Source organism: Schistocerca nitens, chromosome 2 (assembly GCF_023898315.1).
Source record: "Schistocerca nitens isolate TAMUIC-IGC-003100 chromosome 2, iqSchNite1.1, whole genome shotgun sequence".
Lineage (NCBI taxonomy): Eukaryota > Metazoa > Arthropoda > Insecta > Orthoptera > Acrididae > Schistocerca > Schistocerca nitens.
In genome coordinates, this window is record NC_064615.1 from 465,517,217 (window position 1) to 465,578,164 (window position 60,948).

The window sequence follows — 60,948 nt, forward strand, 5'->3', positions numbered from 1 at the left end:
ATCCTGTATGGTTATCAATTTATATGGGCATGTCAGCTTCTTTTAACACATACATACTTGCATAAGTTTTCTCTCCTAGCAAAATACTTGCTGGAACCTCATAAACCCATCGTTGTCAGTCAGTATCTGTACATTGTTTACCTTGCGAAGTATGTGTGCGCAATGCAACGTTTGTTATCGTCTCAGCTCGTGCTCACGTTTAGTACAAGGCCAGTGTGTTCGAGGCGTACGTTTACAGTAGCTTTCACTGGACAAATTTGTGAAGCTCGTGTTCAGCGGCGTGACCGTTTGTGGAATCATCGATGCGGTTTCCATATCAGCGGCCCAAAAAATTTATTTCATCTCATCACTCTCACTTATTCAGTGGGGACTCCAGCCGTACATCTAACATCCATTGATTCGATTCCAATTATTTGAGTGCATATATTACTCTCATTTGGTTATACATTCCTCATATAACATTCATACAATAATATATTCTGTTTTCCTTTATGGCATAAATTGAAATACATTTCTTATCAGTTTACAATGACTTCTTGTTGGAGCATGTTTATTAATTCCAATACTCGCTATAATAGATACTACGTACCGCTCAGATAACTACGCATAGCCTCACCCCTCTGGCATTCTTCAGGAAGGATCTACAAATTACAGAGTTGAAATTTCGCAGAAAAGCATTTATGTGTTCAGTTACAGCTCGTTAATAGACTTAACTGTGATCCTATGAGCAAAATAGTTTGTTGACAAACAAAACTCAAATCTGACGATACCAATCGTATCAAATACTTATTCAGTGTTTAAAAGTGCAGCTCAATATTTACTTGTTATGTTCATTGTATAAAGCATAACCATTCTGTACACTGAGGAATACAGAGTTGTATCAACAGTAAGACATGTTATGTACAATGAGCATAAAACAGTGTTTACAAATAACAAATGTCCATAAAAAATTTTCAATATAAATCACTTGTTTGATGCTTTCATGAGTAGTCGATGCTCACAGTAGTTAGGTTTGACCACTTGATTATTTGGTACTGCTCAACCTTAGCTCAACATCGTGAAGTGACATATTGCAACTGTTTTCTTCTTCCCATACTTTCCCACTATCACATTCATACGTATCATTAACTGCGGTCCTTTCTTTATATTTATATGGTAGCTAATACTCTACAAGAATTTATCTTTCTTCATCGTTTTCTGGAAGAAAAAAAAAACTTAATGCTAACTTAAAACTAAATCTTCATAGATAAGTGAATAGTCGTTCGATGGCTACTAATACCTTTTTCATATATTCAACCTTGTATTCATTCACTTCAGTGTGCAGTCGTCGTATCACGAAACTTATTTAATGTCATGTGTGCGTCTCTGCTTACCTTATAAATCGGAAAGATAAAGTGTGTTATAGGCGTGGTGCGGCCTCTTATTCAGTTTGCCACTTTTTACTCTCGTCCATCAAATATAATTAGTGTGTGCGCTTTCCATACTTAAATTTGTAAATATTCTACATATATAGAAATATAATGCATATAGTAACAAGTTGTTGTTGTTGTTGTGGTCTTCAGTCCTGAGACTGGTTTGATGCAGCTCTCCATGCTACTCTATCCTGTGCAAGCTTCTTCATCTCCCAGTACTTACTGCAACCTACATCCTTCTGAATCTGCTTAGTGTATTCATCTCTTGGTCTCCCTCTACGATTTTTACCCTCCACGCTGCCCTCTAATGCTAAATTTGTGATTCCTTGATGCATCAAAACATGTCCTAACAACCGATCCCTTCTTCTAGTCAAGTTGTGCCACAAACTTCTCTTCTCCCCAATCCTATTCAATACCTCCTCATTAGTTACGTGATCTACCCACCTTATCTTCAGCATTCTTCTGTAGCACCACATTTCGAAAGCTTCTATTCTCTTCTTGTCCAAACTAGTTATCGTCCATGTTTCACTTCCATACATGGCTACACTCCATACAAATACTTACGGAAACGACTTCCTGACACTTAAATCTATACTCGATGTTAACAAATTTCTCTTCTTCAGAAACGATTTCCTTGCCATTGCCAGTCTACATTTTATATCCTGTCTACTTCGACCATCATCAGTTATTTTACTCCCCAAATAGCAAAACTCCTTTACTACTTTACGTGTCTCATTTCATAATCTAATCCCCTCAGCATCACCCGATTTAATTTGACTACATTCCATTATCCTCGTTTTGCTTTTGTTGATGTTCATCTTATATCCTCCTTTCAAGACACTGTCCATTCCGTTCAACAGCTCTTCCAAGTCCTTTGCTGTCTCTGACAGAATTACAATGTCATCGGCGAACCTCAAAGTTTTTACTTCTTCTCCATGAATTTTAATACCTACTCCGAATTTTTCTTTTGTTTCCCTTACTGCTTGCTCAATATACAGATTGAATAACATCGGGGAGAGGCTACAACCCTGTCTCACTCCTTTCCCAACCACTGCTTCCCTTTCATGCCCCTCGACTCTTAAAACTGCCATCTGGTTTCTGTACAAATTGTAAATAGCCTTTCGCTCCCTATATTTTACCCCTGCCACCTTCAGAATTTGAAAGAGAGTATTCCAGTCAACATTGTCAAAAGCTTTCTCTAAGTCTACAAATGCTAGAAACGTAGGTTTGCCTTTTCTTAACCTTTCTTCTGAGTTGTAAGGTTAGTATTGCCTCACGTGTTCCAGCATTTCTACGGAATCCAAACTGATCTTCCCCGAGGTCCGCTTCTACCAGTTTTTCCATTCGTCTGTAAAGAATTCGCGTTAGTATTTTGCAGCTGTGACTTATTAAACTGATAGTTCGGTAATTTTCACATCTGTCAACACCTGCTTTCTTTGGGATTGGAATTATTATATTCTTCTTGAAGTCTGAGGGTATTTCGCCTGTCTCATACATCTTGCTCACCAGATGGTAGAGTTTTGTCATGACTGGCTCTCCCAAGGCCATCAGTAGTTCTAATGGAATGTTGTGTACTCCCGGGGCCTTGTTTCGACTCTTTCAGTGCTCTGTCAAACTCTTCACACAGTATCTTATCTCCCATTTCGTCTTCATCTACATCCTCTTCCATTTCCATAATATTGTCCTCAAGTACATCGCCCTTGTATAAACCCTCTATATACTCCTTCCACCTTTCTGCCTTCCCTTCTTTGCTTAGAACTGGGTTGCCATCTGAGCTCTTGATATTCATACAAGTGGTTCTCTTCTCTCCAAAGGTCTCTTTAATTTTCCTGTAGGCAGTATCTATCTTACCCCTAGTGAGACAAGCCTCTACATCCTTACATTTGTCCTCTAGCCATCCCTGCTTAGCCATTTTGCACTTCCTGTCGATCTCATTTTTGAGACGTTTGTATTTCTTTTTGCCTGCTTCATTTACTGCATTTTTATATTTTCTCCTTTCATCAATTAAATTCAATATTTCTTCTGTTACCCAAGGATTTATACTAGCCCTCGTCTTTTTACCTACTTGATCGTCTGCTGCCTTCACTACTTCATCCCTCAGAGCTACCCATTCTTCTTCTACTGTATTTCTTTCCCCCATTCCTGTCAATTGTTCCCTTATGCTCTCCCTGAAACTCTCTACAACCTCTGGTTCTTTCAGTTTATCCAGGTCCCACCTCCTTAAATTCCCACCTTTTTGCAGTTTCTTCAGTTTCAATCTGCAGTTCATAACCAATAGATTGTGGTCAGAATCCACATCTGCCCCTGGAAATATCTTACAATTTAAAACCTGGTTCCTAAATCTCTGTCTTACCATCATATCATCTATCTGATACCTTTTAGTATCTCCAGGATTCTTCCAGGTATACAACCTTCTTTTATGATTCTTGAACCAAGTGTTAGTTATGATTAATTTATGCTCTGTGCAAAATTCTACAAGGCGGCTTCCTCTTTCATTTCTTCCCCCCAATCCATATTCACCTACTATGTTTCCTTCTCTCCCTTTTCCTATTGACGAATTCCAGTCACCCATGACTATTAAATTTTCGTCTCCCTTCACTACCTGAATAATTTCTTTTATCTCGTCATACATTTCATCTATTTCTTCGTCATCTGCAGAGCTAGTTGGCATATAAACTTGTACTACTGTAGTAGGCATGGGCTTTGTGTCTATCTTGGCCACAATAATGCGTTCACTATGCTGTTTGTAGTAGCTAACCTGCACTCCTATTTTTTTATTCATTATTAAACCTTCTCCTGCATTACCTATATTTGATTTTGTATTTATAACCCTGTATTCACCAGACCAAAAGTCTTGTTCCTCCTGCCACCGAACTTCACTAATTCCCACTATATCTAACTTTAACCTATCCATTTCCCTTTTTAAATTTTCTAACCTACCTGCCCGATTAAGGGATGTGACATTCCACGCTCCGATCCGTAGAACGCGTTTTCTTTCTCCTGATAACGACGTCCTCCTGAGTAGTCCCTGCCCGGAGATCCAAATGGGGGACTATTTTACCTCCGGAATATTTTACCCAAGAGGAGCCATCATAATTTAATCATACAGTAAAGCTGCATGTCCTCGGAAAAAAATACGGCTGTAGTTTCCCCTTGCTTTCAGCCGTTCGCAGTACCAGCACAGCAAGGCCGTTTTGGTTAATGTTACAAGGCCAGATCAGTCAATCATCCAGACTGTTGCCCCTGCAACTACTGAAAAGGCTGCTGCCCCTCTTCAGGAACCACATGTTTGTCTGGCCTCTCAACAGATACCCCTCCGTTGTGGTTGCACCTACGGTACGGCCATCTGTATCGCTGAGGCACGCAAGCCTCCCCACCAACGGCAAGGTCCATGGTTCATGGGGGGATAGTAACATAGCTTTAGTAAACATCTCGTAGTTTAGCGACCCTTCCCTGTGTATATAATTCCTTAAGTTATCTTTGAATGTGTGTTTCGTGTATATCACGCTCGTCCAAACTGTGCCCCTGGTGCGCTAGCGCCCGCGGCCCGGGCGAATTCGTATGCTGTCACAGTGGCCGAGCCGTGTCGCTTAATTGGGCATGCAGACCGCCCACCGAGCCTCGCCATGGCGCTGTACGCAAATATTGCGATAGATAAAAATTTATTTGCGACCACACATCACTGTCCTTTTCAGCGGAACTGGGAGACAACGCATCTAAAACCAATCTTTTTTGTTAGTTTTTTATTTGAGTTTCAATGAATGAAACAATTAATTGTTAAAGTGATAAAAGTGTTTTAAAAACAGGATTGTACAAAATTAATTGTATGTTCTTTTTTGGCGTGGTACGAGCAGGAAACAGGTGGGCAAAGTTTGCGCGCAAGTTACAAATGATTGCTGAGAATTGGGAAAGCAGGGAAACCTTTGCTGCTGGGAATCTCATCAAGGATTGCCTGGTCGACTCGGTGGCTCGTATTTGTCCAGCAGACCTCACAGAAAAATTTGAAAAAATAGCGCTTTCGACTCAAACTGTTGCTCACAGAGTCGAAGATATGGTCTCAGATATGGAGCAGCAATTAATGGAGAGAGCGGCAAACTTCATTTCACTTTCTATCGCTCTTGACGAGTCCACGGATGTTGCGGACATATCTCAGCTCGTCATATTCATTCGAGGTGTCGACGACAATCTGTGTGTCACCGAAGAATTTCTCGATCTTATACCATTAAAAGATACAACCACGGGTTTGGATATTTTTCTAGCCATGGAAATCGTGTTAGAGTCAATGGGTTTAAAATGGGAACGCCTGACCAGTGTAACAACGAATGGAGCCCCTGCGCTACGAGGGATACGCACTGTATTTCTGAGTTACATCAGGACAAAAATGGCTGAAGTCGGCTGTTCCTTATTCGCGACAGTCCATTGTCTGATACACCAGGAGGCACTTCGTGCGAAGATTGTCAACATAAAAAATGTTATGGACACAGTTCTTTGAACGGTTAATTATCTTCGCTTGCATGGACTCACACATCGCCAGTTTAAAGAATTCCTGGCTGATATCGAAGCGGAATACCCCGACATCCCCTACCACACCGAAGTAAGATGGCTGAGCAGAGGAAAGGTGCTTCATCGGTTTTTCCCCTTGAGGGGCGAAATAAATACCTTTTTGGAAATGAAAGGACGTCCAGAAGAATTACTTTGTGATCCTAAGTGGATAGCGAATTTGGCTTTTTTGAGTGACCTTACTGGTCATTTAAAGACTTTGAATATTTCACTTCAACGCGAAAATCACTATGTCGTTAATTTAGTGCAGACGATACAAGCATTTAAAAAAAAAACTTATTTTGTGGGAAAAACAATTGCGTGAGAAGAATTGTGGACACTTTCCTGCACTAGACAGCGTTAAAGAAGATGTGGATTTTTCAGATTATGTTGCAATCATTTGCGAATTACAAGAACGGTTTGAAAACAGATTTTTGGAGATAAGTGGTTTCAATCGGCCTTAGATATATTTGTTCGCCCGTTTTCCCTTCGGCATAGGACGTCTCACAAGGGCTTCAACTAGAGCTGATTGACCTGCAGTGCCATATCCGCCTGAAGGACCGCTTTCTCATGTATAAAACTTTGGATGACTTATACAGCTGTCTTCCACGAGAGAAATATCCTCTTTTGCACAAGCACACGGCCTAAGTTCTCTCAATGTTTGGTTCCAAGTATATCTGCGAGCGCTTTTTCTCTCTTTTAAAGCGTGCTAAAACTAAGAACCGTTCATTACTTGGCAATAAAAATTTGACTAATTCTTTGAGGTTATCAGTTTCAGGGAATATTGTACCAAACACTGACAAAACCGTTTCCTCGAAAAAGAAAAAAAGTGTAAAATGTTAATTGTCTTCTTTACCAATGTTGACTGTAAGAATTAAAGAGCTTTATAACCTTAATTCTATTTTTTAATAAGTTTTCAAACTTGGTCGGTTAAAATTATTAAGTACAAAACAGCAAAATAAGGATCCGATTTTTAAACTCTGAAAAGGGATACAAAGAGATGTAGCCCGAAGTACAACAAAAAATATTTACTTGTAACTGCTAACAGTAAGAATGAGACTCTATATCCCTTACAAAAAGTTATTTCTAAAACAGAATATTTATGATTCTAGTTCATTTAAGAAACTGATATATTTTTCAGAAGACGCCTATTGTACATATGACGAGTGTGCATGTGCTGTACTAATAGAATGAACCTGTAGGTCGGAAGACAACTAAGATCTTCTTCGATTCTTGTTTTGGATATTGTTGTCTAAAGCTTTGCGTAGTAATTCTGCCGCACGAACACTAGTTGTTACCTAAACGGTAAGTGGTTTGCTTGTTTTACCGCTCATCGGCCTCTTTTACAGAGGTGCGCTTCCTCTGTTATTTTGTTTGCGTTGGATCTGACTGCGGGACAGTCCAGCGCAGAGCAGTGGTGTGCGGTCTCATTCGTTCCGCAGCTCTCTCTCTCTCGCTCCTATGGCGACACTAGCCATAGTCATAGTTGTAGTATAGACTCTCCCACAATTTTTTATGTCCATGTTTATGCAATAGGCTTTACAAATGCTAGTGCAGGCTGTAGCTCATCGGTTTTCTTTGGTTTGGCGCTCCAACTCTCCGAGCTGTGCCTGTCTGACACGCACGCGCTTGTGTTTTGTTGACTTGCATGCTCCCCATTGCGCGTGCGCTGTGTCGCTCTGATACCACTTAACGACGCGGCGAGTTGTCTCTAGCATTGCACGCTACCGTGCGTTTCACAAGATTTTTTTATTTGTTTACAACTGGGCTACGCGCAAGGCGAAGCATTGTATTTAGAGTATCGTCGTCTCTAGACACATAAAAGTAAAATTCTTCCTTGTTACAACTCATCGTTTACACACCTGAAATATAAGAAAAATACAAACAAAAATTTTACTTATCAACTAACAACGTAAATTATGGAACGTGATTTTCCAGCACCCTTAATCTAATATTATTATACATATATACAAGTTAGAGGTTATACAGTCCTTCTCACTATATAAATGTTCTCAAGTCTTGGTGTGGGTGAAAACCCCTTGTCTTTACCCGTGTCCTTGTGTGCCAATCTGTATGCCCCGTGGTAGGGGAATTTAGTAATTATGTAACAACCAAAAACTAAGAAATAGTGGTTGCTGGTGATTTCACTGTAGATTTCCTTGAAGACTCTCCTAATAAGAACTTATTTGAGTTAGTAACACTATCATTCAAATTAATTCCCACTATAAAGTTCCCCACTAGGGTAGCCAATTGCCTGCAAACAGCCATTGATAACATCTTTATAGAAAAGTCGAATGAACAAAATTATATTACAAAACCAATAGTCAATGGCCTCTCAGACCATAACATGCAGTTCCTTCTGTTAAATATTAATACAGAACAGGATATAAAAGCTGTTAAATCTGAGCTCAAGAGGGTAATCAATAAGCCAAAAATTGATTATTTTAGGACACTCCTCAGAGACATTCACTGGAACGATGTTTACAGTGCTCATGGCATGAATGGAAAATATAACACTTTTGCTAATAAAGTGAACACTGTTTTCCCCAAAACTAACCAAGGTTAGAGCAAAGTCTACAAAGGAGCCATGGATTACTCAAGGAATGGGGGTATCTTGTAAAACAAAAAGAAAACTGTGTCTGTCAATCCGAAACAGTTCTGATGTTGCTGCTATAGCACAATACAAGAAATACTGCAAAATATTAAAGATTGTAATACAGACATCAAAGCAAATATATTACAAGGAAAATATAGTCATATCAGATAACAAAATAAAGACAATATGGGATAAAGTGAAGGAGGAGACTGGTAGGACCAGACATGAAGAGGGACAAATAGCATTAAGAGTAAATGATACATTGGTGACAGATGTGTATAGTGTTGCAGAACTTTTTAACAAACATTTCATTTCATAATTGTTACTGAAAAGATGGGGTTGTCAGGTTCTGTAGATGCTGCTATGGAATACCTTAGACCAGACATTTCAAGTAACTTCCATAATATGAATTTGACCCTCACTACCCCAGCAGAAATAATTTCCATCATAAAATCTTTAAAATAAAAAACATCTAGTGGGTATGACGAAATATCAACAAAGTTAATTAAAGAATGTGATTCAGATACATGTATATAAGCAAGTATCAGTTCCCTAAGTTCCACTCGCTGTTCTTGAGACAAGCACATTGATTCACTTATATTTGTGTTGACATTTACTACTTCTGCTGCTATCTGTTCGTTGTTGTATGTGTTGACAAACATAACTATGGGATTTACCAACTGAACCTCAAAATCGTGAGTAACTTCAGCTTTACGTCTATCAGTACTTCCCCTGATGAGGCCTATTGCAAATAATTGGTTATTGGCTATTTACAGTGAAATGACATTGGCCCTTTCCTACATCAATTTGTACTTGGTACATTCTAAATGTATCCATACCAATTAAAACAATCAACTATTAATTTCGCTACTATCAAAAAATTGCAACATACAGAAAACTGTCCTAATTGTACGGTAATACTTGCTACAATAATATTATATATATTTTTATGATTGTATTTTCAATGGGTTTGTGTTCATTTTACAGGGGAGGTGTGAGAAAGTCACACACACACAATAGGGGAGGTGTGGGATTTGCAGACATTACAAGTCTCTCTCTCTCTCTCTCTCTCTCTCTCTCTCACACACACACACACACACACACACACACACACACAGTTGCACCAATACTATCTTTTCTCTTAGTGGAGAGATGTGTAGTGATACATCCCATACGTTGAATGGGAGATATCAAGTCCTTCAATAGATATGTCAGAGAAAAGATGTTCATGACAGAGTAGTCAGTAAGTGATGAGTGCCCCACTGTTTGGAGGTGTTTTAAATCATAGGTGCTGATACCAGAGCTAACGATTCAGTGACTGTATGGAAATGAGTAGCAATCAGAAGACCCTACCTGCCTATGTGGAGATAGGAGTTCCATGTAGCGGGTGGTCCCGAAGAAAGAGCTGCGTTAAATCTAAGAATGCGAATTGTCAAAGATAATAAATGCATTGTTATTGTTAATTGTCAAGTTGAATATCAGATTTGTTATGTACTGTACGTAGTACAGAGAGGCAGTATACGAATTGGTAGCTGTCCTCATTTATCATGTACTGATTTGTAATTTTGAAGATAATATAAGATGGCAAATTGAATCTCACTTCTTATTTATATGGTGACATGAATGAGAAAGAAAAGTTAATTTTCAGCAGCTTTTCTGAACTAAGTTGGAGGAAGAAGGCGCAGGGATACAGGGCACAGATTAGGACCACCCTGATTAATAATCATTAATAACGACAAAATATTCATTAATAGCGACCGAATATTAAGTACGCAACATTCATTGCACATAAAAAAAGTGTGTTCAGGTGGCAACTTATTTAAGCGTTTAGTGCGTGAGGTGAAGTATACCAAACCACCATTGAGCCCGAGCCAACTTGAAACCCTCCATTTCAGCATGCAGTGTATCACTTAATGTCTTCTGAAACATTACAAAGTGGTTGCCCTTAACAAAACAGCTTATATACACTAAAAGAATTTAAAATATGTAATAAAAATGATATAATCTTCTAAAATTGCTGTATGATCTGACCACCATATTATTTGGGGTTTTCATAAAATGTTTAATGTCATACTGTGGTGTGTTATTTTCCTAACGCACTTAATGATCAACAGGAAGCAAGCATATCTCATTTACATTTGTTACAATGATTTGCTCAGCACTCACACTGTTCCTCATTTTTTCATTTTGCACGACACATTTATATTTAATGATTATTACATGTGTCTGGTATAAAACACATGCATTCCTTTACATGTTCAAAATGCATGACCTTTTTTTTGCATCTATACATTTTATGTAAAAATCCAACAGGAATTGCATGAAAATGCATAAAGATGAATTACTAAATTAAACTTAACCCCTTTATAAAAATGGAGAAAACATCCTTGGTGGGATGATGTTTCCCATACACAGTAATATCTCAACATAAAGTATACAAGGAGTGGAACAATAACAAAATGGAAACATGCAAAATGTTTTTGGGAGTTAGAAAAGAAATATCAAAATGAGAAAGGAAGATTAGGCTTTAACATACCATTGACAACACATTCATTAGAGATGGGGCAGAAGCTCAGATTGTTTTAGTAAGGACAGGAAAAGAAAATTGGCCATGCCCTTTCAGAGAAACCATCCTGACATTTGCCTGGAGCACTTTAGGGAAAAAACCTAATTCTTGATGGTCGGAGGCAGGTTTAAACCGCCGTCCTCCCAAATACGACTACAGTGTGTTACAACTGCGCAATGTTGCTTTGAATCAAAATTAGATAAAATAAAAGAAAATATAAAAACAATCAACTTCATGAAATCAATAAAACTTCCACAGGCACAACACTTGAAATTTTGTTACCAGTCTGTCTTTCAAAACATAAATTGAATAGATGCAAAAAAAGGTCATGCATTTTGAACATGTAAAGGAATGCATGTGTTTTATACCAGACACATGTAATAGTCATTAAATATAAATGTGTCGTGCAAAATGAAAAAATGAGGAACATTGTGAGTGCTGAGGAAATTGGTGTACTTGCACCAAATTTTCTTTCTGTGGGCAAAGTCGTTTAGCATTCTTGCCATATGGCCCATTCTAGTCTCTAAATATCTTCCTGCAATGGCTTTTATCAGTAAAACTAAGTGATTGTCAACTAGCAACTGATCTCTCATGTGAGCATTCAAATTAACAAATAAACGTATGTTTATACACACAGTCATCACTTCACTGACCACAAATTCAATCGAGTTTTGTATACACGCACATATACCCCCTTCTTGTGCTACCAGACTCTGCACATGCGTTTGTGCTACTCATTGGTGAAAACACTTTTGGCTAATTCTGACCAAGGAGGTTACAGTCTGTGGAGATGCTCTTACACCACAGGAGTGAAGCCACTTCAATTCACACTACCATATTGGGAGCATCAAAACATTGGTGTCTAGTATGTATTCATATTTAATTGTAGCAGTACTCTGTGCCCTGATTTTCAAGAAAAATGGTTAACTGCATTGTCTAAGGATATAAAAACAGAAATGGAAAATCACCTGTTTCTTTCCACAAGTAAATACTGTAGTTCAATTAACACTTACAGCTTAAATATGGACTATTTGTTTCTATGTTTACATTCACTCAGCAACTTTGAGTTTTCATTTGTACTATGTATAGGTTCTCTAAGATCACCACAGTGAGAAGATTGTGGGCCAAGGCAGTGCGGCGCAAGGACTGAAAACCAACAGATCATGGCAAAATATGTTCTGATCATTTCTCAAAAGTGGATATTGACCAAACTCCATTGTCACGCATTCGGACAAGAGCTGGTGCAGTACCGTGCATTTTCTCATCATTCCCTTCACACTTGCAGAATGTGAGTGGTATTAGATGTTTCTCAACTGATTTTAATATTTCAGTGTTTCATGTATTTGACAATATTTAGTGTTGGTAGATTTGTATGGCAGTGGCAGCAGATGTGGATACACTGTATTTTTCTACAAAAATACTTAAGTTTTGAGCTAATTGGGGGTGGGAGGCAATTTTGTTGCCAGGGAAGAAATCATTCTTTCAACTTACAATTTTCTTTGTTCATATGGGATTATTGCATACTGTGCTACAGTTATGTGGGTGGATTCTCACTTTTCTTGAAGTCCTTGTACATAAATTTGGTTGCACTGTGTATGTAGATATATTTGCAAAACTGACAGGGTGTAAGTTTGAAAAGTAATTCACAAAGGATGTTGTGAATGGCTGGATTACATATTATCTTCTGAATTGTTTGATTGTTTACCTTAAGAATATGATGTGATGCCTGTTCTATGGAAACGTTCTCTTGCAAACAACATAACTGAGCTGATGTAGACTTTAATCTAGTTTGTCTTTTTTACTTGAAAGTTCACTTCGTCTGATACAGGACTGAATCTGCCTGCTACTTCAAAATTCAAGTAGTATTTCATTATTGTTCTGAAAAACAATACACACTATTTCCAGTCTGCCTGTTTGGTTAAATTAACAATACAGAACAGTTGTGTGTGTTGTATGGATGCTGTAGTATGTAAAATGGTTGTTTGCAATAATTCTACACCTGTCAGCAGGCCATACACGTATATGCACCTGCCTTTTACTGTGGTTACAGTTCAAGAAAACACTGTTAACAACTATTGTCCCATGTATCCTTGCAGCTGTCCTATTCCCTAAGGGAAAAAAAAGAGTGCACAGTCTGGAAACTTTAATGGAAATGCCTTTTAAGGTCAAGTTTTATTCTGCTCAAAAGTAAATCTGTTCATTTCCTTCAACCAGGCAATTAACCGGTTTTGCCCACACTTTTCTGATATTTTCCCTCATTGCACCCTGTATTTAAACTGTACTAAGGAATTTTTTGAGCTCCTCTGATGTTTATGTTCTGCTAATGTCCCTATGACTTACACACTTCCATTACTGGTGTATTCAAAATATTTGCAGCTACAGCCTTTTGGTCCTGAGCACAGCTTCTTTAACATATGTTGTGTTCTAAGCAAGTATTATTATGTTGCAGGTTCCTAAGCAAAGATGTGTTTTGGAGAAACACACAACAGAAATGATGTCTGTGAGATGTAATAAAGAGGGTGGCCAGCCATCAGGTTCCGAGAAGGTAAGGCATACATTGTGTGTTAAGCTACTTCGCAGTAGTTCCAATCTTTTCGTCTCCTGTGAAGTTCTTTTTTTAGATTGATTTACTATGGCAGAGCTCCTTCAACCTGATTTACAACCCACCATCTAATCTTGTTGGAGAGTAATGTTACAAAGGTGGGATGCAAAGGAGACTTTTTTTTATTTGTTTTTCAGTAGTGGTTGCACAAAATTCTGGGAGATGGGTGCAGAATCCTTAGAGATCTGTGGAGTATAGGTTGGGAATCACTGCCCCAGAAATTGGTAATAACTTCTGTTCATCTCACACTTGTGTGACATGCTGCTTGAGTAATTTTAGGCATCTGTTTGTTTTCTAGTGTTGTCAAATGAAGTACCTCTGAACCCAGACCCAGCACCTCACGAGACTGTTGCTAGTATCAAGTGATCATTGAATGCCTTGTCTGAGGCCAAATACACAGTGTTAGATAAAACTTATTCAGCAGTCAATCCATTGTCTCAAGAAGCGTATTATTGGTTTGGCAGACATTATCAAGGCATTGTGGAAGAAGAACTACTTAGAAGAAGACAGTATTTCTGTACTTAAAAAGAGTGTCAGGCATAAATGAAGAGGACTTGTCTCACCAATGTGCCAAGGCCATTCCCAGAAAATTCGGTTCAGCTTAAAGGTCTTTTACACTAATGCCAAAAGCATAGAATCATGTGACAATTATCTCTGACACTCGCTTGCCACATCCTTTAACAATAAGTGCTACCTAGGTGTGGATGGGGCTTCTGGATTCACAACTGGCGTCATTTAAGTCTGGAAAGTGAAAGCTGCCTCAGGTCATTCACATATTCCTCTCCTCTGCAGTCTTGTAATGTATATCAGTACGAAAGCCCGTAGAGTTTGATGGCCATCAGTACTTTGGTCATGTTGATATGGGATGTGGTATTGATTGCTGCTAGCAAAAAAGTGATAGTGTTCATGCTTGTGGGCATAAATGGCAGCTGGAAACTCCCTGTTATTTTGCCATTTAGGGAAGCATGCAGTTCCACATGTCTGCTTTGATCCATGACATCATCAATATGGTAGAAATGCCTAATTCCAGCTTATACAAAATGGCAACAGTATAGTCACTACACACACATGCTAACAAAAATAAAAACAAACATCTCACTCCAACAATAAAATGAAATTAATGGGACAAGTGCAGGAAATAAGGGGTTTAGAACAGGGTGGGCTAAATACGGTAGTCTTGAAAGAACTGTGAAAGACACCTGAAAACAGGGAACTGACATGCACTGATCCTATGTAATGGTGCACTGATAATGGCTAAGCACTAGAAGAAATCTAGATCTGCCAGATAATACCCACAAAAAAAAGGATGACTGATTGCTGTGCTCTGTCATTTGTAAATCATATCAGTCGCCGAGTGCACCCATGTTGGTAATGGAAGGTAACCTGATAAGCTAAATATATAACAATACTAAACACTTTACAACCCTCCCCCCCCCCCAAAAAAAAAAATTAATTACCCAACTTACGACACAATGCTATTTATGGACTCAAACTAAAAACTCTCCTATTATTTTCTCAGGCTTCTAGCCAAGTCAAGTCATCAAATGGTATCATGTTTCAAGGAGATGTGCTCCCACAATAATCTTCACCAGACCATGGGAGAGACAGACTGAAACAGTGTCTGTTAATGATCTAACACATTGGGTTTTGTTACTAGGTGGTCAGCCACAAAACTGTGGCCATTCATTTGATCCATGGTCAGGATAAAATAAAATCTGGTGCATACATTACAGTAGAGCTGGTATATTACATGACTGCTTTCATATTTGACTCTAAATGTGACTGAACTGGAAAAGGACATGTTTGGCACGTCCATAAATATGTCTAGCACCTGGGTCTTCCACAGTCCTATGATCGGTTTCATGAGGGATTGGGAGTAGATGTGATATAAGGATAGATCACTGTATAGTGTAGATTAGTTGAACAACAGAGGACCTGTTTGGGAGAGATGGGAAGTATTGCGACTAGAATTTTCCTCATATCAGAGCAGAATGATATGTATTGTAAGCCCTAGTGATGGCTGTGCTGAAGTTGTTCCAATCTTGGAAGATAATGGGTAATGCAGGAGAGGATACTTTCTTGGCTCTGGGTCCCCATAACAGATAGGCCCAATAAAGCTGGATCCAACAAGGACTTTAGGATGCTACTATTTCTCCAACTGCCTGCACTCCCCAATGAAAAGAAGCATTACTCAATATCACTTTGGACTGGATATACTTTACCACATCCTCTGAGCATCATCAAATTTCCTCCTATTAATACATCTGAACAGGAATTTATTTCACATGTCAGCAGACCATACCTACATAAAGATGTTCTAAGACAAAATCAAAACATTATATTTGTAGTGTCTTGTCCTTTTATACCAGTTGGCACTTGAAGAAAAAGGAACATTATTAACTAACCCTTCATGTACCACCAATTAAGTGGATGTCATTTTTCATTAAATCTCAGTACACATTTAAGGATTTAATAACAAGCATTTCTCCTTTTCTGAAATTAAAACATTGTGCTGTTTAAACAGATAACTTTATTAACAAATGGTAATAATGTACATGAAAAAATTACAATAAAAATCAAGTCTTTGTGAAAATTCGTTCTATTGCTGACAGTCAGTCTGTTGAGTACTGTCACTGACTTCATACACTCCAGTTCATCGAAGTGTGAATTTATCCCGAACACCCTCTGCAGCCACAGTGAATACATTCCACAATGCGACCCTGCAAGCAAAAATGCATCAAAAAATAATATCAATCTGCATCACTCAGTGGGGTAAATAGTGGACACTATACTCAGACAACACAGAAGACTCAAAACAATATGGTGCAATAATCATATGCACTACACAAAATAATTATTTTCCTTACTAAAGTAATCTAATTTGAGTAATGCATTACCCCCCGCAAAAATAAAAGAAGAGGCAAGTCCACATTGACCAATTTAAGCCACTGGATGGTTGGTTGCAGAGTTACGGGATTAAACAGTAATGTTGTCAGCCCTTGGTAAAGAGAGAGATCTGGAGTTATTGATGTCAGCCAGGAATTTTGAGTTATGAAAGAGTATAGCAGGGTTAAAACTAGACATTGAAAGCAGTGTTGATGCCACAGCTAAAAAATAATTCAGGGAGGTAAAAGTATATGAAATGGTCCAGAATGCAGATCAGAGAGCTAACAAATACCTCCCTAGCGCTCATTTGTGGCACGTGAAACCTTGTGTGTAACTGACCCCTTCGAAGACGAAGGGCTACAACAGTTACGGAGTAAAAAATGCCTTCTAGAGGGGAGGATTCGCAACAGTAATAGGAAAAAGGCTAAAAACGTAATGAACATCAAGTCAGTAGGTGGGTGGGACCAAGTGAATGTCCCGAGATTCAACATGTGACAGGGGCCATCCCTCAACGGCAGCCGCACTCCCCTGATCTATTACGGTCAAGGTGTTAAAGTGTTAAAGATGGGAACAGCACCTACTGTCTTTGAGAAAGTATAAAAATCTGCTCCACTGTTGTTTCGTCTTCAGCCAGCAGGCAGGTTACCAGGACCTTAAGGTCTTGTCTTTATCAGAATACTACTCCTAAAAAAAAAAAAAGGCTGCAGCAGAAAAATGGGCTACCAGCATCTAAACACAACTAAAACAGAGTAAAAGAGGGATGACCAAGGCAGCTGGCAGAATCGATAGTGACCCAGACCCAGCATGCAGCAGGACACGCTGTGGCGGTGCAGTTCCTTTCGTCCATTACCTGCACCTACTTGTGAACTCATTGCAGCAGATCGCCAGTAAGAAAGCTGAGCAGAAACCTACCGTACGGCAACACGCATCAGGCTGCGTAAAACTTAACTATTCCAAAAATCAGGAAAAGGTCTGAATTTCGAATGAAAGGTAGAAATACTGGCAAAACTTAAGTATAATCTGAATCTTGATAATGTACATGTTCTCTGCCAAGCCCGTGCTAATCTTAACCCAGTCTTGCACAAACCCTTTCATTCAGGGTAAGTAAGTTTATGGTAACGCATTTCCCGAAATCTGAGCAGCTACTAAGCATGGATTGTTCATAAATGAAAATGCTCGCCATACTATTACGTTTATCAGTGTCTAATGCACTCAAGTTTTTAGTCACCCATCTGCTCAATACACCACATGGAATTACTGTCTTTTCTCATACACAAAATTACTTAAAAAATCCGTACTTTCTGAAAAACACACGGAATAAATATACCTTCAGTTTAAAACACTTTTGGAACATGTAGCACACCTAAAACCGGCAAATTATAACTTCCTTCAGAGCTTATACTACACACGACCGTATCATTGAAGGGCTAGGCTCTTACTACTTTAGACTGCTGTAAGAATTCTATATATCCAAGAGAAAAGACGCACGAAGAATACTCTGTTCTGATTTGTCAGTTTTCTTTAAGCCAATAGAAAAACATTCTCCTGCGTTGGTCCGCACTTTTCATGACTAACCAATCACCAAATAACATACTTTCAAACTATACTTTTTCCACCGAAATAAATACTTCCATTCTGATACTTTGTTTATAATTTATGTTAATAACTATTTTCATTTGCACTCAAATTAGCTTTCCTTTTACTATAAACTTACTTAACGTATTGTGATACAAAATTCCCCGTCGTCTGCATTCACACTGTGTTAAAACTTTCTCAGCCTAGATCGTACAGTGTTTATTAGTAGAACAATGATACACATATTTACTTTACGCGTCATTCACGTTACTAAAAGCATATGCAAAACTGTACAAACATAAATAAACAAAAAAGCCTTCAATAAATAAGCAACAATTCACAAAAACATTCTCTTGACCTGTTTCTTGAATGTCTCCGAGCACTACTGGACTCGGATGGATGAAAATTAGAACTACAGACTCAACCATATGTCACTGTGCACACGAGTCATTCTCCTGATACACAGGCTCTCGACACGAGTAATGTGTGGTGCCACGCCTCAACCCCAATGATCCTGCCCCTGCTCCAAAAGTAGTTTAAAATGTTATAGCTAAGAACGAAAACCACATTCTCAGTGAAACAAGGAAACCCATTCAACAGCCTGTACATTGTCTGCAGATATTAGAGATGAGGAATCCAGAAGATAATGCTTAGCAGGGAGAACTATAAGAAGGGAGCACCACCATGATGTACACTACTGTCTGTAAGGCTTCACAACCAAAACATGGGGGTGACTCATTAAACAAGATTAAATTATGGATTGGCCTGGCACAACAAATGCGGAGACAACATGGGTTTTCTTCAAGGAGGAGCACTTTGAAGCAGTAGCCTCCCTGGTAGTGTGCAGTTTATATCAGAGGGGGTAGTAGTCCAATGCATGATGTTCCACCTCTGACTGAGAAGAGGTCTTATTTGCACCCTCAAATCTGCACCTGAGATGATTAGTAAGTAATGGTCCTTAGTGATATATGAATGCGTAAGTGGCACAGGGGATTTTTCCGGACAGGTTAAAATATGCAATTTTCCCTACTGTCAACTTTTCCAAAATATTTAAAAACAAAGTACTCAAGAGAAGTCTCATACTTAAGTGGAAACAATTTACTTAGCATGTCATGTCACAGTTTGGATTCTAGAAGGGTTGCTCAAAAGAATCCTTTTTATACAACCACTCATCAAACGGCACAATTCACAAATAATAAAGTAGCATTAGCTAGTATTTTTGTGATGTTCCCAAGGTATTTCATTGTGTACATCATGTTACTCTCTTTGAAAAACTTAAGTTTTATGGAATTGATGGCTTCAGCACAGCTGGTTTGCATCATACTTCAACAGAATAAAAAAGTTGTGCTGAATAATTCAATGTTGGAAGTGTAAAAAAGTTTATTGTTGCAACAGTGCATATGGAGTACATGAAAAGATTATATTTACAGATTAACAGCACAAGTGGTTCTGGCATACCAGGTATCAACCCATGCTGAAACACCCATTTAATATGTTGTGTAGCCTCCATGGGCAGCCACTACCTGCTCGACCTAGTAACATAGTTCTGCAGGCTGTTTGTTGAGGAGGCACACGATTCACTTCTCTTCCCATTGTATCCCACATATGCTCAAACTGGAGACAAGTCCAGAGATCGTGCTGACCAGGGAAGTTGCTGCGTATCTCGCAAAGCACGTCTAGTCTCGCACGCAGTGTGCGGGTGAGCATTACCCTGTTGGAACAACACATCACCTTCCTCTTGAAAGGACGGCGGAACGGGTCTAACAACACATCTGCACTAAGTGCTGGTCATTGTCCCCTCTAGAAACACAAAAGACGAATGAGATTTGTAGCTAATCACAACCCACACCATAAGCCCTGGGATGGGGCCAATGTGTGTGTGACAAGATCACTCTAGAAGGCAACGTTTGCCAAGTCTACATCGTATGCGCAAACAATCACTTGCAAGTAGGCAGAATCTCCTTTCATCACTGAAGACCATGGCATGTTGTACCATCTTACAAGTGATCCTCTGATGGCACTGGTCCAGCCATTAATGTTGATGCTGTGGTGAGAGTAGAAGACGGGCTAGAGGTCTGCAGCCTTTTAGCCTCACAATAATAACCAGTTTGCAATAGTTATTGCTCGCCCCCCCCCCCCCCCCATCATCTGTGCTTTGGTAGTTATTTTATTGGGGGGGGGGGGGGGGAAGAGGACCAAACTCCAAGGTCATTGGTCCCTTGTTCCTGGTAAAATAATTACACAAAGGAAATAAGGAAAGAAAGAAGACATACATCACAATAACAGCAGAAAGGAAGAGCCAGAAGAATGACAGGACAACCAACACTACTATTGACAAAACGGGAAAATAAAACCACAGAGGATACAAGAAACAGGTAGGAGGGGTAAAAACAAGAGAGGACATGACGGTGGCTGGCCGACCACGAGAATAAAAAGGAAAAGCCAGCCACTCTGCAAGACATTAAAACATCCATCCAAAAAGCATTAGAGTGGAGAACACAAAGGACACGTGCTAAAACTTATATAGAATGATAGAACCCTCCGTCACATATAAAATGGAAAACTAAATTAGCCAATGAGATATTGTCAGCTAAAATTAATGGCAACAAGTCCGGTAACTGAAGAGTCCATCACAGGGCAGCCGAAGGACAGCTCACCAAGATATGGGCCACTGTCAGCCGAGCACCATACCGACACTGAGGTGGGTCATCATGGTGCAGGAGGTAGCCATGTGTCACCCAAGTGTGGCAAATGCAGGGCTGGCAGAGAACAACAGAGTCCCTGCGAGAGGCTCTCATGGAGGACTGCCACACATTCGTAGTCTCTTTAATGAATGGCACACAGTTTGTTGTGCGTGCTGAGGTTATGCCCTTTCATCTCCCAAAGCCGCAAAACCTTGCAGCATAGTACTGAATGCAAGTCTGTTGCATAGATCTCCAAAAGCTGTTTCCGTGTAGCCTGTTCTCAAGTTCGTTGCCTGGGATTCCGACATGACCTGGGGTCAAGACAAACACCACTTAATGACCGGACCGTTTCAGGGCATAGATGGACTCCTGGATGATTGCTACCAAAGGATGGTGAGGGTAGCACTGGTCAGTAGCTTGTAGGCTGATCAAGGAATCAGTACACAGAAGAAACGACTCCCCACGGCATGAACAGATGGGCTCAAGAGCACGAGATATAGCCAACAGCTTGGCAGTGGCATCATGCAAGGAATGCTGTTCAATATGTCTTCCATGGACATACATGAAGCTGACGTGACCATCAGCCATTGAGCCGTTGGTGTAAACCACTTCGTGACCTTGGTACATGTCAAGTATCATGAGGAAGTGGCAGCAGAGAGCCATGGGATTAACTTGAGTACTATGTGAAAGGTCCAGACGAAGCTGCGGCCTAGGTTTACACCATGGAAGTGTACGTGAATGGACCTCAAGTACAGGTCGTAAAGGCAAGGAATCCAGTTCGGAAAGAAGAGATCGTACACGAACTGCAATTGGAAGCCCTGACCTTGGCTGCCAATGCGGGAGATAAACCACCGTGGGTGGGAAAAGGAGATGGTGATTCGGATGTGCAGGAGAACTACAAACATGTGCAACGTAACTGGCCAGCAGTTGTGCATGTCTACCCTGCAATGGAGGGACTCCGGCCTCCAAAAGCACGCTGGTCACCGGACTCTTCCTAAAAGCTCCCGTCGCTAGGCGAACGCCACAGTGGTGCACTGGGTCGAGTAAACGTAATGCTGAGGGCGCCGCAGAACCATAAACCAAACTCCCATAGTCACGGCAGGATTGAACAAGGGCTCTGCAGAGTTTCAGCAGCGTAGAGAGACCTGCATCCCAGTTGGTGTTGCTCAGGCAGCAGAGGGCATTGAGGTGCTGCCTGCACTTCCGCTTAAGCTGACGAAGGTGAGGAAACCCAGTCAATCGGGCATCAAAAACCAGTCCTAAAAATCGATATGTCGCCACTACAGTGAGTGGATCGTCATTAAGGTAAAGTTCTGATTCTGGATGAATGGTACAAAGCCGACAGAGGTGCATAACACACAACTTTGCGGTCAAAAACTGGGAACCGTGGGCTAGAGCCCATGACTGCACCTTGTGGATGGCTCCCTGTATGCGCCATTCAGCAACAACAGTACTGGTTGAGCAGTACGAAATGTAGAAGTCATCTGCATACAGAGAAGGTGAGATGGACGGCCCTACAGCTGCTGCTAGACCATTAATGGCAACTAAAAATAGAGAGACAATCAATACAGAGCCCTTCGGGACCCCATTCTCCTGGATATGGGTGGAACTATAGGAGGCACTAACTTGGACACAGGAAGTACGAAGCGACAGGAAATTTTGAATAAAAATCGGGAGCGGGCTTCTGAGACCCCACTCATATAATGTGGCAAGAATATGTCGTCGCCAGGTTGTGTCATACATTTTTTTGTAAATCAAAAAAGATGGCAACCAGGTGTTAGCATATGAAAAAGGCTGTGCGGATGGCAGACTCAATGGACACAAGATTATTGGTGGTAGAGCGACCCTAGCGGAAGCTGCCCTGACATGGAGCCAGTAGGCCATGTGCCTCTAGGACCCGACCCAAACCAACTGCTGACACACCATACATTCCAGCAGCTTACAAAGAACGTTCGTGAGGCTGATGGGCCGATAGCTATCCACATCAAGCAAGTTTTCATCAGAACTGAGCATCAGAATGGTGCTCTCCCGCCATTGGGATGGAAAGACTCCACCACACCAGATGGTTGAAGATGACAAGATGTCGCTTTTAGTTAGATGAGATATGTTTAATCATCTGACTGTGTATCCGATCTGGCCCAGGAGCTATGTCAGGGCAACGTGCAAGGGCACTGAGGAGATCCCACTCTGTAAAATGTGTCTTATAGAATTCACTGTGGCGTGTAGTGAACGAGAGGAATTTCCCTTCCAGCCACCATTTGAGAGTGCGACAGGTGGGGGTAATTCTCCGATGCAGAGGCTTGAGCATAGTGCTCGGCAATCGCGTTTTCACAGGTAGATAACATGCCATTTATGTTACCACCGGGAACACCTGTTGGGTCTGGTACTCAAAAACACGTTTGACCTTTGCCCAGACTTGGTAAGGATACGTATGGCACCCAATGGTTGAGACATGTCTCAACCAACACTCCTGCTTCCCTCGTTTGATAAGTTGGCGAATGCGGTCACAGATCTGTTTAAAGGCTATGAGGTGCTCCAGGGAAGGGTGCCGCTTATGCTGCTGTAGAGCTCGCCGACGTTCCGTAATTGCTTCAGAGACTTCTGGCGACCACCAAGGGACAGCCTTTTGCAGGAGGCACCTTAAAGAGCGAGGGATTGTGTTTTCTGCCACAGAAACGATTCCTGTAGTTACCTGCTCAACCATCACATCGATGTTACCATGTGAGGGAGATTCAATGGTGACAGCAGAGGTGAAAGTATCCCAGTCTGCCTTGTTTAAAGGCCATCTGGGCAGGCGTCCATGGGCCTGATGCCGGGGCAGTGACAGGAAGATGGGGAAGTAGTCACTACTACGCAGGTCATCATGTGCTCTCCAATGGATAGATAGGAGAAGTCCTGGGCTGCATATTGATAAATCAATGGCCGAGTAACTACCATGAGCCACACTGAAATGAGTGGCGGCCCCTGTATTTAAGAGAGAGGTCGAGTTGTGACAGTAAATTTTCAACCTCCCTACCTCAGCCAGTAAGCACGGTGCCACCACACAAGGGGTTACGAGCGTTAATATCTCATAAAAGTAGGAAAGGTTTAGGGAGTTGATCAATCAGTGCAGCCAACATGTTCAGGGGCCCTGCACCACCTGGAGGAAGATATTCATTGCTGACAGTTATTTCCTGCATTGTCCTTATCCTGACAACCAAAGCTTCAAGAGGGTTTTGAGGGGGCACAGGTTCACTACAGACTGAGTTTAGGACAGAAACGCAAACTACACTATGGAATGGTCCAGTTGTTCAGTGATGTTTTTATGTACCCTAGGTCACGTCAGAATGCCACGCAACGAACTGGCCGACAGGCTGGCCAAACAGGCTAGGCAGAAACTGCTTCTGGAGATGAGCATCCCTGAACCTGACCTGGGTTCTGACTTACACCGCAGGATTTTTTTGGCTTTGGGAGACAGAATGGCATAACCGTAGGCACAACAAACTGTGTGTCATTGAGGAGACTATGAATGTGTGGGAGCCTTCCAGGCGGGCCTCTCGCAGGGAATCACTTGTCCTCTGCCAGCTCCGCATTGCCCACGCTTGGGCGACCGACAGTTACCTCCTGAGCCACTAAGACCTGCCTCAGTGTCGGTGCTGCGCCTGGATGACAGTGGCTAATCTTCTAGTGCACTGTCACACTTTGACTGCCCAGCGACGGAATCTTGAGTTACTGGACTCGTTGCCGTTGATTTTATCTGACAACGCCTCATTGGCTGATTTACTTTTACGTATTATTTGTGAGGGTGGGTTTTATGATTTTATCTAAGTTTTAGCGAATGTCCTTTGCCCCTCTGTGTTGCAGAGTAGCTGGCTTCTTCTGTTTATTCTCATGGTCAGCCAGCCGTGGTCATCTGCTTTGTTGATCTACTCTCTTCATCCCGTTTCTTGCGTTTCTGTGGTTTTCTTGTCCCCCTTTTGTCCATTTACTCATCTGTTGCCCTTCATTGTTCTTGTGATTTTTCCTTTCATTTTCTTTTGATCTGTCAGTCTAGTTTGTTCTATTCTCACACTTGGGGCATTGTTTTATTCGGAACAAGGGACTGATGACCTCTTAGTTTGGTCCCTTCCTCCCTCTTTTAATCCAACCTTTTGTGAAGCATTTGTGGGACAAGTTTAGGGAGGTGTAGGGCTTGTCCAAAATGCACTCTGGCTCAGACTTGATAAGAACAGCATCCTCTGCCCAGTCATGGGCATTACTCATTTGTGACAAGCTGGGGATGTATCCGTTACCATCACACCCCATAAGAGCTTAAATATGGTCCAGGGTATTATATTCCACACGGACCTTCTTTTGCAGTCTCACAGTGAGCTGCACGCAAATTTAAAGCAGCGAGGTGTTAATTTCGTCTGGCGCGTTCATCAGGGTCCGAGGGATAATCAGGTTGTCACCAGTGCCTTCATCTTGGCTTTTGAGGATGACACATTGCCTGAGAAGGTCAAGGTGATGGTCTACCTCTGACGTCAAGCTATAAATCCCTCCCCCTAAGCAATGCTTTAAGTGCTGGAAGTTCAGCCATAAGTCTTCCCACTGTACTTCCAGTGTCACATGTCGACATTGTGGACGTCTATTACATCCCAATACTCAACGTGCCCTGCCTCCCATCTGTGTCAACTGCGGAGAGCATCATTCACTTTGCTCGCCAGACTGCAGGATTTTACAGAAAGAGGGGGAAATCGTGGAATTTAAGACCCTGGACCGACTGACCTACACTGAGGCTAAGAGGAAAATTGAGCACCTACATCCTGTGGCTATGACCACCTCTTACACTGCTGCTACGAGAACATTTTTTGTCCCATCAGTTCCTCACATTCCTGTCGCCTCCCGGAACCAGAAGACTTAACCTGCCCCCTTGACGGTGGGGGACATTTCGCTCCCTGTTGTTCTCGCTCCACCTACTTCGTGAGCAGCACCCCCCCCCCACCACCACCACCACCACCACCACCACCGGTGATATCAGTCCCACTTCTGAGCTGGAGCACTGGTCACTAGCTTGTAGGCTGCCCAAGGAATCAGTACACAGGAGGAATGACTCACCTGGGCACGAGTGGATGTGCTGAAGAGCACGAAATATTGCCGCCAGCACTGTAGTGAAAACACTGCACGCATCGGGCAAGGAGTGTTGTTCTATACGTCCTCTATTAACATACGCAAAGCCAACTTTACCATCGGCCATCGAGCCATCAGTGTAAACCACTTCACGGCCCCGGTACACGACGAGAATCTAAAGAAAGCGACAGCTGAGAGTCATACGGTTAACTAAGTCCTTAGGGCCATGTGAAAGGTCAAGGCAAAGCCGCAGCCTAGGTGTACACCATGGAGGTGTATGTGAATGGACCTCAAGTATAGGTGATAAAGGGAAGGACTCAGTTCAAACAGAAGGGATAGCACGCGAACCACAATCGTGGCCCTGACCGGGCTGCTGATGCGGGAGACAGTCTACCGGGGGTGGGAAAAGGAGACTTAATTTGGATATGCAGGAGAACTATGAACGTGTGTAACGTAACTGGCGAGCAGTTGTGCACGCCTAACTTTGAATGGGGGAACTCCGGCCTCCACCAGGACACTGGTCACCAGACTCATTCTAAAAGCTACCATCGCTAGGCGAATGCCACAGTGGTGCACTGGGTCGAGTAAACGTGACACCGAGGCCGCCGCCGGGGTGCTGCCAGCATTTCTGCTTAAACTGACGAAGATGAGGTAGCCAAGTCAATTGGGCATCGAAAACCAGTCCTAAGAATCGATACGCCTCGACTACAGTGAGTAGATTGTCAGTAAGTAGATTGTCAGTAAGATAAAGTTCTGGTGCCGGATGAACAATGCCGACAGAAGTGCACGGTAAGACTTTGCAGCTGAAAACTGAAAGCTGTGGGCTAGAGCCCACGACTCCGCCTGGTCAATGGATCCCTGTAGGCACCGCTCAGCAACACCAGTACTGGAGGAGCAGTAAGAAATGCAGAAATCAACCGCATACAGAGTAGGCGAGACGCATGGCCCTACAGCTGCCATTAGACCGTCAATGAGCACTAAAAATAGAGACACAATCAATAATGGAGCCCTACGGGACCCCATTATCCTGGATATGGGTGGAACTATGGGAGGCACTAACTTAGACACAGAAAGTACGAAGCGACAGGAAATTTTGGATAAAAATCGGGAGTGGGCCTTTGAGACCCCACTCGTATAATGTGGCAAGGATATAATGTTGCCAAGTCATGTCATACACTTTTCGCAAACAACAAAAAAAAAAAGATGGCAACCACGTGTTGGTGCCTGAAAAGGCTGTGCGGATGGCAGACTCGAGGGACACAAGATCATCAGCAGTAGAGAGACCCTGGCGGAAGCCGCCCTGACATTGAGCCAGTAGGTCACACGACTCCAGGACCCAACCCAACTGTCAACACATCATACATTACAGCAGCTTACCAAGAATGTTCGTGAGGCTGATGGGCCAATAGCTTTCCATATCAAGCGGGTTTTTATCGGGTTTGAGCACCACAATGATGGTGCTCTTGCACCATTGAGATGGAAAGACGCATTGCACCAGGTGCAGTTGAAGACAACGAGGAGATGTCACTTTTAGTCAGATGAGAGATGTTTAATCATCTGACTGTGGATGCGATCTAGACCAGGAGCTGTGTCCGGGCAATATGCCAGGTCACTGAGGATAGGCCACTCTGTAAACGCGCCGTTAAAGGATTCACTGTGACATGTAGTGAACGAAATCACTTTCCCTTACAGCCGCCATTTGAGAGTGCGACAGGTGGGGGTAATTCTCCAATGAGAGGCTTGAGCACAGTGCTCGGCAACTGCAATTTTGTCGGTAGATAACACGCCGTTTATGTTGACACCGGGAACACCTGTTGGGGTCTGGTACCCGAAAACACGTTTGATCTTTGCCCAGACTTGGGGAGGTGACATATGACACCCAATGGTAAGACATCTCTCTCCCACTCTCCTGCTTCTGTCGTCTGATAAGACGGCGCACGCAGGAACGGAGCCGTTTAAAGGCTATGAAGTGCTACAGGGAAGGGTGCCGCTGTAGAGCTCACCGACACTCCTTAATTGCTTCAGCGACTTCCGGCAACCACCAAGGGACTGTGTTTCACCACGGGCACCCTAATGAGTGAGGGATCACGTTTTCTGCCACAGAAACAATTCCTGTAGTCACCTGCTCAACAATCACATTATGTTACCATGTGTGGGAGCTTCAATGGTGACAGCAGAGGTAAAAGTTTCCCAGTCCGCCTTGATTAAAGCCCATCTGGGCAGGTGTTCGTGGGCATGGAGGATGACATCTTCATAAGACTGGGAAGCATGGAACATTCATTCAATGAGGCAATTTATGCCTCAGGGTCACCTGCTGCCACCGCTTTATTTCCTGAGCAGTCTGTATCCATGGTGTCTGAGGGTCCGACGGGATTTAGGCCCACGGCTGACACTAGAATCTCCACCTCATCCCCAGAAGCAAAGCTTGTAGGTAGCGGTGGTGTGGGTGCCACCGGAAGTCCCTTTGTCTTGGGGAACATCTGTTTGGATTTCTCTCACTGCTCCTTGGGTTTCTCTGGCTGGGAGGGCTTGACTGACTCAGTCTCCGGGACCGAGGATGATCATGAAGCCCTATGACCAGCTACTTTTCAGCAATTCAGGAACTGGTGGGAGTCATCTTTCCCACTAGCAGAAAATCTGGGAAGGAAATGACACAAGGGGCCCCTTCCTAGTGAGAGGTGCCGAAGAATACTTACGCTTCTCCAGCTGAGAAGTGGGGACTGGTGCCCCCGATGGTTGGGAAGGGGAAGGGGTGGGGGGGAGCATGCTCCTGAGGTAGGTCATGTGGGAGCAACAGGGAGGGAAGTGGCCCCCACCATCACGGGGGCAGGTGTAGTTTTCCGGCTCGGAGAGCCAACAGGAATTTGCAGAACAGATGGGGCTACAACTGTTCTCATAGTGGCAGTGTAAAAGGTGGCCATAGCCACAAGATGTAGACGCTCAAATTTCCTCTTAGCCTCAGTGTAGGTCAGTCGATCCAGGGTCTGGTATTCCATGATTTTCCTTTCGTGCTGTAAAATCCTGCAGTCTGGTGAGCAAGGGGAATAATGCTCTCCACAAATGACACAGATGGGAAGCGGGGCACATGGAGTATTGCGATGTGATAGACATCCACAATCTCAACATGTGACCTTGGAAGTACACTGGGAAGTCTTATGGCTGAACTTCCAGCACTTAAAGCACCACATAGGGGGAGGACTATATATGGCTTTACATCACAGCGGTAGACCATCACCTTTACCTTCTCGGGCAATGTGTCACCCTCTAAGGCCAAGATGAAGGCACTGGTGGCAACCTGATTATTCCTCGGACCTGTTGGAAACGTCGGACAAAATGAACGCCTTGTCACTAAGCTTGCGCGCAGCTCCTCGTCAGACTGCAGAAGAAGGTCCCTATGGAATATAATACCCTTGACCATATTTAAGCTCTTATGGGGCGTGATGGTAACGGAAACATCACCCAGCTTATCACAAGCGAGTAATGCCTGTGACTGGGCAGAGGATGCTGTTTTTATCAAGACTGACCCTGACCGCATTTTGGACAAACCCTCCACCCCCCCAAACTTGCCCTCTAAACGGTCTACAAAAAGCTGTGGTTTCATCGAAACAAAGGAGCCCCCATCAGTTCTGTACATACGAGGTACTGGTGTGAATAAGGTTTGCTGCCATCCTTAGCCGGGCATTCCTCCCATTGTGTGGCCAGAAAGGGGAATGATTTAGGGTCATACTTCCTTGCATTTTACTGAAATTTGGAACACGTAGGGACTGCTGGCGTTTTGATCACCTGCAAGAGATGATGTGGCACACTTCATCGCGCATCATCCGCCCTGATGCCACCCACTCTGACCAGGGACCCTCCGCATTGGTGCCACCCAGCACCAACAAGGGCCACCTGGCAGGATGGCCATTGCCGGGAGTCTTTATGCCCCAGGGAGATGGGCATCTACTCCATGGCATACATGAGGAGTTAACAGTGCAGGCATCAGCAGAGCAATCGCTGTGTTGTCAGAGGGCTACAACCAACAGGGTACATGGCAGCCCCACCTTAACGGACTGGCTACCGTGCTGGATATGTGGTGCCAAGAAGTCCATGTTCATCGTCAGCGCAGAAAGTGACACTACATAAGGCACGGCGGAAAACGCATCCAGGAAGGTGTCCACGCCTAAGAGATGGAGAATTAGCGGGACAGCCATGCGACGACAAGAAAGTAAAGATCTCAATGCATGATGGACACAATGCACCATGTAAGGCTCGCTATTTGGAAAAATTTAGAAAGATGGAGGTCAAACTCGACCGAGGCCATCACATAAAGGCTGAAACGTGTGGGACTCCTTTTAGTCGCCTCTTACGACAGGCAGGAATACCTCAGGCCTATTCTAACCCCCGGACTCACAGGGGGAGACACCTGTGGTGTGTGGTTGTACAGAACCTCGTCTATAGGTGTGGTCCACAGATACCAACATCGTTGCACAACTAATGCAATATGTACAATGTGTGTGGCAATTTTCTAAAAATTGCATCCCACCACTTGAACCACCCAATTCAACCCCTTTCAAACTCACTGAGTCAGCTATAGGAAGCACAAGAGTGCATTTTCAGCATGGTTGCCTGCCTGCTTCTCACTGTGAGCATTCCCTATTAAGGGTGTATATGACCCGGGACAACCAGGAGACCCGGGAAAAACCCGGGAATGTTTTTAGAATTATGGGACTTTTTTCACTGTTTTAGTTTTCAGGTAATTTTTGTAAATCTGACTGGTAAGAAACGATACTCTAACAAAGGATATTACTGTATCCCGCTACTGCAGAATAATACTTCAACAACAAAACAAACGAGAGAAAACGAAAATAACTTAAACTGCAAAGGAAATGTGCCGTACATGACTACACACAGTGCTCATGCAAGCATCTGCCAACAGCAAAATGTGTCAAAGGCTTTAGGAACACTATGCGTGCTTCATAACAACAAATTGCCTCCGACGGGCGTGAAGTTACAACTGTTTACATTAGATTCGTTTTAGCACTTACGAGTGGGCTCATGCGCATGCGCAGTTGGGTCGCGTTTCAGCAGTAGATTCTGCTGCTTCTGGCTACAGGAATGTGGCTGTTGGCTGTGCAAGCAGTCTCAGCAAGCAGCTAGATGCTACCGGGAAAAGGGGGCGCCAAATTCATATTCTTGAGGGAAAAACTTGTTTCACAAAGCACTTAGCATTCAGCGTAAGTTGGTCTATAGATTATTCGTATGATTTTGAAATGCATCCCTATTGGTTTCTGAACATTTTTGAACACATTTTAAGTTGATTTTTGAATGCGTGCATAGTGTACGTAAAGTCTCTGTCATAAGAATCCTTGTTACATCTAGAAATAAATTTTTCGCAGACAAAAGGGGACAGGACTATATGAGCTGAGCGGAGTGAAGCTGCACAAATGAATGCCAAATGCTGTCTGATTATGTCGATTGGGTTTGCGAATGATCAGCATTGTTATAACAACTAACGAAATCCATAGATGCAGACTACCAGAATGGAAATAAATGACTAACAGGAATAACACGTGAGAAAGATTACATATTATCTTCTCAGTGTATCCGAGAAAATGCAATTTTGACAGAAAATTTTTGGTGAGATTGTTACACTAGTAAGGACCGATTGTACAGTCCCCTGCTAGCAGCCGCTTAAGTTCTATTGTGGAAGTAATTGGTGATGACAAAATTGTTTGTTAGAACGAGGAAGGAGAAGAAACGAAAACATCACACATTATGGAAGAATAAGACGCTTTTTGCGTGTAGTAGGCCTAATAGGCATTTGATATTGGTTCTTTGTGATTTACATTCTGCCATGTTATAAAAATGACCATTTGTGCCAAAACAGTCTCGTGTGTGTTACAAAATTGCTGCAATATTAGAAAGGCCTATTTTGTTTTATCTAGCAGACAATAACAATATAGATGTAATCAGATCGAGAAACCACTCCAGTCTTGGGTATTATTTGTATTAACAGCTTTTTCAGTACTACATAACGACATTTCGAATTTTCATGTAGCAAAAGGTTTGACGAACTTTGATGAGGTAATAGATTCCTTCACAGAAAAGGAAGCATGCCGTGTAAAGCAGCAGCAACATAAGGGAGAAAAATTCTAGGAGCCAAGGATTGAAGAAATCTGTACTTTCTTGCTTGTCTTTTGTCTTTATTTGTTTTATGTATCCTATATTTAATTTTATGTCAGACAAAACAGCAAGTTATTAGCTGGTAGGCAATAAAGAGTGCAAATTTTCTGAAGAGTTCTTGTTCTCTCGATTACAAATAATCCCATCCGCTATTAACTGCAAGATTTTTGAGGGGTAGGCTGTGAAACCAGACGACAGGGAGCAGGAGAGGCACCACAGGACATGTCAATTTCCACTGTTCTGAATATAGTTTGATGACGTCCGTTACAAAATATACATGTTTCAATTCCACAGAGTGAAATACAGTGACGTGCGATAGAAAAATGCTGTCTGAAGAGGCATGGCACTGCACTTTGGCACACTTAAGACCTTATAACACGCTCACATTTCCTCGAACACATATGTTTTATGTTTCAGACTTTTCAGAAAGATGCGTGCTACAAGATGAACATATTTTTGAAAAATCGATTTTTTTTTGGTATTGACCCATTTCGCAAATATGAAAACAACTGGATATCTGTCGCCAGGAGTTATCAAGTGAATTAAAATACATTCACATAATCACGGAAGGCTAAAATATGTCATCAGTTTCAGCTTTTATTTTATTTCCACCTTTCTGACAGTCAAGCATTAATCGTCTTTCAGAACAATGAAGTTATTTTTGTGTGTTTGCTAAAGAAATTTGACTTTAATTAACCTTTTCTGCAGAGGCAGTCAATGTATTTGAAACAAAATGTTTAATTCCACAGTACTGGTTAATTTCAACTGTTCACTGCACTTCAAGTGCATGTTTTTCATCTTCTAGCACGTATGGCATTATGCCATAATAAAGAACCAAACATGATATAATACAATACTGGTGCTCCAAGAAAATTTACATCCCAAAAACCAAACTGAAAAGCTTCATTGGGAATCTGGACATACGAATGTGCACTTGAAATGTGCACATTTTAGTATGGTTCACAAAATTCCGATGCTTTTGGAGTATCCTCTGATGTATGATCTTTTAGTGTTTTACACGTACAGGCTTCTTAAGTCATGGTAGCTGCGCAAGCGCGGTATCGTCTGTTATCTGCGCTCTCTGGCAACTGCTGAAACGAACCTATTTCTAACAGGTCGTGGGAAAATATTGCAAATGGTGGTTTGAAAAGCATTACTTTCAAAGTAAATATCCTTTTACGTAAGTTGAACTATGTGCGAGAATGTACTATGAATTTCTTAACTCTCATTCTTTGATAATGAGGCATTTAGAAAAATTTCAAACCCTTTAGATCAGACATTTATGCCAATATCAAAAATTTTACTTTCACATTTGTTTGATGTATCTTACAGTGTAACACACGCAAAAAAGATCAACACTATACATGAAAGATCAGCTTCTCTTGCATATTATTAACCTTAGAGACCAATATTATATGTGAAAGCTTTGCTTTTCTTGTAGTAACATTATGTGTGTTAATTTAAACTATTAACTTTCCCTGTTTGTGTGTTCGTGCTACTTAACAGTGATGTTGCTGTTGGCTGACTACATCACGTGTCCTACGCTCTGAATATCCGCTGTCATCAGCTGGCGATGATCATGTGACATGAGCTATGACTGGCTTACAAAAGAGCATCGCAATCTCTATTTCAGTGACTCTGAAAGTAACATGCGGTGTTTGTTGTAATTCCAATATATACTTTCGTAATACGAAAAAATGCAGCGCATGTGTTGCTGCACAACACATATTTCCAAAACGTGTCTTTATCCCTGAGTTTCGTTTTCTAAAGTGCAGGGGAATTCTACACTTGTGTATCAAACCATAAACACTCAAAGGATTGATAAGTTTTGCAGTTCCGATGGAAAATATACTGTTACTTAACATGATAGAAGTGTGTTTTCATCCAGGAGAAAGTATTTTTAACCAGGAAAAATCTGGGAATTTTTTTTCTTTGTCCGCACATACACCCTGTATTAAATGGTAGACACTGATGTTGCTCAGGTAACTATGCCACTGTGCTATCTGTTGGTGGACGATGCTGAAACCATTATCAGAACAGGTACTATTCCACAGGTGGGATGTCTGTAATTGGATCAAAATCGACGTAATTTTTTCCAGGTTACTATCCCCCCCAACGCGGCACAGAAGATGAATGGGATGTTCATCTGTTGACTATGTGGAAACATGTAGCACATACTGCTCTTTTGATGTCACTTACATTGGATAGGCAGTCTGACAGCGTTGCCATAATACACTTTCAGAGTGCCTACCATCATCATCATCATCATCATCATCGTGAGTCTGTTGTGTTCAATGCCCTTTCTGTCTTCCAATGTAAATCACAGATGATTATAAAACCACAGAGTGTGTATCACAGCCTTCTAGATGTATCCTGTGCATGTTTGCTTGGAATTAATCCACAAAATCATTGTCCACCAACTTAGAGAAGTGGGCGTGGCAGGAAGACCACGTCACACATTTAATTACTTTTGAGGCACTTCAGATGAAATTTCATCATTGAAACTATGGGAAATTACTGTCCAGGAGTTCTACTAATAAATAAAAATTAAATTTAAAATTTACGTTTTCGATCACTTTCATGATTGTCTTCCCCTTCAGTACCAGAAATTTGAAATTTTACATACCTGCATTGTCTTATGTTTACATTCAAATGTTTATTTTTTTATTATATTATTTGCTTCAGGTACTCCTTGAGTGGTGAGTGGCAGATGGAGTTCATCAACAGACATCCCTACACAGAACAAGTGTTGCATGTACAGAGTGTGAAGGAGGTCTTCCGAATACTTTATTCTATGAAAAACCGTGAGAGAGAGACTACAGGGAATATGTAAAACAAATTTATGCAAAAATTTTCTATTTTCTGTTTTTCTGTTTCGTTATGGACTTTTACACTGCTCAAGTGAGATGGTGCGTGCGCGAGCGCGCACAGATATTGTTCATCTAAAATAATAATAAAAAATAATTTACTACAGTTTAAAGGAGAATAAACTGCTAGAATTAGTGCCACCTTTCATTTGCTTATTAATAACCATACTATTTTAATGATACTCTTGTTATATTTGTGGGTATGTGGCACAACATTTGACTGAACTACCAAAGACGTGTTACTGAACTCCAGCCTAAGTATGGAAGATACTTAACATCCTGAAAGCTTTGTCTTGCACTGTACTGAGTGGGAAGCTGACCGTAGGACACACATCTGTACACACTGTTAATTAGAAACAAATCAGTATACGGTACATGTACGATTGTGCCCTTTTATCATGGCCAAATGTTCGGACTGTATCCAATCAGCAGCTACGCATATTTGTGGAGACTGTATTATAATAACTTCCTAGGACCTTAATACATGCAAATTTGGCAATTCTTCACTCTTGAGACGACAGTTCTATCTCGCCACAAAATGTTGCGGATCAGATCCTCTATTAATTATCCATTACAATGGAAATGGTTAAATTACAAAATCTGTTGCGGATTATGTTTCAGTGGTCAAATAAATCAAAATCTAAAGAACGATGATCGTACAGTATGGCTAAATCCAGGCACACCCGACAGCGCACCCTTATAATCAGTTTTGCAGAAGATATGTGGTCTCAATCAGCAATCGCTAGCTTCAGAAATTTACTCTGCAGGAAATTCATTTTTTCATGACCAATTGGGATGGGGGACTAGCCTCCTCAGTACTGACACTTCTGTTAGTGACAACTGTGGAGTTAACTTATATTTCATTAACTACACACCTGTGTATAATTTGGTTGTTTAATATAGTGTTTTTATATTTTGTAATGAAGTCAAATGAATCTCATTTGTATCATTACACGACATTATTATATCCAGTGAAATGAGCTTTGTCTGAAACCAATAAAAAATAAAATTCAAAACAAAGTATTTTCTTTGGAGCATCAAAAACTGCTTACCTCTTCAAGCTTGCCCTTTGGTACCCTGCATATGCAGTTTGTTGCAAAGTTAGTATCTCTTGTCTGTATACACCGCAAGCAGCACAGATTTTCATATCCTTGTTTCTTCCATTTTGCTATCAGATTTTTATCTGCAATGTTTTCATTGAGACAGTACTCATACAGCTCTGGAAAAACAAGCCAATATAACAACAATCTCACACACCTCTGATAATTAGTTTTATTAATGAAATACTGTCTACCTACCTCTGCTGATAGCTTTCCTGCGATAAAACAGGTCATATATATATCTCGATTTCTGATGATGAATTTTAAATATGGGCCACAGAGCTTCCACTTTTCGCTTTCCTTCATGAGGTTCCGTTTCAGCTTTAACAATAAAAAACATTAGAACACATATTTCAAAAGTTTAAGACTGCTTGTACTGGAGGAATATATGACTAGTTCAAATCATCTTAGATAGCAGATTAAAATCTTAATGTAGATCCGCTGAATTTGCGCGTGTCCCCTGCTTATAATAAAGTAATGTTGAGAACATACAAAGTTACAGTATAGCTTCTCTGTTATTATTCTAAAAATAACAGAAACCATTGTTAAATACGGGTTAATACATTGCATATATAAAAGATCTGTAGACACACTGTGACGTTCGCCTGCTTTATTTCTTTGTTGATTGTCCTCTGTGTCGATATACTGCATTGTGATACCAGCTGAAAAATAGGGATTGTAGTTAAACGACGACTGCTTTAAATGATGTAGCCAACAGGTGCACAGTTGCATTTCACAGTTCTTTACTTTCACTGTTCACAATCCCCCAATATTACTCAGTTATATGGCCAATTAACTATTGTTAAACTTTCGATAATCCTAATTAATAGGTTGCAAGCAAACATCCACATACTGCTACAATAGTTTACTGTAGATGAGCAGTAAAAGCCTAACCACACAGTTCACGAAGAATAAAAAGGTACATATGGAACAGACACTGTCATTGTTTTAACACACGGCCTAATTGTTTAACACTTATTTCACAGTTAAGTTGATGCATTGTTGTTGATCTAACCACTACGGGTTCTTGTCTGAGATTCGGCAGTGGACTGACTGACTTGGGATAAAAATTCAGGCCCTTATATATCAGCACCAAAACTACACACTATTTGATATTTAATTTACAGAAATTACAATTAAAACTTAACTCATTAAATTAACTGAATACATCGAAAAATTCCATCTTTATTACAGTTTCTTCTACTGCAAGATTTAGGCCGAATTATTTGTATAAATGATGAAATTAAAATATATAGTTACGCAAACAATACTTTGGACAAATTACTTTGGAATTAATTAAGGACTGGCTTTGCTAACATGTTTTCGAATTGAGCCAAATAAATATTTTAAGCATCCTATTAGTTGTTCTTCTGAATGTTTATAATTAGTACAGAACTTATAAACAAATGTAAGTCAACAATAGCATTTAAGTTATGAAACAATTGCCCTACAACGAAAGTATTGACTAGGAATAATCGAAATAAGTTAGGAAATCAATTACATAAATGAAACTAAAGCAAAAAATTAGATCTGACGCTATATTTTTTTTAAACTGAGGACCAACCTTTCCCTTTGATTGGAATGCAGATTACTTTCACGTATGTTAATGGTAATTAGTCAGAAATGAAAAAATGAATTTTAAGGAGGCAGATGGCAAAACAAGAGGGGAAGTAAAAATATCCCAGCTTGCTTCGTCACAACACACAGTACTACTGTTCATCATAAAAAAAAAACATTTAATGAGCTGGCAACAGAAAATGGCTCCCAACTATCAAGTAATTCGATGCTAGTTTGCAACAGCTTATTCCCAATAGCTACATATATTATTACCCTCTTACAGCTGAATTTTTTTTTTTTTTTTTTTTACTAGTGGAATATATTTTAGAGGACCTGACAAACAGAAAATGGTATCAATACTACTAATGATGGCACTATTAGCAGGCAGTAATCTTAACAGCAAGTGTGGTTCAATCTGACCAATAGTAAAGTGTGTTTACTAACAGAGATAGAGGGGCTGGCCAGTACTTAGCTCAGTACAGCCAATAGATACACAAAACAGAACAGAAAATTTTTTATCCTAGCTTTTGGAACTTTGTTCCTTTGTCAGGGAGGAGAGAAGGAGGGAAAAAGGGGAAGAAGGAACAAAGTTCCGAAAGCTAGGGTAAAAATTTTCTGTTGTTTTGTGTATCTATCGGCTGTACTGACTGAGGTAAGTACTGGCCTGCCCCTCTATCTCTTTGTTAGTATTTGTTTCACATCTTTATATGATATTTTCCACTAATCATTTAGTAAAGTGTGTTTGATAGACCTGGTAAAAGGAAAGCATTAATCAAACAATACTATAATAATAGAAATACATAGCTAAAATTCTATTTTTACTCAAAAATCATGTTGCAAACCATTTTTCTGTTTATTAGAAAAATTATTTTTATCATATTCTCCAAAGCATTCTTAAAGTCAACCACTTCTTCACTTGAAGAAAGTTTCTTTCCATTATGTTAAATTTGCAAGTTACAGGACAACGACAAAACATTTTGAATTGAATTAGGAGAATACATTGGAATATTGTCAAATCTACATCCCTGATGATGCCCTTTCACACTTATTAGTAACACTGTGCTGACTTGAGTGTTGCCCTGGTGAAAAAGAATTTTCTTGCTGTTAATTTTCATTTTCCAATAAACCCATCTAGCAACATGCCAATTATGGTTTCCCCCTCTCCCCAGAATACTTCTTCAGGATTACACCACAGCAGTCGAGAACGGAAGACAAACTGATCCATGTAAAACACAAGCTATCTTTTTGGTGCAGATAGCAGCTACTGGCCTCTTGTTCAGTAAGTAACATCATCTGACTGCCTATATGCGTCCTGTGAATATTCTAATCTGTCCTTACAATCCCTTTGTGAGTGATACATAGGCAGTTGCAGTATATTCCTAGAATAGTCATTTAAAGCCAGTTCTTGAAACTTTGTCAGTAGCCTTTCCTGGGACAGTGCCCGTCTACCTTCAAGACTGTCAGTTCAGTTTCTTCAGCATCTCTGTGACACTTTCCCATGGATCACATGAATCTGTGACCATTCGTGCTGCTCTTCTCTGTATACATTCAATATCCCCTGCTATTCCTATTTGGTACAGGTCCTACACACTTTAGAAATATTCTAGAACGGGTCATACAAGTGATTTGTAGGCAATCACTTTTGTACACTGATTGGATTATTGGTAAAATACTGGGGTAGTGCAAAGTCTAACACCCACGTTACCCACAACTGAGTCCATGTGACCATTCCTTTTCATATCCCTATTAACTGTTACACCCAATTTTTTCCATGGGTTGGTCAATACCAACTGTGACTCACTGATATTATGATCAAATGATACTGCACTTTTAAAATTTTGTGAAGTGTGCAAGTTTACATTTCTGAACATTTAAAGCAAGTTGCCAATCTCTGTACCACTTTGAAACCTTATCAAGAGATGACTCCATATTTATGCAGCTCCTTTCTGACAGTTCTTCATTATAGATACTGCACCATCTGCAAAAAAACCTGAGGTTACCATTAAAATACAACATGAAAGGCAAGGGTCCAAAAACACTTCCCTGGGGCACACCCAAAATTACTTCTACATCTGATTATGAGTCTACATCCACAACAAAATGCTGCTGCCTCCCTACCCAAAAATCCTCAATCAGGTCACAAATTTCACTTGATACCACATATGATCATGCTTTTAACAGGAAGTGTAGGTGCAGTGATGAGTCAATTGCTTTTTGAAAATCAGAATTACTATGTCTACCTGACTGCCTTGATTTAAAGCTTTCAGTATGTTGTATGTGAAAAGTGTGAGTTGGGTTTCACATGGTCAATGTTTTCGGAATCCATGCTTGCTGGCATTGAGGTCATTCTGCTCGAGGTACCGCACTATGATCTCTGAATATGTTCTAAGATTCTACAACATATCATTGTAAACGATACTGGACGGCAGTTTTATGAATCACTTTTACTACCCATCTCATAAATGGGTGTGACTTGAGCTTTCTCCTGGGCATGGCTTTTTGTTCAAGGGATCTACGATAGATTATAGTTAGAAGAGGGGGTTAACTTAGCTGCAAATTCAGTACAGTATCTGAAGGGATTCCATCAAGCCGTGGAGCTTTGCTCAATTTTAACATTTTCAGCTGTTTCTGAACTCCACTGACACTAATATTTATTTCATTCATCTGTTCAGTGGTATGTGGATTAAATTGTGGCTATTCTCTTGGGTTTTCCTATGTAATGGAAAATTTGAAAATGGAGTTAAGTATTTCAGCTTTTGCTGTGTTACCGCAACATTTCAGTTCTTGTCTCATTCACCATGGACTGGACACAGACTTTGGTGCCACTAACAGCCTTTACATATGACCACAATTTCTTTGGGTTTTCTGAAGGATCATTTGACAATTTTTGCCACAGTAGTCATTGAAGGCTTCAGGCATTGCTCTCTTGACGGCCCAACAAGTTTCATTTTGCAACTCTCAATCTATAGCCCTATGCTTTGTTTTACACCTATTATGCAACAGACTGTTCTTTTACTTTGTTTTACAGTGACTGTATACTACGGAGGTTTCCTCCCATCATGAACTGTTCTATTGGGTACATGTCAGAGGAAAACATTCCATGTGGGAAAAATATATCTAAAAACAAAGATGATGTAACTTACCAAACAAGTCGCTATCAACATACCAACGCTTTCATTTGGTAAGTTATATCATCTTTGTTTTATATATAAACAAACTTGAGCCCTCGTTCCTCTACATAATCTTGTCCTGTGCTGAAAGTTTCAAGTTCCTCATGGAGACATAACACTACTGCTTTTTTTCCCCCCTAGGTTACTGAACATAATAAAATTTTCTAGTTTTTTAGCCGCCCTTTGTATTTTGGTAATCATTGTTGCCACAACTGTGTCACAGTCCTGATACCAGTTTCAAAACCTACATCCTCAAAGAGGTCATGTCTATTATTTGCCATAGGCTCTAGAATATTTCCATCGTGCATGGGATTCTGAACTATCTGTCCTAAGTAGTTTTCATAGAAGGCATTTAGTAAGGTTTCACAGGATATCTTGTAATGCTGGTCACTAACAGAACTGTAATTTTCCCAGTTGATTGTTGGGTGATTAAAGCCTCCACCAATGATTACTGTGCGATTAGGGAATTTACTTACAAGCAAACTGAGTTTTCGGTTACTTAAGGAGGTGAGTCTTGTTATTGATAAAGGAATCCAATTATAATTTTATGCCCACCCCTGATACTGATTCTTGCCCAAACAATCTCACATGCAGCTTCAATTTCTACCTCTGTGGATTTGAGTGTCTTGGCTACTGCAATAAATACACCAGCCCCATTTCCCACTAGCACATCCTTTCCACATACATTTAAAATTTCTCCAAAAATCTCACTGCAATCAATTTCAAGTTTCAACTGGTTTTTTGCATGTAGTATTATGTGAACTTCGATATTTTTCAGGAGCACTTCAAACTCTGGCACTTTGTTGTGAATGCTTTGGCAGGTAACACTAACAGGCAATCAGGCAAAACACTGAAATGAATCGTAAACAACACCTGAGTACTAGATATCAGGCTGACGTTACCACTCAAATGTACACAGATCTTCACTGAACGTAAGTTTGAAATCACAGAAGACATTAAACTAATGAAAACTAGAAAGAGCAAGATATATTTAATAGCTGTATTACATAGACACCATCCAGAGATCATGATAAGCACTGCAATTTATCCAAAATAACATGTGGTATTCTTTTATCACTGCTGTTTAGGTGAGCGCCTACAAGTTTGACCATCCGCCATGAATGGCAACTGTCACTTGACAAGGCTGACTAGCAAAAGACTGCCTTCATATTTCCTGATGGCCTCTTAGTTTAAATCTGTGACTTTTGAAATGTGTAACACTTCAGCAATCTTAGAACATATGACAGACAACTTGGTTTGACACTAAGTGGCCAATGTATCTTTGCCGTCTGGATGACATTTTTGTTTTTCCAAGAGATATCTGAAGAACATCTAAGTTACTTGACAACTGTGATGAAGTTGTGTTCAGACTGTAGGTCTCCGCCTCAATCCACAGAAGTCGTCCTCTGTCACCGAAGAAATAAAAATCCCGTGGCACCTAGTAAATGGCAATGGAGTCTGCCCTGATCCAGAGAAAGTAAGAGCAGTCACCAATTTTCCAATTCCTCAGCACACAGACATTTTCCAGTTCTAGCAATGTCTAACAAGAATGCTGAACACAAAACTCCACATCAACACTAGCGGTTTAGCTATATGAGCACTTTAGTACAAATTCAGAAATGTGCTGAAAAGGCGACAGCTTATGCTCCGAGAGTACTCTCCATGTCCAAGATAGATTATAACAAGAAAGAGTGCCTTGCAGTTGTCTGGACCATCAACAAGTTCCAGTCATATTTGCTCGGCAACTCATTCAGCGTTATGATGGAGCACCATTCTCCATACTGGCTGACTAGCCTGAAGGACGAGTCAGGTTGACTGGCAAGATGGGAGACTTGAGGCTTCAGGAGTATGACAGCATGATGGTATACAAAAATTGATGCAAACACAATGATACTGATTGCCTTTCAAGGAATCCTTTGGCAGAACATAGCAGTGTGGACAAAAGCTTAGTCATACTGCATTAAATGACACTGCTGCTGAAGGGAGCGGTGATCCAGCATGGCACAAAAATCATGGACACCTTGAAAAATAAGGAACCGATCATAGGACAATTCCAATTAATGAACAAAATAGTGTATTAAGAGGGACTATGATCATATGGGGGCAGAAACGTTTGCTTGCCATCCTAGCTCATTTGGAGCCAGCAATCCATAAGTACTTCCATGATGCTCCATTGTGAATACTACAGACAGAATAAGATACAGGTATCACACCCCGGTCTCTATCGATTCTTTAGACATTATGAGATCTACTGTAAGGAATGCCAACAATGGAAGCACAAACTGCAATTACTTCTGGGGCATTTGGTACTAATCCAACCTGCAGCAGCACCATCTGAACAAATTGGAATCCCCATCTTAGGGAGGTGCCCAAAGTCCACAAACAGGAATCTACGTACAATAATCTACACTGATTACCTCATCCACTGTGCCGTCTCCAAAGCTGTGCTGACTGTCAAATCTCCAGAAATTGACAAATTCTCCAGAGAAGATATCATTCCGAAGTTTGGAGCACCCTGGGTGATCTCCAGTGCGAAAATTTTTCCAGTCGATGCTGGTATTTTGGATAATTTCACTTTGCAATATCATCCACAGGATGACAACTGCTCACCATACAAGACGAATGGCCTCACAGAATGCTTTACTATGATGTTGGCATATATGCTCTCAACATATGGTGATTTCTAACAGAGAGACGGATCCAACAATGCCTGTTGTAATATTTGCACATAACACAGTGAAGCAAGACACTACAGGCTTCACACTTATTTCTGCTTCATGGTCACAAATCCAAAATAATAGGGTACAAGTTCCCGTTTCAATCAGACAATATTTAGGATGACTTCAGGAAACAGCTCACCATCTGGACCGAGAATCAAGGCAGTTGGCTTGTATATGGATCCTGGACTCCCAGGAGAAAGACCGAGCACTGACTAGTGGAATACAGACCAGGGAGACTATGACGATCACTGATGTTTGATGGGAGGGTTACCTTTGAAGCTAATCTCCGTGAAGAGGATGACAGAACACAAGGATCCATACAGAGGACCATAGACAAGATCTAGATCCACTGTGGTGCAATTAGCTCCATTGAGAACCTCTGAAACTGCGAGACACTGTTTCTCCAAGAGAGGGAGCAATGCCATGAGCTGTTTTGTTTTATTTTACGGCGCAAAAACAACTAGGGTCATACACGTCCATGTCAGAATCGTACGACACTAAGGGAAGAAAGGAGTTAAAAGCAACTACATGTTAAGTCCAGGCGACAGAAGGAAAGACAGCTAAAAACAGGGACTTGGAGTAATGCCCATAAAATACGTCAGAGAAACTGAGGTCCTGAACTAAAGATTAAATGTCCTTCGCTATATTCCTATGACAGAGAAAAAGTAAAATGCAGTTGACAGCCCGTGCTAAAATGGCCAATAACTCAGACGACAAACATAAATGAGAACGTAAGTTGTTAAAAAGGGGCATTCCACCATGAAATGGACCGTCAGAGGTTGAGGGCAATAAGCACTTAGTGGTGGGGGAGCACCACTTAAATAGTGGTGGCTAAAATTACAGTGACCAATACACAACCTAGCTAAAATGATCTCCTCATGGTGAAAGAGCCAAGAGGTGGTCGTCCAAACCAATGGGAGAGGCTTAATTCCCCAGAGCGTGTTCCCATGAAGGGAGGACCATGACACCATCTTCTGACAGACAGCAACACAGGTCATCGAAGGGAGTGGAAGAACTAGCGGGCCGAGGTGCGAGGACTGCAGCCATGGCAGCAGCATCAGTGGCTAGACCGAGGGATGGATGGTGTAGAGCACACTGAGGCTCCTGAAGGGCACAGACAGTCGGAGCAAGTGACGCAATTGAAAAGCCTGTGTCACTGGTTGTAATATGTGGCCTGATACAGGGCGAAGAGCTCTGCTGTAAATACTGAGCAGTATGCCGGAACCTGATACCAAATATGTCGGTGCCAATGGTGAACACACACCTGACACCACAGTCAGTCCAAGAGCCGTCAGTGTACGCAAAGGTACTACTGCAAAGTTCTGTGCAAAGGTAGTGAAACTTACGGTGATTGAGCGAGGTTGGAGCAGTGTCCTTAGGAAGCAAGTGAAGGCCAAGGTGAACACAGGCTGCTGCACAAAGCCAAGACGATGATGGGTTCACACCCTTTGGGAAAGTGGCAGGTAGAGTGAAGTTAAGCTGCCGAAGCAAGAGCTGAAAGTGAACTCCATGAGGTAACAGAAGAGGGATGCACCCCATGCTGGCAATCAAAGAAATCATCAAAGAAGGTGGTGTAGGATGGGTGGCTAGGCATGGCAGACAAATGGCATTTGTATCTACCAAGGAGAAAGTCATGGCAGTATGACACTGGTAGTTTGGGTGCTACGGCATACCAACTCTCAACCTGGCTAGTGTTAAAGACACCAATGGCAAAACAGATGGAAGATAGTATTGAGACGGTGTAAAAGTGACAGATGTTCAGGTGCATAAAAGAAACACCCTTAGCCTACTTTCAAACGGACAAGGAACTGATACAAACACAGAAGGGTGATCCGATCCACTCCGCTGGAAGTACCGCAATGTAGGACATTGAGGGACCACATTGAGTGGCCAAGTAACACACGTGGGGGGACCAAGAAAGTTTCTTATCAAGCACGAGCCCCAGGAATTTCGTAGTTTCAACGAACAGGAGAGCAACACGCTCAAGACGTAAAGACAGTGGAAGAAACCAATTACGCTGCCAGAAATTCATACGAACGATTTTGTCAGTGCAAACGCGAAAGGCACTGTCTATGCTCCATAAATTAAGATGACCAAGACATCGCTGAAGAGGCCACTTAAGGACACAGTCTGTGGGGAACTGCAATAGATCACAAAATAGTCAATGAAAAGGGAGACGGAGATGCCCAGTGGAAGACAGGTCATAATATAGTTAATGGCAACAGTAAAGAGTACACTTGGGACAGAACCCTGAGGCACACCCTTTTCCTGGACAATCGTGTCTGACAAGGCAGAACCCATATGTACCTTGAAAATCTGTCTTTCTAAGAATTCCTGAAGGAAATGAGGCCTGCGGCCACGGAAGCCCAACACGTAGAGAGTATGGAGGATAGCAGTCCTCCAGCAGGTGTCTTAGGCTTTCTCCAGATGGAAAAATACGGCCACAGGGGGAATTTTTGTAGCAAATCATTCAAGACATGGGTGGAGAATGCGACGAAATGGTCAATCACACAACAGCATGCTCAAAATCCACACTGTGCTGTGGTTAGTAAATTGTGAGACTCTAGCCTCCATACCAGCTGGGCATGAAATATATGTTCCATCACCTTGCACACAGCTGGTATGAGAAATGGAGCATAACTAGAAGGAAGGTGTTTCTCCTTGTCGTGCTTAGGTATGGGTATGACAGTGGCTTCATGCCAGTGTCTGGGAAACATGCTATCTGCCCAGATGTGATTATACATATGTAGGAGAAAGTCCTTGCCCACAGGAGAAAGGTCCTGCAACATCTGAATGTGAAAATCGTCCGGCTCTGGGGCAGAGGATCTGGATGAAGTAACAGCATGATCTAGCTCCCTCATAGTAAAGGCGGCATTGTAGCCCTCACAATTCTGAGAAGGGAAGGGTAGAGCCGCCTCCATTCGTTTCCAATGGAGGAAGGCAGGGTGACAGTGGGTGGAGCTCAAAATCTCTATAAAATAGCAGCCCAATGTGTTGGGGATAGCAATAAGGTCCACTGTTACATTATCTGCTACTGTCAGGAAAGAAATTGGGGAATGGGCCTTCGTCCCAGACAGCCGTTGGAGTGGGGGTGGGGGTAAAGAGGAGGCTGGGGTAGGAAGGGAGAGGGATAGTATGGTGGGAGTGGCGGATAGTGAAGTGTTGCAGTTTAGACGGAGGGCAGGAGAGAAGGGGGCAGGGGGTAAGTGGCGGAAAGGAGAGAAATAAAAATAAAAAGAAACTGAATGACTTGGCGTGGCGGTGAAATGATGGCTGTGTGGTGTTGGAATGAGAACACTGAGGGAGCTGGATGGGTGAGGACAGTGACTAACAAATGTTAAGACCAGGAGGGTTACGGAAACGTAGGACATATTGCAGGGAAAGTTCCCACCTGCGCAATTCCGAAAAGCTGGTGTTGGTGCGAAGGAGCCATATGGCACAGGCTGTGACGCAGTCACTGAGATGAGGGGTATCATGTTTGGCAGCATGTTCAGCTACAGGGTGGTCCACTTGTTTTTTTTTGCCACAGTTTGTTGGTGGCCATTCATGCGGACAGACAGCTTGTGGATAGTCATGCCTACATACAATGCAGCACAGTGGTTGCAGCTTAGCTTGTAAATCACATGACTGGTTTCACAGGTAGCCCTGCATTTGATGGGGTAGGTGATGTTAGTGACCGAACTGGAGTAGGTGGTGGTAGAAGGATGTATGACACAGGTCTTGCATCTAGGTCTATTACAGGGGTATGAGCCATAAGGTAAGGGATTGGAAGCATGGGTTGTGTAGGGATGGACGAGTATATTGTGTGGGTTCGGTGGACGGCAGAATACCACTGTAGAAGGGGTGGGAAGGATAGTGGGTAAGACATTTCTCATTTCAGGGCACGACGAGAGGTAATCGAAACCATGGTGGAGAATGTAATTCAGTTGCTGCAGTCCCAGATGGTACTGAGTCAAGAGGGGAATGCTCCTCTGTGGCCAGACTTTGGGAGGTGGTGGGAGACTGGAAAAATAAGGCACGAGAGACTTGTTTTTGTACAAGGATGGGTCAGTGAAGGCTACAGTGAGACCCTCGGTACATTTTGAGAGGGACTGCTCGTCATTCCAGATGCTATGATCATGGGCGGCTAAGCTGTACGAAGGGACTTCTTTGTATGGAATGGGTGGCAGCTGTCAAAGTGGAGGTATTGCTGGTGGTTAATAGGTTTGATATGGACGGAGGTAATGATGTAGCCATCTCTGAGGTGGAGGTCCACATCTAGGAAGGTGGTTTGTCGGGTTGAGTAAGGCCAGGTGAAGCAAATGGGGGAGAAGTTGTTGAGGTGCTGGAGGAATATGAATAAGGTGTCCTCACCTTCAATCCAGATAGCAAAGATGTCATCAATGAATCTGAACCAGATGAGGGATTTAGGATTCTGCGTCTTTAGGAAGGATTCCTCTAGATGGCCCATGAATAGGTTGGCATAGGACGGTGCCATGCAGGTGCCCTTAGCTGTACTGCAGATTTGTTTGTAGGTAATGCCTTCAAAGGAGAAGTAATTGTGAGTGAGGATGTATATAGTTGGTCATGGACACTAGGAAGGAGGTCCATACCTTCATACCATGCCATGGAGGTATCCCAAACCATACCATGTTGGTTTGGAATCCATAGGGTGTCTGGAAAGGTGGTGTTCGATAGCAGTAAGGCCATGGGCATTAGGCCTGTTAGTGTACAGGGAGGTGGCATCAAAAGTGACGAGCAGGGCACATGTGGTAAAGGGAAACTGAACTGTGGAGAGTCGGTCGAGGAAATGGTTGGTATCTTTTATGTAGGAAGACAGGTTCTGGGTAATAGGTTGAACGTGTTGGTCTATGAGAGCATAGATTCTCTCAGTGGGGGCACAGTAACCGGCCACAATGGGGCGTCCTGGGTGGTTGGGTTTATGGACTTTGGGAAGCATGTAGAAGGTGGGATTGCAGTGAGTGATAGGATAAGTAGAGGAATCCTTCCTAGAAACCCAGAATCCTAAACCCCTCACATGGTTCAGATTCATTGATGACATCTTTGCTATCTGGATTGAAGGTGAGGACACCTTATTCACATTCCTCCAGAACCTCAACAACGTCTCCCCCATTTGCTTCACCTGGCCCTACTCAACCCAACAAGCCACCTTCCTAGATGTGGACCTCCACCTCAGATGGCTACATCAGTACCTCCGTCCATATCAAACCTAATAACCACAAGCAATACCTCCACTTCGACAGCTGCCACCCATTCCATACAAAGAAGTCCCTTCCGTACAGCTTAGCCGCCCGTGATCATCGCATCTGGAGTGACGAGCAGTCCCTCTCAAAATGTACCGAGGGTCTCACTGTAGCCCTGACCGTAATTATCCTCCCATCCTTGTACAAAAACAAGTCTCCCGTGCCTTATCTTTCCAGTCTCCCACCACCTCCCAAAGTCCGGCCACAGAGGAGCATTCCCCTCTTAAATCAGTACCATCTGGGACTGCAGCAACTGAATTACATTCTCCACCATGGTTTCAATTACCTCTCGTCATGCCCTGAAATGATAAATGTCCTGCCCACTATCCTTCGCACCCCTTCTACAGTGGTATTCTGCCGTCCACCCAACCTACACAATATACTTGTCCATCCTTACACAACCCCTGCTTCCAATCCCTTACCTCATGGCTCATACCCCTGTAATAAACCCAGATGCAAGACCTGTCCCATACATCCTCTTACCACCACCTACTCCAGTCCAGTCACTAACATCACCTATCCCATCAAAGGCAGGGCTACCTGTCAAACCAGTCATGTGGTCTACAAGCTACGCTGCAACCACTGTGCTGCATTCTATGTAGGCATGACAACCAACCAACTGTCTGTCCACATGAATGGCCACCAACAAACTGTGGCAAAAAAAGTGGACCACCCTGTAGCTGAACACGCTGCCAAACATGATACCCCTCATCTCAATGACTGCTTCACAGCCAGTGCCTTATGGATCCTTTCCACCAACACCAGCTTTTCTGAATTGCACAGGTGGGAACTTTCCCTGCAATACATCCGACGTTCCCATAGCCCTCCTGGTCTCAACCGTCGCTAAGTCACTTTCCTCACCCATCCAGCTCCCTCAATGTTCCCATTCCAGCACTACAGAGCTGTCATTTCACCACCACACCCAGCCTTAATTTCTTTTTATTTCTCTCCATTCTGCTACTTACCCCCTACCCCTTCTCTCCGTCTAAACTGCTACACTTCACTGTCTGCCACTCCCACCATACTATCTCTCCCCCTCCCTGCCCCAGCCTCCTCCTTACCCCCACCCAGTGGCCACTCCCATCATGCACTGGTGCTGCTGCTCATAGTGTAGTTTCAGCTCTCTGAGACTGCAGACATGTGTGCAGGTTGCACTTGCGCGCGTGTGTGTGTGTGTGTGTGTGTGTGTGTGTGTGTGTGTGTGTGTGTGTGTGTGTGTGTGTGTGTACTGCTGACAAAGGCCTTAATGGCCAAAAGCTACGATTGTGTGAATCTTTTATTTGTGCCTATCGTGACTCAGCATCTTCGCTTTATGGTGAGTAGCAACTTTCCTTCTCTCATATTGGAAGAAAGGAATTACTGATAGATGCCAAACTGATCAATCTATGAAATGCAGGAACACACATGGGAAATACTGAGCCTAAAACTTAACTGAGAAGACATCTTCCAGAAACACAAACTCATGTTTACAGATTCAGAATAAGCTTTTGATAATGCTGAGTGGAATGCACACTGCAATTGGAGCGGGAGAGGGAGGAGGAAGGACGGAGGAGGGATACTGGATGGGAGGTCACACACACATGCATGTGTATGCATTGGTGCCAGATGGCAAATGCAAACTATTAAGAATCTCGATGGAGGGAAGTGCAGTGGATCAAAATTGATGTCAAATTCATGGAGAATACTGATCATACATAAAAGTGGGCATAAACTGTACAGGGAGTGCAAACTGACTAACGATCAATCAATGCTTATGAGAGTGAAGGTAGTAAAATACATTTGGTCATTTAAAACCAAGATCAAATCGTGAATGTACCAAATTTTAAAATCCTCTAACAAGCTAAACTTTTACCAATGAAGATAATTTTGGGTCTCGCAAACCATGCAAGCCAATTGCATGTATTTATTTATTTATTTATTATTTATTTGTTTATTTATTTATATACTTGTTCCATAGATCTGTACATGTGAGCAAGTCACTCAGATGTGGAATGTGTCAATATACATAATAAAATACATAGAATAAAGACATTGTTATAGTATTAATAACAGTGCACAGAAGTCATACTTATTAGCTTAAAAACTAGTCAACACAAATGTGAAGATAGCAGTTTCATATTTAGGGCATTATTGCATTTATTTTAACCTTGAACAGTAATCAAAACTTCCCACTTGGGGTTTAAAAGTGACCCAAAAATGGAAATGAGAAAAACAGGAATTTTTACATTAGGGCATTATTACATTAGTTTAACAGTAAACAGTGTCAAGAAATTTAAAAACATCTTTCCAATCTGGGTTTTACTTATTTCTCTGAAAGAATTCTTCTAGTGAATAAAGTGAGGTCTCAAGTAAATAATTTTTCAAGCTACGTTTAAATACTGATGTACTACTCCTTATACTTTTGATGCTGTTGGGTAGGGAATTGAAAATTTTCGTTCCAGCGTACTTTACCCCTTTCTGAATAAGTGTCAAGTTCTTTAACTCACAGTGGAAATCCTCTTTTCTTCTGGTGTTATGTTCATGATGTAGGCAATTCGTTTCATACAGAGTGGGGTTATTTATTATGAAGCACATCAGTGAATATATGTACTGAGATGTTGCTGTCAGTATTTCAAGTCTTTTAAAAAGATTTCGACACGAGGTTCGTGGGGATACACCACAAATGATTCTTATTGCTCTTTTTTGTGCTGTGAGGATTTTCTTTGCGGCAGGTGTATTGCCCCAGAAGATGATTCCATAACACATGACTGAATGAAAATAGCCAAAGTAAGCTGACTTTGAGATGGTAATGTCACTGAAGCGTGACAAAATTCGTAAATCAAATGTTGCCGACGTCAGCCGTTTTAGTGTTTGTAGAACGTGATGTTCCCAGTTCAGCCTACTGTCCACGTATGCACCTAGGAATTTTGATAAGTACACTTGCTTTATCATCTGATCATTCTGTGTGATAACTACTTCTTTTGGGTTTTTGTGGGTTGTGTGGAACTGGATAAAATTGGTTTTTTTTCAGGTTTATTGAAAGGGAGTTAATACTAAACCAACCCAGAACTTCTTTAAGGATATCATTGACCTCGGATTCTAAGTCAGTAGTTGACACATTATCCACCACAATGCTCGTATCATCAGCGAACATTGTAAATTTACACTGCTTATTGATGGATAAAGGCAGGTCATTAACATATATGAGGAACAGCAAGGGCCCAAGCACTGATCCCTGTGGCACTCCATGCTGCACAATTCCCCACTCAGAGTCCACTATATATTGTGATACACTATCTGAAACATCTAGAATAATCTTCTGCTTCCTATTTTCGAGGTACGATTTTAACCAGTTCCCTACAGGTCCTGTAATTCCATAATGACAGGCATTCTTGAAGAGTATCTGGTGATCTACACAGTCGAACGCCTTTGATAGGTCGCATAAGACACCAATTGGCAGCCTCTTGCTGTTTATAGACTCTAGATCATCATTTGTGAATGAGAAAATTGCGTTATCTATTGAAACTCCATTTTGAAAACCAAACTGCTGACTGTTAATGATGTTCAGGTCACCAAGATGTGCCACAATCCTGTTGTACAGAGCTTTTTCTAGGACTTTTGAAAATGTTGTTAATAGAGAGATAGGGCGATAGTTTGACACATTTGTAGCATCCCCTGCTTTGTACAGGTGCCTGACAACAGAGTATTTCATTCTGTCTGGAAACACTCCTTGTTGCATGGATGTGTTGCAGATGTGAGACAAAACTTCGGTCACTTCACTACAGCAAGCCTTCAACAGCTTGCTTCAAATATCGTCGATACCAGTAGAATGTTTATTTTTCAAAGACTGTATGATTTTTTTGATTTCATTGGCAGTAATGGGAAGCACACTTATTTGACTGAAAGGTTCTGGAAAATTATTTTTCCATTATACAGGCAGCTTTATCTATAGCACCATGGCAACCTATCTGGGTTGGGACAGTTAAAAAATGTTGGTTAAAGATTTCAGCAATTTCCTCACTATTAGTTATCTCTGAGTTGTCAACAGTTAAAACAATATTTTTGTCTTTGGTGTAGTTTACAGTCCCTGTTTCTCTCTTTATCACATTCCAGCTTGTTTTAATTTTATTTTCAGAATTAGTAATTTCAGATGCTATACACATACTTTTAAGAGTTTTTAATTAATTTGGCAAGAATTTTACAGTAGAGTTTATAATGTTTTAGCTGAGCAGGGTTGTTAGAAGTCTTTGATGCTATGTAGAGTTGTCTTTTTCTCTGACAGGAAGCTATGATGCCCTTAGTGAGCCATGGTTTTTTTTGCAGACCTAGCAGGTTGGACTCTGTATGACTTTTTTGGAAATACACTTCCAAAGGTACCTGCTATCTCATTTGAGAATAAATTTTATTTTGAATTAGCAGTTTCTGCTAGATAAACATGTGTCCAGTCACTTTATGTGGCATATAAGGCCATTTTAGATTTTTCCACTTCAGTCATTCAAAACAAAAATTATTGGTTGCATTCAGTAGGCTCAAAAACATTTTTAAAACTTTTTTTATTGGTTATCATTTCAAAACAGTGTATTTCTGTTTCAGGCTGCAAGCATTCTTCAGCATTGACAAGTATATGCTGTTTCTTAAATTACTCATTAATGGGTTACCCCAGACCTTTCAAATAAGAAGCATTAGTTCAGCATACACATCTATAAATCAAAACCATGATCACCTAGTGGAATATATTCCGTAATACATTTTTAATGGCTCAAAGTTACTGGACACAAAAAGAGACCTGATTTTTTTTAACAGTACTTTTGCACAGGAGTGTAGTAATTCCTCAACCATGATATTTTTGTGCTATTACACTACACAGTATGTTACCTTCTCTAGACTATCAAGGGCGAGAAGCTTACACTTATAAGAAATACAGTGGGGGGAGGGGGATAATTTTTTTATTCTTTGGCCTGCAATATCTTTGTTAGGGGACCAGATAAAAATCTGAAAGATATACACTTTATAGATATTTATGACATCAAACTTCAGCATAAATTTCAACTCAGACTCAATGGGAAACCACAGAAAAAAATTACAAATATGAGTAAAAAATAATATGAACTAACAGAATAAAGAATAATTTAAACATACGAAAAAACACAAAAAATTGAAGTAATGAATGATTATTTGTTGAAACAATCTCTTGCAGAAAGTTTCAGCAGGCTAGCAGACAGCATCTGCTAGTCTTTACAGGCTCACAGACAAGCCTTTGTAATCCTCATACTGTTAAAAATAAGCTCTTGAAGTGTGCAGTTTAACAATAGAGTATTGGTGTTCTTATTAATGAAGCTTGCAATAAAAGTGCCCATGGAGTGTTTCCTATAGACATTACTTCAATTGAAAATTACAGTGAAGAAGAAAGTGTTGTTTTACTTACGAGTTGGTTCAGAGGTTAACTCACCTTCCAAGAACCATGAGATTAAGTACTTAAAGAAATTTCATCACCTTTTTGGCTAGTCTTGCTTGGACTCTTAAGAAACAAAAAAGCCGGTAACAAATTGTCTGAGAGAAATAATGTTTACCCATTATTCTAAAAATAAAATCCCTTTTATCACTATAATACCAGAAAGTCATGTGTCCAACATGTTCTAAGACATTCGTCATTAAAGTAACGGAAGTGATAGTTCAGATAAAGAATTTTCAACTTGTTGGAAACTATAAAAAAATGTGGCTTTAGCTTGTGAAGTCCCAGGTGTATCGCACACTACTAAAATTAGAAAACTAAGTTAAGAAACAAGACCTTTGCATTGAATACAAAAATGAAGAAAGTGGCAACTTCTGTCAACAATAGTTTGGAAGTTTCATTTCAAAAGAAAAGTTGCACTATACCAGATCAAAGTTCTACAAATTATCTGACCAAATATGATTATTTGATAGAAAAGCTAAAAATTTGACATCATATTCCAAACAAAGAGGATAAAATTAAGACTATCAGTTTACTACCAAATTCTTGGAGTCGAGCAAAAATTGGTGATCAATTTAATGTGTCAGAATATTTGGTTAAATTAACAAGGCAGTTAGTAAAAGAGCAGGGAATTTAGCTGCATTACAAAAGAAAAATGCATCCAATTTCATAGATGAAAACTTGATCATAAAGTTTATTGGGTTTTATGTAAATGACAATAACAGCTGTTTGATGCCTGGCAAAAAAACTGTTTCTATGGAAGAAAATGGCACTAAGCCTCAGACACAAATTGTGTAATTTAAACGAACTGTTCACTGAATTAAAAAAAAAAAGGAAAGAAAATTTGACATTAAAATTGGAAGGTAAAAATTTTGCGAGCCAAGACCAAAATGGCGTATCGCTGCACAGGCATCTGGCACCCACAATGTTTGCATTTGTCTGTATCACCAGACTGTGAAGTTGATAGATGGATGGTGCCAATCTTAGAGCTGACTAGAAGGATCATTTGGAAGGTCTGGTTTGCAACACTGACCGCTACAATAGTATGATCATGGGAAAATATAAAGACTGTCTGGGCAAACAAGCTTTACTTGACATGTCTGAAGAATCAGACGATGACGATTTGATGTCTGACAATATAGAATAGAAATAATGGTTGACACAAGACAGAATGGAAATAGTAACAATTACAAAACCACAAGAACAGTTTTCTGAAGAGTTGATAGCTAACCTTGAAAACCAGAAAATGCATCATTTTATTGCCAAAGCTCACTAAGTCTATGAAAGACAAAAATCAAACTCTGGAAGTTGATGAATGCTTAGTTCTCATTGACTTTTCCGAAAACTATTCCTTTGTTGTTCAAGATGAAGTACAAGGGCACTACTGGGTAAACAAACATGCCTCAGTTCATCCATTTTTGTTCTATTACAAAGATCAAGATAAGCTAAAGAGTCACAGTTTTTGTGTCATAAGTGCATACCATGAACAAAATACTACAGCAGTGCATGCTTTTCAACTGAGATCTACTTTTCTGATAGTGGTACAAGCCAATATAAAAATATTTTAACATCTCCTTTCATGAAGAAGACCAAGGACTTGATGCAGAATGGCACTCCCTCCCCCCCCCCCCTTTGATGATGGGACGAATCCATGTGATGGCACCACAGATACAACAATGTTAACTGTCACAAAAACTAGTCTGCAGCAGACCTATGAGAGCCAGAACAGGTAAAAGGCATTACTTATATTTTTGTAAAATGTGACAGAATACAAGAACTCAATGCCAATGTCTTGGAGGAACAATTCAACACCTGTCAGAAGATTAAAGGCACCCAATCTTTTCATTGTTTTGTACTTCAGTCTCACAACTTGCTCAAGTGTAAGTTCGCATCAACATCCCAATATTGACTTCACCAATGTGGAAAACTTGTACCCACTGATGCATCAAAATAAGGACAGAGTGACTTGCATTTATGGCAAACAGTCGTGGATTGCCGAAGTTGATAATATTGACTGTCAAAACTAAGATGTCTATCTTACATTTTACTACCAACCAGGACCAAAGAACTTCTTAACAAAAGCTGAAAAGGATTAAGTCTGGATGCCTGTTAGAAAAAGTACTGAAGAAGCTGTCTCCCCTGGAATTTACAACAGTGGGTTAACTTTTAACCTAATGCCCACTCTGAATGAGGAAATTTCTCAGTTGTTCAACGAATAACATAGTAAAAACAAATAAGATGAGAACAAGATAATGTTATTAGTTGGTTCATTTCTTTTTAAACTAATCATAGATATGTTTAAATTATATAACTGATACACTTTATCCGTCAGTCCATACACTGCAATTGAACCTCGAAGTTGAAATTTATACTGTTTGATATCAGAAGGTCTATTTGCTGCAAAATTTTCAGATTTTTATCTGGTCCCCTAACAAAGATATTGCAGACCAAAGGGGGGGGGGGGGGGGAATCACAAAACCGTACAGCGGAGATGCTGAGTTGCAGATAACGCACTATCTGCTTCAATCATGATATCACCATCCTCTCTATTTCTCTAAAAGGATTAACTGATGATGTGGTCAGACAAACTGAACTGTAGAGTAGCCCAATGTCCATGTTAGATTTGAAGGTTACTGTTTGCTCATTAGCTGGCAAAACTAATACATGTGATTAATCATTTAAAAGACATACTTTGCATGCCTTACTTTTTTGACCACAATGAAAACCCTCTGTATTCTCACTATGGTCTATTTTCATGCAAATCTGGTGAGTAACTGATAAGACACATCCTGAGGCAAGATAGAATTGTCAGTATGGTAATGGAGGGAAGTGTGGGGTTAAAAATAGTATAATAAGACCAAAGCTTCAACACAGTAAACAGGTTCCAATGGACGTAGATTGTAGTAGTTATTCAGAGATGAAGAGATTTGCACAGCTTGCACTAGTTTGGAGAGCTGCATCAAATCAGTCTTCAGATTGAAAACCACTGTACTAAGTTTGAACATATTAATACGAATACAGGTATCCCTACCCAACACACTTCCAATTCCATGAGGGTCTTGTTAGTTTGTCGATTTTTCTTTCATTAACGTTTGGGTCTTAGTAATGACGACTCATTTTCACTGTTAATTGTAAAGTAAGCTGTTTGTCTTTCAAAGTGGAATTCTGTTATTACAGCATTTCAATACTTAGGATGAATTCTGAGTATATATTTATGTACATGACACTAAAAACACTGTTTCTACTACCTAATGGGTGGAAAATCCATTAGTGACAGCAAAGGAGAAAAAAAAAGTGTTTTTTTTTTTTTAAATTAGACTTACAGCAATAGCAATATAGAGTAAAATATATTGTTCATCTCTGCTTGAGCCTTACTGAGCCCCTTGGATGGACTTGATGCTATGCAGTAAAACAAAAAGCAATGTGTGTGAAACTATTAAATGAAAAACCACGATGGGAAAACAATCTGCTGCTGTTGCAGTATTTTTTTACTGGAAAATTCTGAAATGTGCACTAATGTCAATAATGAGTCCTAAACAGTTAAACTTTTCAAAATCACAATCAGAATGTGACATACTTCTTTATGTAAATGATGTTGAATATGTGTGTCTCAATACTGGATTTACCATGCAGTTTTAATTATTTAATCGAATTAAATATGCAGCAAATGCAGACTTCAATATACGGTTAGGAAAACCATTAAACACATACAAAACATTGGTAACGTCAAATCTAAACTGAAGGCTTACTTTGTTGATCATTGTTTTTACACAGTAAACCTGGTTCCTTCAGCACCAACTAACTTAATTTTTACTACCCATCAATACTCATGTTTTGTTGATGTTCAATTTGTAGACTTTACTCAATGACAGTATCCATTCCGTTCAACTGATTTTCCAGAATATCGGCCATCTATCGCGAAATTACGTCATCGGTATTGTTTAAAGATTTTTATTTACTCTGCTTGATCTTAATTCCTTTAAATCGGAATCAAATCCACTAATCACAAACACGTGAAAATACCACATGTATGTTAATTCGCCTAGGTTGCGCAAGTATACATGCTGACAAATCCACATGCTAACAAAAGTTATTTTTTTTTATTTTCAGACTGCACCAGATTGACACAATAGGAAACTCACATTACTATTACAATCAAGTCTTTCAGTATATCAGTCGCGCTCACTGACTAGAACACATATCAATCTTAATAGATGGACAAGTAAAAGACGATATTACGGGAAACGATTGGCATCAAATACACAAAGGCTATGTTTTGCACTCTTAGAACAGCGGTTTACCTTCTCTCATCTTCTGCTCTAGTTCTTCCAAAGTGGGCTCTATCAATTCCCATCCTTCAGGTGGAGCTTTCTTGCTCCTCCGCACTTTCGGCATTCCGACGTAACTTATACTTAACTATAACAAAACATTACAAACAATTAACTTTTAAATTATAATACAAAACCAAAGATAACACAGATTAATGCAAGTCTTCCAAGGATTGTAAGATACACGCTTGGATTTGAAAATTTTGCACGCTGAAACTTTATTTGCGTTCAGTATCTTTTACGAATAAACACGCACAATAGAGAACGACAGTTTTACGTAACAGTCGCGACACTCACAGGCCACTGCTCATTGCTGCATAAGTTGTTACCGTTTGACAGCTGGAACGACACTAGCGCTCCAAGCGGCGAATAAGGTGAACGTCAGACACGTTGTAAGCATAATGTCTGTTTTGAAGCATATTTCCCACGTAATTTACGAAGTATTTGAGTTATTTTCTTGTCTCCAAGGATTTGTGTATCAGAAGGCATATATGTTTCTAAAAATGATTCTAAAATAAGCGCAAATATGGACAAAAACCATGAAACGATTGGCAAGCTACCTCACATTCGTGAAGAAACACTTGTAACGTTGGGTAGAATTGAGGCTTACCATATAGATATCAAAAGAATATAAACACAGAGATTCACAAATAAGAAGCACAGACATGTACCTCAACATGCAAAAGCGATCGACAGCTCATTTATCGTTCTGTAGCGTTACTGTGTTTGTCATTGTCGCGTTGCCACAAGTACAACCTTCATCTTTATATTATTCTAAGTGGGACAAGCAACTGCCTAATGGTGGGAGAAATACGTTGAAAACATTATAATGAGCTGATTACATTACATTTCACGCAAAACCAAATATTTGAATAATTTTCAAACAATGTCAGTGATCAAGGTGCCAACAAAATAATGTCATCACACGAAGGAAGCAAGGAAAATTAAGTGACTAACAACAGAAGTGAATGCAATACAAACAAAACATTACGCAATTGTAAGACACGAATACCTGCACTTAATCTAACCACTTCATCGTCAAAGCAGATCTGTGTTGACGATTGACACGAATCTGGGACTGATACATGTAGAGTTGAACTCTACATGCTTCTGTATCATAGGAATGTTTTACAGCTTTAGATGGATTGTCGAATCTTTGTGGCAGTTTCCTCTTCATCGTCAGTTGAGGTGGATTATTTGGGATGTCAAACAGTGTGGCTACTACATTCCACATAAGTTTATTATTATCTGCGTTCATGAACTGGTTTTGTTCGAAATGTAGCGAACAAAAATTAATATTATTATACAGGTAGACCGGGTCTTTTTTCATAAGGTCTTCTCGTCTGCAATCAACTAGCCATTTTCTGCTCTTAAAACAAAACATTAATCATTAATACACATATAGTTTGCGAGTGAATCCTGACGATACAGATTAGTAACGTGATGTTATATACCATTCATGTGTGGAGCGCGGATTCGTACGTGCTATATGTAAATTAATCTCATCCTCACGATCGTTATGAAAGTCATCATTTAAAGCCTGCATGTGAAACATTATAACTAGGCTTTCTCGGGATAGTTTACGCCTATCTTCAAGAGTCTGCCAGTTCAGTTTCTTCAGCATCTCTGTAATACTCCCCCAAGGGTCAAACAAACCTGTGACCATTCGTGCTGGCCTCTCTGTACATACATATTCAGTTTCCACTATTAGTCCTATTTGGTATGGGACCCAAGTGTTACTTGAGCAATATTGTAGAATGATTTGCAAGAGTGATTTGTAAGAAAACTCCTTTGAAGACTTCTCGTATTTGCCAGTACTCTACCAATAAACTGAAGTCTACTGCCTCCTTTAACATGACTGAGCCCATGTGATCATTCCATTTATTATCCCTACAAACTGTTACACACATACATTTGAATGAGTTGGCCAATTCCTCCTGTGAGACATTGACATTATAGCCATGTGCTGTTACGTTTTTTCGTTTTGTGACATGCACAGTTTTATGTTTCTGAACATTTAAACCAAGTTACCAATCTTTGCATCACTTTGAAGTCTCATGCTCCTTTTTTTCAGATAGTACTTCATTATAGATAACTGCATAATCTGCAAAAAGTTTGAGATTATTATTAATACTGTCTGTAGGGTCATTACTGTACAAGGTGAATAGCAAGGGTCCCTACACACTTCTTGGGGCACACAGAAATTATTACATACTACCCATGCTGGTAACTCTCCATCAAAGATAACTGGCTGTGTCCTCACTATCAAGATATCCTCAATCCATTCGCTAATTTCTCTGGATACACCATACGATCATACTTTAAATTATAAGTGTAGAACTGGTACTGAGGCAAAAACGTTTCAAAAATTAGGAAACGCTGCACCTCTCTGACTGCCTGGATGTAAGGCATTCAGTAT

General features: G+C 40.8%; 1 protein-coding gene and 1 long non-coding RNA gene across 4 annotated transcripts; one reads left to right on the forward strand and one right to left on the reverse strand.

The window, feature by feature from the left end:
• The first annotated feature begins 12,062 nt into the window (after positions 1 to 12,062).
• On the forward strand, positions 12,063 to 35,776 carry LOC126236370 (uncharacterized). The gene is made up of 3 exons (XR_007544902.1): positions 12,063 to 12,401; positions 13,563 to 13,658; positions 34,799 to 35,776. It is a non-coding gene; the product is annotated as an uncharacterized LOC126236370 (long non-coding RNA).
• On the reverse strand, positions 16,229 to 58,967 carry LOC126236369 (protein BUD31 homolog). 3 transcript variants are annotated; one of them, XM_049945611.1, is made up of 5 exons: positions 58,827 to 58,967; positions 58,503 to 58,617; positions 36,279 to 36,401; positions 36,033 to 36,199; positions 16,229 to 16,435 (listed from the first exon to the last, which is right to left on the reverse strand). In XM_049945611.1, exons 2-5 carry the CDS (start codon positions 58,594 to 58,596, stop codon positions 16,385 to 16,387), a joined length of 435 nt encoding a protein of 144 aa, XP_049801568.1. In that variant the 5' UTR covers positions 58,597 to 58,617; positions 58,827 to 58,967; the 3' UTR covers positions 16,229 to 16,384. The 3 variants fall into 3 exon arrangements, with proteins under 3 accessions (XP_049801568.1, XP_049801569.1, XP_049801570.1); XM_049945612.1 differs by having other exon boundaries at positions 58,786 to 58,868; XM_049945613.1 differs by lacking the exon at positions 58,827 to 58,967 and having other exon boundaries at positions 36,033 to 36,163; positions 58,503 to 58,707.
• Positions 58,968 to 60,948: the final 1,981 nt, after the last annotated feature.

Bases quoted from the DNA above. Each gene is read 5' to 3' on its own strand.
- LOC126236369 (XM_049945611.1), bottom strand. From the start codon at position 58,596: ATGCCGAAAGTGCGGAGGAGCAAGAAAGCTCCACCTGAAGGATGGGAA. The intron at 36,200-36,278 runs GTAGGTAGACAG...TTGTTTTTCCAG, and splicing joins CAGGAAAGCTATCAGCAGAG to AGCTGTATGAGTACTGTCTC. The intron at 16,436-36,032 runs GTAAGCAGTTTT...TTTTGCTTGCAG, and splicing joins CAAAGGGCAAGCTTGAAGAG to GGTCGCATTGTGGAATGTAT.